This window comes from Vidua macroura, chromosome 3 (assembly GCF_024509145.1).
Source record: "Vidua macroura isolate BioBank_ID:100142 chromosome 3, ASM2450914v1, whole genome shotgun sequence".
NCBI lineage: Eukaryota > Metazoa > Chordata > Aves > Passeriformes > Viduidae > Vidua > Vidua macroura.
In genome coordinates, this window is record NC_071573.1 from 104,343,038 (window position 1) to 104,415,126 (window position 72,089).

The 72,089-nt window shown below is 38.5% G+C and overlaps 1 protein-coding gene across 6 annotated transcripts; it reads right to left on the bottom strand.

Annotated features, from left to right (window-relative positions):
- Nucleotides 1-11,576: 11,576 nt before the first annotated feature.
- LOC128805479 (uncharacterized) lies at nt 11,577-37,644 on the bottom strand. Of its 6 annotated transcripts, none has more exons than XR_008436459.1 (5): nt 36,722-37,644; nt 31,212-31,285; nt 29,944-30,770; nt 23,531-23,659; nt 11,577-12,264 (listed from the first exon to the last, which is right to left on the bottom strand). XR_008436459.1 is itself a non-coding variant. In XM_053974204.1 (3 exons), exons 1-2 carry the CDS (start codon nt 37,380-37,382, stop codon nt 34,814-34,816), a joined length of 759 nt encoding a protein of 252 aa, XP_053830179.1. In that variant the 5' UTR covers nt 37,383-37,644; the 3' UTR covers nt 31,445-31,561; nt 34,782-34,813. The 6 variants fall into 6 exon arrangements, 3 of the variants coding, with proteins under 3 accessions (XP_053830179.1, XP_053830180.1, XP_053830178.1); XR_008436460.1 differs by having other exon boundaries at nt 29,944-30,623; nt 31,164-31,285; XR_008436458.1 differs by having other exon boundaries at nt 31,164-31,285.
- Nucleotides 37,645-72,089: the final 34,445 nt, after the last annotated feature.

Here is a 72,089-nt window from a genome sequence, read left to right on the forward strand (position 1 = left end):
CCGGAGAGCTTAAGTGTGGCAGTTTGGTGATGTGCTATGCAAATTAAAGCTGTGAAAAAACAAAGCTAGTTAAACACAGGTTTTTCTTTAGCAGGTAATTATTCTTAGCTGTTTCCACATGCCTCCTCACATCCATGAAACCCTGGTACATTACAATGAAAGACTTATTTCAGAACTCACACATGCACTATTTTGTTAGCAGTGGAAGCACAAGCAGAACATCTGGGTGCCAAGTTCAAGCAAAGTGCAAGATTTTTTTTCTGAATTCAGTGTTGGTGTGTCCCATCATGTAACTATGATATATGATAAAAGGAAAAATCACAGCCAAACTCAACCTTGTTCAAAGCAAGGTGCTAGTGAAAGGATGGGATGGAAAATAAGTACTAATGGATTAATGTTCCATGAAAAATGTTTTATTATAAAAGCTAGCGAGTGATTAGATAATTCTTGCTTCCAAAAGCTGAGTTTAAATATTTCTGCTTGGCTAGAAACCAAAATAAATACATCACTTAACTATCTGGTTTATAGGAACATCTATATGAATAAAAAAGTAATAGAGACATGGTTCCTTTTGTACAGTAGGTGTAATAAATAGCCAGCTATAGCAATGTGCTGCTTACTGTTTGGAGCTGTTATGATACATAAAAAGAAATTATTACAACTATTAAAGGTACAGCCAGAATTCTCCCCATACAACAGAGCTACACTGTTACTAATTAAGATAGTTTTCAAAGGGTTCAACTGTAAAAGTTCACATAAAGAAATCTTCCTCTTTAAAGAAAATAAAGATACAGACAAAAAAAAGCAAAACTGAATACTTAGATTTATAAAATTTATACAAACACTTGAGCCACAATGGTTTTCATTTCCACCAGTACAACAGATTTTGAACACAGGTGGACTTGTCAAAAGGATATCATAAAGATTTTAAGTATATTTACTTATAAAACTTTGTTTCTGTAGATATCTTAACTAACGGATCTCAAAAGACTTATGGGGGAAATTGATTTTATCCCTGTTTCACTGGTGAAGAAATCAAGGTATTCAGAAATAAACCAACAGCCTCCAACAAATCAGACTGCAGATGCCTCAGGTCCAATTTAATAGCATGTTTAAAGGATCATGATGGCACTAATTGTCTTGGTTATACTTGATGCAAATGCTTGGATAGACAGATACTTGATACTTTCTTCTTAAGGAAGTGCCTTTAGAGGGGCAGTGTCCTCAAATCATCTACAGACTTTTGTGTAGTTTTCTCAGAATAACCAATATAATTTCAAATAGCATCTACAAGAATTCAGTCTGGGAGGCCTGGATGGACCTTGAGAAGAGTTGGAAAAGAAAAAGCAGACTCTATCACATGAGGTCTTCTCCTGTGTACAATTGCTGAAATATGGATAAGAAGGTTAGAAAAAATGATGCAAACTCTAATTCACAGATGCAGTCACAGTCACAGTGCATTGACTTAACAGAGAATGAACAAACAGGAATGCGTGAGCTACAGGGAGGAGGACACAGAAGTTATTTTACTAGAACATCAGATTAAGAGTAAAGCAGAACAATGCAGAGAAATGTGCTCATGCTCTTTCCTTCTGTCAGCTTAGAATCTAAGTCTTCACTCTGCTTGATGTTGAACACCCTTGATTTTGTTCATGTCACTCTGTCTTGCCTGGATTATTGAGGGATGCTCCAAGTGCCAAGGGAGTATAAATGACATGAACAACAGTCAAAGCAACCATAAGTTGATCAGTAGATATTCACACTGAAGTACCCCATTGTAAAGCATGACCTTGTGCTTCTTTAACATTATAACCCTCCCAAATACTAATCTTAAGAGCTCAGGCTGATCTCAATATGAAAGGCAAACAGACCATTCTCTTGGTCCAGGCAGCTTAGGGATGAGTGACTGTTTATGCATTTTTCTTCTGGCTGTCTAGAATTCAATATTTAATTAATATATTTAGTACATGGTGTCTGCTGACAGTGGGATGCTTGTGCTTATGGGCTGTTGCTCCGTCTTCTGCAATCTCACCACCTTGTTCTGTGTACAGGATGAGAGAACAAGAGCATGAGTGGACCTACTAACTCCAAGTTCCCTGGACTTTGGAGAGATTGTCCTGGCCAGCAGTTTTGGGCTCAGGCAGACTAGACCTAAAACTGAGCAAATATGGGGGACCCCAGTCTGTGCTGAAGTCTGCGCTATCACAGCTGTGCTGCAAACAGTCCTCAGATACTCCTTAAAATGCTTACTAAGGAATGTCTACTCACACTACACTCACTCCAGTGTAAACACACCCTTAAAGCAGATGTAGAACATGCCCTGGAGGGAGATAATGCAACACCCAGGGAAGGCTGGTGAATAAAGCAGCCTACATGCAGTCACTCTGCCCTGCACATTCATACTGCGATGAAGGTCAGACCTGAGCTTGGTGCAAAGCTAGTGGAGCATGACAGCCACATAAAATATGATATAATAAACATATGGGAGTGTTGCTTTCTTCTGCTGCTATCAGTCTTATGGATGTCAGTGAAATAAAGTTTTGACCTGTGTTGCATTGCCCTACAGTAGTTTTACAAACAAGGTAGATTTATATGGCTTTGGAGTTAAGCTGCTGCTGTGAAAACAAGTCCTGTAGAAATGTTTAGTGTGAGTGTATTTATAGAGAGGCTACACTGGTTTCTATTGTATTAATGCTGAGGCTCTCTTAAAATTATGCAGAGCATAATTCTTTTCTATTTCTGCTAAAGGAGGGGTAGAAAATTATACTTTTATGGAAAGATTTTCAGTCTTAATATCCCTGGCTTAAAATAAACCCTTTTATGAAAGTACTTGAATGAAGCTGTGCACTAAAAGCCAAGAGAGGAAGCTATATTGAATTGTCTTGCATGAAAAATTACTGGGAAATGCATCTGGTGAAGCTGTGCAGCACATCCATAAGTAAAGATACACAACCACTATTGCAATTCAACACATTGCTCTGAAGTACAACAAACACTGGAATTTGAGTTTGATGGGTGCTGAAGTCTATTTCACAAAATTACCTGGTCATGCAACTCACATATAATTGAAATAGGAGCTGATTACTTAAATAGCTTTTATCAAATGGACTCAAATTTTGTATCTATCAAAATTCAATTCAAAATTCTATTCAAAATTCATATTTTCAAAATATATATCTAATATTGGAATGTTGTCAAACACCAGAGGAAGAGCTGTTCTAATGAATGTTTTACAACATTTAAATATTCTCACTGGAGCATGGAAACAGTGTGCCCATGAGTAACCTGAAGAAGATGCAGGAAAATCCTTTTTCCTGTGTGATACAGAAGTGACTTGAGGGCTCCCATGTATCACTGTAGCCTTTCATATTGCTGAACTCCTTGAAAAGTAAAGCAGAACTATCACATGTAAATCCAAGGGGTGTATATGAAGGTGGGGAAACTTCCTCCCTTCCCATTGATCTGCATGAACAGAGAAATAACATATTTCTCTGAGGGCAAAGTTTGGGGTCAAAATGTTGGTCTTGTCAGAAGAAGGCCTGGGACAGGTTTTCTTTTTCAAATGACCTTTTACCATAAAATGAAATTCTTCTAGGGCTTATAGAATTTGGGGCATTGGGGTATATCCTGCAGTATTTTGAATCAAAACTGACAGACACTGGAGTGCGTGTTACAATCCCTATTTGTCTGGGAGCCTGAGATGCGGTTGATGCTGTGCCTGTGTCGTCAGCCACAGGGAGGTTTGGATTTTCCAGGCTTGCAGTGGCACAGGTGAAGAGCAGCAGATGGGTGAAGGCCAACTGTGGGCTCCTGTCTCAGGTAGGAGTAAGGTTTATACACCATGGGCAAAGGCAAGCTTTCTTCAAAGCACTGATCACAGTAAGAGCCTAAATAGGATTTTCTAAACCACTTTTTGAGGTGCCTATCTCTCCTTAATGGCTATAAAGAGAGTGTAGGGTGACTGGCCTCTGAAATTAGTTGCTTCCACTGATACTGTGAATATCTACTGAGTGCCACCTGGAAAGTATTTGCTTCCTCCTGGCCCTCTGAAGATTGACCCCATTCACTCAGGCTATGCTCCTGGGTGAGCTTTTGCCCCTGCCTGAACTCATAGAGTGAAGGTTTGTTTATATGCAAACTGAATTAAAATTTCCATGTAGTACAGGCTATGGAGTTGTGTGAAAACTGCAGCTCTGACTCCAGGGAGTCTTGGCTTACAGTGAACCTCCTGAAAAAAGAAACATGAATTTTCTTTTTTTTCCCCACTCCTCTGATTCCCCCACGATGAGCCAAAGGAATTCAGTCAGTAAGGGGGTGGCTCAGGCTCTGCTCTTGGGGCTTTTCACTCAAATGAAGATGCTGACTCCTCATGAAGCTAGTAGTGGGCTAAGTGTAAATCTGCTTTCCCATCCCAAGGACTTGCCTCTGACTATGCACAGAAATTTATAGTTTGTTTTTTAAAAAAATATTGCTCCCCAGTACCCATAAAAGAGAGAGGTTTGTTGGAGCTGCACACCTCCCAGGCACGCTGCTATTGGTTGCCCTGCCAGCCCCATAATGTAAATTACCTTTGCACTTTGTAATAGAGTCAGCACCATGACAGGAACTCACACATCACTCAGTTGGCTAAGGGTAATAAAGAGGAAAATCAAAAGGAGCATGAGTTCATGCTGGAGGTATGTGCAATCAGGGAGAGAGATTTATGACAAAAGCTGAGTTATAATATTATAGGGTATAAACAGCTTCTTACTGTTATGTTTTCATACACCCCATGTTCCTTCAGTAAGTACAGTGTTAAGTTTGGGGGAGACTTAGCTGTGAATTTTTGCCTTCTTAAAAAGGTCTGGAAAAACAAACTTGCATTTATGTGGCATAAAAATCATTGCTGAGGTTCATCCTGCCGGTGTGGACAAGTACAAGGTAGCAGCCTCTGGCTAACTGGCATCAAAAGCATATTTCAAAAGTCTGGTGTGATGATTCTCATTTGTTGACAGAGGTTTAGCTTCTGCAAAACTCACTTGGACTATTCACCACTCTGCAGTAACATCTGTTATCAGTAGCCACTCAGTATTACATATTTACCAGAAGCAGTGCCAAGTGCCTGACAGAGGGATGGCCTCACTACAGACTGTACCCAATTCATTCTCCTAAAAATATCCTGACTATAACATTATCCGAGCATCCTCTGGTACAGAATAGGAATGGCTGTGCAGTCTTGGGCCAAAGCTTTACCAATTTCTGTTGCAGATGCTGAGGGAGTGCCACTCTCTCAGGAGATGGCACACTGAGGTCCTTGGTTCCATGCTGGTGACTCCTGACAGAGCTGCTCCATCACCATCAGAGCTCCTGGGCATGGTCTGCAGTCCCAGTGATGCAGGCCAGCCCTGCATCCTCTTTCCCCTTCACTCACACTAACCCCTGCCTCCTAGGTGAACAAGTGGTTGGTGTGCAAAAGAATGAAGAAAATAAAGAACAAAGAAAAGCAGAATGAACAACAAAAGACCCAATTGTAACTTGGAATTAGCTCAGAATAGAATTTTAGGAGAACTGAAATGCTGCAGGACCATATAACAAAAATTGGACTATTTCAATGTGCTTTTTTTGTCCCTGTCTTTGTTACAAAGAACAGCTCTTTGCACTTGCTAGTATTATGTGATCTGAGTTTCCCTGTAAAACTGCAAAAAGAACATTTCTGGTGTCTGTGTTTCTTCTAGTGGTCTTTATGCCGCTTTTATTTTCATCTGGGAAACCAACAACAGGCCCAGGCACTGAGATCTCCTGCCCACCCTTTGGTCATGTCAAGCTGTAGCTACAACCTCAGTCAAAGTCCTAGGGACTGGTGTACACTATTGTGGTATGTCAGCCCTTCCTCTGGGTGCCCATTTTTCGCCCCATCTCACCCCACAACTCCACTGGCGGTGGCGAGATAGAGGGGGAGCCAGGTTCAGCCCCAAAGAAACCATCTCATAGTTTGACAAGAGGGTAGAATTACAGAATCATAGAATCAATTAGGTGGCAAAAGACCTCTGAATGTATTGAGTTCAACCTTTGACTGAACACCACCATGTCAACTAGACCATGCCACTGATCGCTGCATCCAGTCTTTCCTTAAACACCTCCAGGGACAGTCAACAGAAAACGTGGAAAACATCAGCCCACTTTTTATATTAAAGCAAAAAGGATGAAGCAGATGTTTTTAAGTAAACATAGACTCTTGTTATATCTGAGAAGTCAAGACAAGCTTTTTCAGAAGCAGGAGTAGCCCATGAATTTAAAGGAGTTTTAAATACTGTACTTTCCCATAAAGCTATAAAATCCTGGCAGAAAGCTCAGCAGCCAATCAAGAAGGAATGAACCTGAGCATGTTATAACTCAGATTACCAATAAAAATGTCAGTCTGAAATCAGAAGTGGGTAGTTTTATAATCTTGAACTGAAAGTATTTTTTTAATTGCTTTCAAATGGGGAACTTAACAATATAATTAAATATATATATAAAAAACCCCAAAGTGCTACAATCTGCTTTACTATCTGACTTTGTCAAGCTGATTATTATTACAATAGGGGAAATGGTGGATTTGAATGTCTTTTCTCTGGCACTGCAATTTCCCAGCTGTTTTATTGGGATTGTATTAAAACTGGACAAAATGTACTCTGCTGCTTTCATAAAAACTAGTTGAGCATTAAGAGTTAATGCCTGCATTTTAAAATCATTAAAACCAGCCTATAGCTGTAGATTAGTGTGGGGTGAGATGTGTTATTTGAAGCAGGTGTGATCTGTCAGGAGCAGTGTTTTGGCATTTTACAACCAGTGGGGCTAGGTGCACAGCTGTAGACTGAAGAAAAATGGACCAGCGTGGGTACAATGAGCGGCTTTGTATATATGTTGCTATTTTGCTAATGCACTTTTAGCGTATATATAGATAAACAGTTCAAATATTGATTGGTATTTTGTGGTATTAATAGGCTCACTTTAATCTGGTTTAGTCTCTAAAGTATATTACATTGATCAGTGACCACTGATATATTTTCTTAGTGAACTAAATTATGCTCTTTCCCAAAGGATATGTCTGTAAACAAAGCCCCTGGAGGAATAGTTTGGAGAGTGAAAGAGAGCTGAGTATGTGTCAGTCAGGTGTAAACTGCTGGAAATAACCTGTTACTGTTTATGGGCCAGCTTGTACAGATTGCTTCAGAACAGAGTTGGTTGGGAGCCAGCAATCAAACACTTCTTTTGTTGGAAAATGCTGGTATGGGGAAACAGAAGTATTTCATAGGAATGTGTCAGTCTGATGAAGTTTTGATGAAATACAAACAGGGTCCTGCTGGAAGCCTACCATGTTCCTGCCAACCCGCACAGGTTGTTGTTGGACAAGAAACTGTTTATTCTTCTAAGGCTCATGTTGATAGGGCTGCCCCAACCTCCACAGGTCCTGACCCTCCCTGGTGCCGGTGGGGTTGGGCAGTGTGGAAACCTTGTCTGAGGCTTAGAGGGTGATCTTCCAAGAATTATTTGATCATGCAAATTTCAAACCTCAAATTTCAATATCTTCATTAGGACAAAACAAATATTTTTATGTGAATTTTCTTTTCTATGGAGTGTTTCTATATTTCTAATTTTCCAAAATACAGTGAAGTTTTCAATTATTTTAAGTAAAGGTATCTTCCCAATAGAAGAAAATTTCAACTTAATCTCATACAGTCGATGGCACAGAAATGCTACTGAAATCATGCATATGGATTACCCAAACTTTCATATAAGCTCCTCAGGTCTTGATAGCAATATGTTATTTGGGACAGGAACATGTAGTGGTCTTCCACTGTTTAAAGTAGTAATATCTTTAATTTCATAATAGAAAACTTCCCTGATATGACTGCTTTAAAGAATGTTATTTATTATACTACAGGACTAGTGAAAAGTACTTTTTTAGCTATGTGGTGGAAACAAAATATAATTGAAATATGTAAACCCTGTAAGTTTATGGAAATGTTGAGTTAAACACCATAAAGACTGATAAGTAGATTTTAAGAACAAATAGATTTCTGTGAGACTGACAGATTGTAGGTAACATACAGATAGTACTCATTCCTTTGCTATAAATATGAGAGTCTGTTTTTCTTCCCACCTATACTGATTTTTTTTTTTTTTTTCCATTGTAACAATTTTCTTGCAGTGGAGCTACTAGTGATTTATACTAGTGCAAATAAGAATTAGAATTGGAAGCATTACTTTCAACCCAGCAGTGTCCATTTAACTGTCACAGTGGGTAAAGACAAGAGCTCTCAGAGAAGGTTGTTTATCCTTATGGGAAGGGACAATAAAAACCACAGGGGATTTCCCTTCTGGCCTGGGTGGAATTTTAAGGGATGGAAAAGGGTAATTTTTATTCTATACTTTAATTATCCAAGACCTTTGATGTTAGTGGTAGATATCAGTATAAATCTCAAGGGCATGAAGTTAATGGAATTACATTAAGGGTGAATTTTCCTCAAGGATCAATTCACACACTCTGCTTTGCAGCTAAGAGTGCTATAGGTCAACCAGGCTTTGCTAATTATTACAGATTATGTGAAACATGACTACTCAGACCACAGAAATATGTACTGTTCAATTACACATAAATTACCAAAAAGACAATATTATTCTGAATCTTTCCTGATGAACAAAATACTATAATTTTTTACTACTAGCCTCCTGCCAGGACCACTGGTATGTTAACTGGAGGACTGTGAGTATAAAGCAAGGTCTTAAGAGTTTAATCCTTATTTTTGTATTTAAATCTTGTATTATTTGCATTCTCTGTTACTGGGACATTCACACGATCCCTGGTGACTCCTGGGACACAAAACGTGTATCCTGTGCAGCCAAAGGAGCAAAGCCAGCACTGTCACATAATAAATAAAAATGTGGAAGATGAAATGTTATAACATCCTGAAGGGTGTAGTAAGTGAAGTCAAGCTAAGGAAGAATGTATCCAGAAAGGCCTGTGAGGCCAGACCAAGTATTTTCAGTTCAAAATATCACAATGGGAGTGTGAGGGCATTATTTCCATCATCGCTGGTGGTGGGGAGGAACAAGGGCAGAGATCGAGGAGGAGACCTGCCACCAACACTTTCAATGTCTCCAGTGTATAAGAGTGGCCATCATTAATCAGCCAGCAATGGTCACATGAGGTTACATGATATTATAAACTCCCTTTTGGAAAGAGAAGCTATTCTGTGGCAAGGCTTGGAAACTACTTTTCTTGAAGACTGGTCTCTATTTGGAAATTTCCCATGTCTGTGGGAGAGGCCGATAGTTTGCTCTTATTGACAGTGAAGTTATGGTAGAAATTATTTAGAGGGAAAACTGTGTCCTAAAAGGGCAGTGGCAGGAAGAAAAATGTCTCTATGTGCACAGTGGCTCAGTCTGCAAAAGCATTAATTTAAAGACTTCCTATGCTTTACTATCATTAACACATTGTAAACACATGAAGCTAACTATTCATAAAATAGCATCCATTTCATGGTCCAGATCACTCATCTCTTGTGGGAAACCACACAGGAAGAGTAGGGTGAGCCCCTGGGGAATAGGAAAAATTTTAGTATCATTCCTTAAGGGAAGATAATATTTCTCTGGCCTATAAACAAACAGCTCATTTGAATGTGAGAATTGGTAGAGCTGCAAGACTGCCATAGGATCCAAAATCCAACCCCCCTCCATGATTCTGCATCCCATCAGTACAGTAGAAGGTAACTCTGGGTCTACAGCGAATCTTGTGCTTCTTAATCCTCAGCCTGATGCTTTTGCAGGTCTCACTTCAGAAGAAGTTAGGCAGAAAGTCCTACAACCTGTGGCAGATAACTTAATTGAAAATTATAAGGTCTCAGATAAAATAATGGGATGAGGTTTGTATTTCAAGGAGGACACAGATATGCACAAGATGAAGAAAGATAAATATTGTGAGAGAAGATTTGAAAATGAATAAAGAGATTTGTCATGAAAAGTTGAAGAAGTGAGTTTATTTTCTATATCACAGAAAAAATTGCAGTGTACATCTGTCACTCCAATGTGACATGGATTACCCTTGTTCCTTTTTCCAGGCCAGTGGATATATTAGGTCACAAGTCCATGGACAATGACAGATTTCAAGTCAATAGTGATGGCAGTGTCAAGCTGAGGACAGATACTGCCTCACCTCTCTAAAGACAGCATCTCTTGGTTACCACTATATTTCCAAGTGGCACTGTCATCTGCTAAGCAACAGCTCTTCCCTGTTTTTCACTCTGAATTACTCTGCGTTTCTAGAAACCTGCTTCTAGTCACTGCTGCAGCTCCTCCACCTGCTTTTTGCTCCCATGGACATGAGCTCAGCCAAAACTTTGCTGCAAGCATGAAACAGGTACTTTCACTATGCTGAATTCTGGGGCAGGAGAGTGGGAGGGAAGAGGGTCCATCTCCCAGCCCTGCATTCTCACACTCACACATCACAAAGGCCATGGAGCCAGGTTTGAAGGGGCAGACGATGGTGTCAGTGTCAGCCTTTCATTTCCAATTAAAGAAGTCATATATGTGTCTGTGCTATTGAGGACACTCTGGTCCTCTGTAATGAGATATAAGCTTACAGGAGAACTAGACTAATTGTCCCAGCAAAGTTCTGAAGAAAATCATGTGGTAGCGAGTATAAATAAAAGATCCAACAGTCTCTTTCAATTAATATTACTTGTATTACACTTGAAATGTATACAGTGCTACATGAAGAAAAGCACATACCACCAGTGCAAGCAACAACTTCCAGCTCTGTAAGAAGTGGGAAACAAATTTTTTGCTCAAATGAGGTTTGACTTAAACTTGTGGCACTTTGGGCAGCTGTTAAATTATATTTTAAACTAGCATTTGCAGACATCTTATCACATCCAGATTGAGGTAGAAATTGGACAAAGATGTGAATGGCCATTGTTCATCTGAAAGCTATTCCTGTATTCTTGGTAGAACTGTTGATATTTGAATTGGGGAAACACCCCTCTCTCTGTTAAATTGTTTCACCCCTCCACCAGCGGCAGTTTTGTTTTCTTCTAGTGAGCCCATCCTTTGGACTGCCTGTGCTGAGGCAGCAAGGGCTGGGGTAGAGGGGGACCCACTTTTTACCTGTCATCTTCTCCAGAATAAGGCTGACAATCTCAGAAAACCAGAATCACTTGCAGTGCAGCAGAAAGATAACCTACAGAACTTGGTTAAATGGTTGCACGAGATATAGGTGTATACTTATGTATATGTATAAATGTCTCTTGACAAAGACATGGCAAAGTGCAGCTGGGCAGAACAACCATCTTAGCCTTCTTTTACATTTCTTCTTGCAGAAGTTTTACCAGCAAGAGAACCCACTGCTCCACTGAGCAGTGATGGGGCAGAAGCTTTAGTCTGTGTTTTTGCCTTTGACTGATGGACTCTCAGACTTGAAACCAGGCATGCAGCTTCCCTGAGACCCAGTCACAGTGCCAATAACACAGACTGGTGAAAGATATCTCCCAAGGGTGTGGTGAGGATGAAAAAATGGTTGAAAAGAGCATTGAGGTACTCAGCTGAAACGTACTTGATACTGTCAGATAATTGTTATATTCTTTATTCATTGATAAATAGCTACTTGGACAGTCCTTGGGAAAATGTGGACATTTGAAAAGAGGCCAATAATATTCTTTACAGGAAAAGCAATGACCATAAATTTGAACATGCTTTATAAAGGTTACATCTGAAGAATGAAAATATATCTGTAGATTAAATTACTACATTTGTAGAGTATAAAAATAGGATATAGTCATAATCCCCCTTTGAGGAAAGGAGGCAAAAAAACCCCCAACAAAACAGCTGCTTTGCAAAGTTTCTAGATGCAGAGTTCAATAAAACCTTGATGTATGTAGTATGTATAAGCAGAACTGAGCTTGGATATATTAATCTCCAAAACCCTTTATTTTGCAGCCAAAATATGCCTACATGGAGTAGATTAAAAATATTTATACAAGGCAAAATTCCAAGGCTAGTGAACATCCTGTTGCCAAAGACATTTTGCGGACAACAATATATCATTTTACCACATACAGTAGTTACTGCTTTCACAGTGAAAGAATATGATAACATAGATATTTACACATGAAATTCTGAAATTATGTTTGTGCCCACAAGTTGACTGAAGTGTCTCATATGGCCATGCAGGAGACCAAATCCTCCAAGTGACTGCAGATGCCCTCTTTCCAGGCTGTGAATAATTGTTTGAACTCCGGGAAAAAGCTGTGTAAGTTAAAAAAAAATGTTATTTAGACATGATGGATGTCTTTGGTTGCTAGCTATAGCCTTGGAGTGAGTTGCCCTGCTGCACCACAGATTTTCTAAGTGAGACAAGGCAGTGCTTTAAGACTTCATCACCTTTAGAAACATTACTGAACATTACAGAGTCAAAGCTTCCTATGCCCTTCCCTTGTGGGCCACAGAAACCTATTCAGAAAAAACAAATCAAGGAGGATAAGAGTGAGTCAGACCAAACATCCACACAGTCCAGAGCACCATATCTGAGAGCAGGCTTTGAACTATTTCTATGCCAGAGTGTGCCTGATCTCCTTGAACCTGCTCCTGCATCATACTGCAATGAGTTCTGACATATTATTTCTTACTGTTACATACCCCCACATTTTTTTTCAAGTCTGCCATGGGTTTATCTCATTTGGTAAAATTCTTGACAAAAATGAGATACATCTCCTCCAAGTTTAACTTCTTTGAGGGACATAATAGCATATATTTCTGCAAGATCTTCCTCAGGCTGAAGACTCTAAGCCAAATTTCATATTTCTTTGGTGGAAGTATTTCCACTTCAGTGCCCATTTTTATCTTCCTTTTCTCTCTCTAACTAGGTGCAATAATCTCTTAGAGATGAGGGCATGAGGACACAACCATCAAACTGTACATGAACCAAAGATTTATATCAGAAAACAATGTCAATTTTTGGTGGGTTTCTTTTTGCTTGTTTTCTTTTTTTTTTCTTTTTTATTTTTTCTTCTTTTTTCTATTTTTCTTCCTCTTACTTTTTTTCTTCTATATTCTCTTCCAGAAACACTTCTGTTTTACATGCTACTTTGATATATGCCTTCTGTGGGTTCAACCTCCCTCTCGTGGGTCCTGTCTATCTTCTTTTACTATAGACAGAACTCAGAGAAACTGTGATCCTAAAGTACACATAAGTACTCTGTGTTATATTTCTAAAATGAGGAGGAATTAATACAGACTTCTATTTCCCAGTTTGTTTTGCTCAAAAAAAACCCCAAAGAATACTGTGAAAATTAGCCTTAGAGACACACAAACAGTATTGCAATAGAACATGTCAAGTATGATTACTTACATTAATTAAAAATACTCAGACTTACTTAATTTAATGAAGTGTGGTTATCTCCAGTTTTGGCAAAATATTCCTGTTGTTCTGCCAATTTTATTGAGAAAAATAAAAACAAGGTATATGGAAAATGCCAACAATAGCTAGAGATGCTAAATATGCTTGAAAACCAGGTATCTTAGCATTCTGCTTAACAAAAATAAGTCTGAAATAAAAATTAAACAAAAGACAATAAAAACTGTCTTTTGTAAATGATGGTGGGGAATTAAAAAAACCCAACTATTTTTACTGGGCATTAAATAAAACAATTTTCATCCTGGCATAGTGACAGACAATGTTATGACAAAGTTAACATCATTTTTTTGTTTTCGCAGCACATTTTGTAAAAAAAAATTATTTGCCTCAGTTTGATGTTCGCTTTGAGTTTTTTGAAGAGGTTAGAGGTCTATGAAAAGAATGTAGGGAAATTCCTCTTCTTAGATATTTTTCAATCTGAAAATTATTTCTTTGATTAAAAGAAAAATTAAGTAAAGATTCTTTTATATTTACTTTTGAACACATTAGTTGGATAAAATTGAATAATCATTCAGATCTTGAATTTTGGACTACTTGAAAAATGTCTTAAGAAGTCATTTCAATACAAATTAAAAATGTAAAAATTTTCATATCAAAGAGTGTACTTTCTTCATACTGCTCAGAACTTTCAACATAAAATTGCAAAAAACAATTTGTTGTCTAACCACTTGCACTTTGTCAGTATTTATTTATTTGTTTACTGTTCTGTTGTTTGTTTGTTTTTAAACTCTTGGGCAAGCAGTTATTTTCTGCACTAATTATAATGACCCATTGTACAATAATTAGTCCAATTTTTTAACTCTACACACTCTGAACATGAACCTCATATTTAAGAAACCAGAGCTAAAAAACTGCCGATAAAATAAATGAGTATCAGGGATTATGATGTTTTGTCACACAGAATCATAAACTAGATAAATAAACTTTATTGGAGTCAATATCCAAAATTATTTAAGCTGTTCCATGGTACACATCAGTGTCAAATTTTTTAGATGATTGCACATTCCAAAACCACTTAATTTACAGTGAAGGAAAGCTGGACTCTGCTTTTTATCTTTACCAAACTTGCAAGCAGAAACAAATAGCCAGGCGTCCCAAAACTTAAAACAGAAGCAATAAAGTACCAAAGAAAAGATGAGAACTTCCCCGTTCCAAAACAAAACTGCTATTGGCAGCTATATTCCAGGACATTCTGCCTTGATTTTTCTATTTCATCTATTCTTCATCTCAACTGTTTTTCAAACATTTTCAGTAAAGTTCTTTAAACAATTGTGGAAATGTTTTCTCTTAATAGAAAAAAGAAAAACAAAAAAAAAACCAAAAAAAACCCAAAAAAAACCACAACAAAGGGGACATTTCAGCCAGAGAAGCACTTTAGGATGGTTCAGAGCGTTCTGAACCCAGTGCCACTGAGGTATCACCCTCACACAGGTGTACAAGGACCATGTGTTTGCAGAAGTGATGTCCTGCATTGTGCTTGAGCTATCAGAGATTTCCCTGCTCCCAGACTTTAGGCATCCTCTACATAGGCAAGACGTGATTCTGCAAACACTTACACATTAATTGGTAGTTCTGATAGACACAAAGTCACTTTGACTCAAATTTGTTCAAATGCATGAAGTCTGAGGCATGGAAGTGTAACACAAAATTAAAAATAACCTCGCTTTTTATTTTCCATCCAGCTCTTTTTTCCCCAAACTACACATTGTAGCAAATACTTGCTTACTTCTGCATTTCCCAAGACTTTTTCTCCCTTACTATTGTTTGGTAATGACACTGTTCTATGGTAATGATAAAAACATTTTGAATGCAGTATATATTAAGGCTGTTGTTGGTTGAAAATTACTTCAAGATATATATAAATTGCTTTTAGTTTTGTTTTACCTCCTTTTGCGCTCTATATTCTATTAGAAAAACATTTGGCCTGCCCTTTTTTTTTTTTTTTTTGAATAAAACAAGCCCATTCTTTTCCAATCTGGCAAATAAAACTTAATAAAATTATATTCTTTCATCTCTACCTAACAAAGAACTGTACATTGTTAAATGAAGTGGAACTGCAGCTACACAGTTTGCTGTGGACGCATACTCCTGGAATCAATTATCTATAGATTTTAGAGGAGAACAGAATTTGCAGACTTTTCAAATGGGAATTGATGGCAATCTGAAGGAAAAACAAAGATATTTCATAGTGGTGCAATGACAAGAAAGAGATCAATAAAACACTATGAAGTAAAATTTTAAAGGAAATAATATTTCCAGATTTATATATAACATTTCATTGGGCACCACTGGAGGAAATAATTTAATTATTTGCAGAGATAAATATGCACATCTTTTAAAATGGTTTCTGTGAGAGTTACTCAATAGTATGGAAATTTAATTGTAGTTTTAATACCTAAGTATTAAGTAACTTTTATGTATCACAAATTGTTAATGAAGTGGTGATATAATGTCCATTCACCTCACAGAAAGAAGAGTGCACTGTTAGAAAGTTTACCATAACCAGCAAAGGTGATGGAAACTGCCAGTATTACAGCTGCTGCCAGAGCCATGTCTGTGCTTTGCTGGACATTCAAAATGCACTGAATACCATGGTGAAGGAAATGCTTGGATGTTTTCTAACTTGCCATCAACAGACGACTGCTCTGAGCAAAAGGTTTATAAATGGAGGTCCACCTGTGTAACCATTTGATGCCATATACATTCATATCTTCGTGCAAGAACTGTTACCTGAGCCTGGAAAATGGGACATAGAATTGCACAGGCTTCCTTTGCATTCAGTTCAGAAAGACAGGGTCTCCAAAGGGAGATTCGATTCGATTCGATTCGATTCTATTCTATTCTATTCTATTCTATTCTATTCTATTCTATTCTATTCTATTCATTATCTCCTCAGTTACTCTAAAAACAGTGCAGAAGTTGACTCAGATGCTGACACTAATGCTGTGGATACCTACAGCAGGCCAAACAAGCCTCACGGGCGCCTCTGTGGGTTATTCAAGCCAGCTGAACAGTTCAATTCAGCTCCAAATCAGCAGCACCAATTATAGTTGCAAGCTGAATCTGCACTTGCTTCACTTGGGGTTGATATAGGTGTCAGGCAGAATGAGTTCACAATTTACCTCAAAGCCCTCCTAGGTGCATCCCTGGGATATATGGAGAAAGCATTGTAACAAGTCCTAGTGCTTTGATAAACATAACATATGTGAATCATATGCTTTAAGAAAACCCAAACCCAAACAGTAAAGATCTATTTACCTTTCAGCTTCACCTCTAGTTTGTCATTGTATATAAATTGTTTTTGGAATTTTGGCTTAAAGCAGTGTTGCTCTTTGGTAAGGCATCCAGAGCGACAGATGGAGACAAAACAAGACATAAAATGAGCTGTGAAGGTTTGTACAGCTGTACAAGGTAAAACCATGAGCTGATATGAAGAAAGAGTACCACTGATCAGAGATTTTAATGTGGAGAAAAATAAAACAAATAAATGATTTATCAAGGAAAAGAGAACAGATATGGATTTAGGACAATGAGTCAGGAGGATGTTTCTAGTTGTCCCACTTTAAAGGTTCTGTAGGGAAGTCAAGAGGTTTTTGTCAACTTATCCTTTTCTTACACTCCTATTTGCTAACTATTAATCTTTACATTTTTAGATAGAAAAATGAAAGTGAAGACCTTTCCTATTGATGGATTTGCTGTTCACAGTGCTCTGTATTAAAAATGTGGATTCTGTCTAATACCTGCTGTCCTACATTATTTTGATTTGAGTCTTGCATTTTCTCTTTTCATGTTAATATTTCAGATTACTCTTGATCACATAGTTAAATTTGGCAAAACTAAAAGAGTATCATGGGGCAGGACAAATAGAAAATACTAATTACTTAATTCTAGGTGTGATTGCTTTCTTCCTGCAATGCACACCTCTTGGAACTGGGAGGATCTAGTTCCAGTTGTCACCTTTTCCATATTGCTCTGAAATCTAAGAAATAGGAGTCCTGCAGTCATTAATTATTTAGCTTATAGATAATGGAACTGCAGCTCTGGCAAGTGCCCTGACCATGAGACCATCATGCCATCCTAGGAAATAATCATATCCACTTCCTCACTGGAGTGTGGGCTGCTGCAAAAATTGGATTTTTTTATGTTACCATGAAGAACATGAAAAGCCCAACTCTGTCTGTGGTTGTCCATCAATGAAGCAACTTCTGAGGGTCTAAGTATAACAAAAATTAAGGACTTGCAATTCTTTCAACTGATATAGATGAATTAATGAATTCAGGTGCCTACAAGGCCAAAGCAGCTCTAGGAGATAATTTGTTCTCTGGGTTTGAATAGAGCTCAGGATTCCACCTGGGCACCACTCCTGAGGAAGCAGAAGCAGCAATTATCAAGAGTAGAAAAATCAGAATGATGTTATAGCCATGGCTCATGTTTACAGCCTAAGCACAGCTGCACTTAAACATTTGTCAGTGAAAGAGGCCTCCAGCTGTCTTGTTGACAGGTACTAACCTTGCATTGCTCTGCCACAATAATAGATTGTACTTATGATCAAAAATAAAGTATTCTGTTATACCCCTGTAGCCACACACCCTTTCTGCCCTGTACTCAACAGCATTTACATACACAGTCAGTAATTCAGTGCTTGTGCAACTGTGCAAACAATAACACTAGATAGCACTGTTTCTTTTAAGATCTTTTTACAGATCTCTGGTTGAAACATAATCCTGACCTAACCATGCCCTCCTCTTCTAGAAATGGGATGGTATTTGAAAATATGATGGTACTATGAAAGCCTGTGGAGCTGAGAATGGGGACATTTAAGCTGAAGTGTTTGATCTTTGCACTCAGAGTTAAGCATCATTTAGACAGCCAAGTGGCTTAATTTTCAGAAGGGTGGACTGACTGCAAATGTGCTGGGTAATTAACATCCCAACAGTTCATTTAAGTAACTTAATAATGTTATCCCTGATTTACTGAGTAGGCCTCTGGCTCGCAATCAATAGCACAGCCAGAACGAGATCCCAGAGCACGTAACTCCCCCTCCAGTGCTTCTCTTCATTAAGCAATGAGTCAAGTTTAAACCTCTACAGATATTTTGTGGATAGAACGGGTAACCTCTCACAGCAGGTGGGGTCAAAACACAGGCATGCCCTCACCAGGGACTTCCTAAGTAATATCAGATCTGCCCACACCTTCATTCCCTGAGCAACTTCCCAGGTTTTGACTGTCTCACAGAGAGAGTAAAATCCAGCCTCAACCCAGTAGTGGCAGTAACATGAGCTCCCCCCAGGGCCAAAATTTTTGATCACACACTCAGAAATATCTATGTGAACAATCCCCCTTTTAATGTTATTTCTGTATAAATTATGTACTACTCCTTTCCAGCCAACTTTTTTTTTTTATCAGCAAAAGTTATTTGGTAAGGTTTTTGTTTTCATACTGAGTTTTGATTAAGGAGGAGGAAAAAAAGAGCTTCCCTTCATTTTCACAGTATCTCTCGGCAGAGCAAGCAATCCTGTTTCTACTGTGGGATTTTGGTTTTCTCTACAGTATGTCTTGACAAATAGCCCTCTCTGATTACTGTGCTTGCACAAGATTTCGTTATGGTTTTGATAACATGCCACAATCTTTAAGTTTCTGTTTGATATAAAGAGTCTGTCCCTGAACAGTAATCATGAGAGAGTAGGGAATATTGAGTGTTAGAGTTTCCATATTTTATGAGCTGCCAAAATAAATGATTTAGGGCAGAGAAGCCTGTATTAGTAGCAGATCTCCAGCTTCACTAAGGCAAGATATAGCGCTGATGAGTGAGCCAGTTTGTGGGAACTTATTTTTAGTTCCATTGTTATGACTTCAGTCTTCAGAGCCCAGATTCCCAGGTGGTATGAGTTGATCTGGTTGCATTGTCTTCTGTGCAACTGTGAGTTCTACACTCATTTGTGATTCTCTCCATAGCTCATGTCTGTCTAAGCATCTGGTGCTGATGAGACAAGTCTCTTCCGGACATATCCAAAATTTTCATTTTTCCACTGCCCAACATGAGCAGTGAGCAGTGTTTTGATTATTTGCAGTGCTTCTTGGGGTCTTTCTGATCCCTGCTATACATAATTCTGTATCTGACTGTAAAACTGGTATCAGTCAAAAGGGAGTCAAGTTAGTTTTAAACTTTGGCTGGCTGCAAAAGAGGAGTAATACACCAGAGATCAAAGGGAAATATTTTCCAAGGGTCTCATCCAAGGGAACTCCTCTTGAATGAAAATATTCCAAGGGCCACACAGACTGTAAAAAGTCTCTCCAGAGGCCAGAACTGCCCATTTTCAGAATCTCTGTGTTAACAACTTCCAATACTCTGTTTGAGCAAACTTCTCTGGTGGTTCCTGTTTCACTGTGTTGTTTATTATCTGTCTACTTGGGAAATCATATGTAGGTAGTGTTTCCCACCACGTTAATTTTATCTTGCATGTATCTTAAAAAGTAATGCTGAACTGCTCCCAAGGCTGTGGGAAATTGTGTTTCTGGAAAGTTACTGATTTAGGGTAAATATCCTGGTGACATTTGTCCCATCAGTGGAGTTTCACTAGTAGTGAGTTGAAATTATATGATATCCCCTCAGCAGACACTCATATGTTTGGGTTTTTTCTCCCCTTAACAGAGAATTTCAATGCATCTGTAATCAAAGAAAAGAACAGTGCAGTTTGTAGTCATGCCCAAATTCTGAATAAAATGGGATCAAGTCAGTATATTGGACCTAAATTCCAGATTGTGGACAGACTTGTACTCTGTACCTTCTCCCACAAAACAGAGTGCCTCTGAAGGACTTCAGTTTGCTGAAATCATTCCCAGTCATGGTGATTCCCATTCTTTGCATACTGAACTGATGAGTAAAGATCTTGCCAGGAAGGAAGGGAGGAAGGGATTTAGACTGCTCATTGTCATTGCTGTAAAGGATATAGGATAAAGTATCAAGTGAAATCTATTGACTGCTATGTATTGTCTTAAACTATAAAGGTTTAACAGGTCACATTATCTTGGTGATCCACTTCACACACCTGTGTCCTCCTGTTATTTTCAAATTACATTTTAAAAGATTTGTGCCTATATTAAAAGAGTACACTGAGGTCATTTTTACATGGCTTCATATTCTGAGGGGTGGAGGGGAGGAAAAATACTGAATCAGAGGATCAAGAAAATAAGGGAACCTCTCTGGAGGTCATCTACAGTATCTTGATTAAAGCAAGACTACAACAACAGTAGATCTGACCAGTTGAGGCCAAGTATAGCTGATTCTTGAAACCCTCTGAGGACAGACCTTCCGCCTGGATATGGGTTCCAGTGTTACACTACTATCCAACTGAAGAAATCCTGATGTTCAAGGTGAACCTCCCAAGCTGCAGCACTTTGGTCTTGCCCTTTGTTAAATCATCTACTACTCCTGAGAGTAGTTTGGTCCCATTGCATTTACAACTGTCCTTCAAAGAGTTGTAGCCTGCTGTTAAATTGCCCCTTTGCCTCTATATCACTGCTTAAAGGCAGGGCAACTTAATCTTGCCTTCCTCTGGCCACATTCCTCCTAATGTGATCTATTATGCAGTTTCCTGTTCTTGTGATCAGAACACCCTTGTGTCCATTGGTCTGGTATTTCCTAAATGCCAAATGTCCTTTTCAAAGAGGCTTCTGTTCAGAGAATTTACTCACTGACTTGTGCTTGCCCCAGGTATAAACCTTTGCATTTACCCTGGCTGAATTTTGTGAGATTTCTCTGAGATTAATCTCCAAGTTTGTCAGGGTCCCTTTGGCTTCAAACTCTAGTTTTAGAGTGTATCAAACCCTGCCTTTTCTGCTTAATTACCACACATTTGACAAGGGTGGCTTCTGTCTCGTTATCCAGGTCATGGCAAAAGATGATGAAGACCACCGGTCCGACTATCAGCTCCCAGGCTGCTCTGCTTGTTGCTGGCTGCCAAATTGATACTGAGACACTAGAATGAGGTGCCTTGGCCAGTATTCAACCCATCTTGAAGACAGTTTGTCTAGCTGGTATTTCCTCAGCCTACACATGAAAACACTATGTGGGATGGTGTCAACAGTTTTACAGAAGTCAGAGTGTATTACATGTTATCTGCACAAACACTCATTTCTTCAACAAAAGCACTTGGGCTGGTGGTGTGTGATCTGCTTATGTTGACTGTTCCTGATTACCTTCCTATCCTTCAAGCTGGTGAAGCAATAATGCTGTTGTGGTGGTGGTGGAGAGGATGGAAAGCTCCTCTGATGTAACAGGTTTCAGTCAAACGATACACCAAAATATTTTACCACTCAGTGCAAATGGCTGTGCATTAAACCAGTGCGGGTTTTGGCAGCACCAAAAATTTTGTCTCCTGAGACTCTTCTTCCCCTTAGCAGAGCTTCATTGCTGCTGGAGGTTTTGTGTGTCTTGACTTGGAAAGCACATAAGTATGCAAGGATATGAGAACATTTATAACTTTATAAAAATATAGTTTTAGCAAATATAGTTTGTTCTTGGCACTAAATTAAGCTGTCTCTTAGAATACCTGGTCTTTCCTGTATCATGCCCTTTTCTCCTATTCTGTTTGTCATGTTCCTTGATAAACTATTTTAAATATCATTGTTATTAAGTATCACTGCTGGACACAAGTCAAGATGAATAGCTCATTTCACATCTCCCACAGTTGTTGTTTTAGGGTTTCCATAAACTCAGCTAGACATCAGTGTATCAGTTACATTTGGGCCATATGTTCAAGACTTTCTTTAAAGCATTAGGAATAGCATCTCATATTTTATGCTGCTTGATATATTCTAATGTAAAAAATAAATATGAAAGACAAAATTAAAAGGATTTTGAGTTTGGTCAGACTGAAACCTTTCAATTGACCCCAAATTAATTTCATCTAGCCATTTCCCTTCAGAGAATTCGGAAATTTTCTAGTGAGGAAAAAAGCCAAGGTTTTAAATCCTTTGTGGAAAAGATTTTCATTCCCTGTAGAGCTGTAAAACTCAAGTAACAAACACGTATATGTTTTATCCCCTCCTAAATCACATGTTAGCTTCCTGCAGGCAAATGCCAGCAGTTCCTGTCAAAGGTATAAGGTATAGAACTATTCTGGTAGGAGCTGAGCTTCAGAGACTTCCTGGCTAACATGGGGATTGTAAAAAAATTCAAAATAGATTGGGAAGGAAGGCTACATTCATGTGAAACATGGAAGCTCTGCTCCAAGATCAGAGGTAATTTTTAAAGGGTCAGGATCCTCTGGATTGTTAGAATGGCCTTAGGCTTTTCTTTGGAGAGATAAAGCTTGAAGAAGAGAGTGTTAAGGTAATAAAAATTACTCCAGTTACAGGATTCTTCAGCTGGAGCTTTCTGAAAACTTTGAGAAGAAAAATGTGTCTTCCCTGGAGCTCACACAAGAACTATGAATGGATAATGGATGAAGTGAGAAATGATAATTTTTCAGGAAAACAGTCCAAGCCATTTCAGAGAAGAAACTGAAGCCACAATGATGAATAACTAAATAATATTTGGTTATCTGGGCCAAGCTGTGTGAATATGTCCCTAGTTTAGATGAGTGTAAGTCAGAAGATGTGCAGAATGAGAAAGATTTGCTATAGAATTAGTCCTTAAAATAGACAGAGATACTCTTAAAGTAAGTAAATGAAGGTTATATTCAGTGTTTCGCTCACAGTCACAGCAGATGCAAATAACAGGTAAACATAGGTAAACACTACCCTATCTGGTGCATCTTCTGGCCTGAGCTAGATTTTTCTCTGCAGATTAGCCACTTATTATTTTGATTTTTAGGAAGTTAAAAGTTCTAAAGTGTACACAGTGATGAATATAATTTTGGAGACTATTCTATAAATAGTCTATAATAAAATATTTTTATCAGCTTTTCCGATCTTAATCCTAAAGACTTTTTAAACCTAAAATATAACATCTGCAGTAAATATAAACTGATGTTGTGTAATACTTTAAAATCCTCTGTAACTTTATCTTTTTGGAGCCTGTAGACCTGGATTTACATTCATTTCATATGACATATACAAATGTCCAGCCTTGGCAGCAAAGGTCAAGTAAGTTACCTATGTTGGCTGTGGAACAAGGTCGTCCATGGGTGAAGTGGCTGAGCTTCCAGAAATCCACACCCTGGCTCACCTCACTGCAGCTTCACCAGTGACTTGAGCCCTTCTGTGAGAAATTAATGGAAGCCACTGAAATCAAAGGAATAAATTAAATGCTTGTGTACACTCCTGCTTAACTCACAGACTTTAACAATTATTTTAATCATTTTAATATAACTTGCCTTCTAGTCATATCTTATTTTTCCTTTTATGTAATGACAATATGTAATAATTAATATTTAATAGCAATTACATAAGTGTTATTTTTTAATATACACCTTTTTTATCTGGGTGGATATTCCTTTTCTTCACCTAGATTCTTGAAAAATCTTGCAGACTTCTTTGTGTCCCCAGCATAGGGGACTATGAGCCTGATTAAACTCCAGCCCTTGATGGTTTGCTGGTGGCACTTGGTAGTGCTTGTTAGTGCAATCCTGATAGTAACATCTTATTGTTTAAAATCAGTTACATGAAGCTGATACTGGTAATTCCTGGAGTTGCATTAATGAAACAATCTTTTCCAGAACTGCTGAATTTTTTGGAGTAGCAAAACTTTAAAGAATCTTCAGAGTTGCAGAAGGTTGGTTCTCACACTGTGAAATTACCAGCGGTGTTAATAGTTTGATAGTAATAAGCTGGTAGATACAATTAATTGTTGATAAATGAACCATCATAAATCTACAGAAAGCAGTGTTCCTAACACCTATGAGATCAAATAATATCTACTCCTGTCAGACTTGCAATGCAAGTTTAGGTCTTTCTCTTAGAACCCGTAACTTGTCATTTGGTAATTTTCAAATAAAGACAAGATTACATGGAATCTAGTTTGAATAGGAGCTATGGCCTGTAGGTGGTCATGGCCATCAAGATGATCAGGCTGTTTAGAAAATGTTCAGCAGTCAGCAAATGTAAGGTCTGAACATGAAGATCTTTGTGACCAATTAAAATACACATCTGTCACATTTAATTCCAACATAATCAAGGAAAAAGATTATTATCTTCCCAACAGAGGTGTTTTTAACATGTTTTGGATACAAACGGTATTTCCAATTAATTTCAAACTCATATCTAATCTACATCATCTTTCCTAGGTTTCTGTCAGAATTGTTAAATTTTTGGTTAATTATAAAAATTTATATGATTTTCTTCCCTGTGTTATGACTTCTTTCTTTTTCAGGTTTCTTGTCTTTTATTCTGTCAGGTCTCTCTAAACATTCTCTGTCCTTAAAAAAAAATGCAGATCTTCCCAAATAACCCCTAGAGTACATACCCATTTTAACAGCACGAGAAAACCCACTGACATTTACGTGTCTTAGTTGCTCTCAGCTGGACATGTGCTTAACAGTGGTGCTGAACTGGGGTTTTAGGGCTAATCTCTAGACAAATCCTTCTTCTTTGAGCCTGCTGTGCTGGAAAAAGACATTTCTGCCACCAAGTGTACATCACCCCTCCTTCCTTGGTTCTGGCCAGAGGTTCTCCTCTCTGCAGTGTTGCTGGCAGAGCTGATGCTCCTGTCCCAACATGGGGTAGTGCCTGCAGGAACAGTTCAGCCCAACACCAAATTCTGCTGATGCTGATGGTGGCAAACATCTCCACCAGAGCCACTGCCTGGACAGGGGCTGCCTAAAGCATCCCAGCTCCCTTTCCTCAGGAACCAACATAGAAGTGAAACTGGGAAAAAGACTGAACACTTCCAGAGCTCAATATAAAAGTGATTTAAGGTACAGCATGTGGCGTGCCAGGAAACACTTCATTATGATTGTAGGTGTTACCCAAAGAGCACTAGTGTGTTTAGCATTTTAAATTTTCTACCCTATAACACCTGACATGAGGTTTATGCTGCACATGACAGAAAAGGTGTTATGAGTAGGAAAATGGGGAAGGAATTAAAGAACAAACAGATTTCTAGGCATGTTTGAGTTCATAAATAGCTTCTCCAAAGTAATATCTTTCTAGAAGATGAATCAGAAAAACATTATTTGCTTCTCTGTAGGCCACCAGAGCAAAAGTGATTCATTAAGCATGACTGAAACATAAGATATCTTTATAGGATGGTCAGCAAACATCCTGCTCCTATGTACTCAGTATCACACAGCCATTGGCAGAACCAAAATGGAAAAGTAAGGTTTGTTTATTTTGGGGACAACTCGCTGTATTTCTTCCAACAGTTCTTCCTACTGTAAGTGAACCTGCATTTATTTAGGGCCAGGTACATCACTGTAAATTATCTCCCACAATGCAGGAGATGGAGCAGATTAATATGGAAAGCTTTTATTTTTAAAACAACAACAAATGGCCACAATAAACACAAAAAGATCTCATTATAAACTGGAATGATGAATAAGTTGCACACACATAAGATCCCCTTCCAAGAAAGGAAGGTCAAATAGTTAAAAGAATTTTGAAACTTTGACTGTGATCTATGTGATTACTCAATATTTCTCTCATCAGTTGTTATAAACATAATATATAAGGATGAAAAGCTCATTTAAAGCAGGAAGGATAGGCTGCTGGAAATGGCACAGCCTTTGAATTTAGGAGTAGTGCTGTCTAAATAACTAATCTTTCCACTCTCTGTCTAAACTTAGGAAAAAATCGTTTCAGGTCAACCTAAAATGACTTTTTTTGTTAGTTTTGCCAGAATAAAAATGAAAGAAAAGTTATTTCAATTCTGATCAAATTAAACATACTACTTGATTTAAAATACCTCATTTATCTTGCAATTTTTTTCTGCATTTCAATTTTACATTAGATTCAACTAGGCTTACTCCCAAAGTGTGTCAAAGTGAAAAATCTGAACATTCTTTGTTTTTTTCTAAAATGAGGTGAAAAAATTCTTATTTCTACATCCAATTTTATTATCAATTTATGTCATATTTTAGTTTTATATCAAAAATTGTCTTCATCAGGAAAGACTTTTAGAACCTTTAGATTTCCTAGGAACATGGCAAAAATTAAATCTAATGACTGAAGTAGATAGTCCAATATTTTCAAAAGACAAGGAATTAGGCAGATATGTGTAATAATTAATAACCAGATCCAAAAATATCTTTCAATTAAAAGGATTTTTTTAGCCACATGTCAATATTTATTTGAAATGTGAATTCCCCAAAGTCACCAACCTTCAGATGTCTGGAGCGTATTGCAGCCACAACAAATGGAACACATTTATAACTGCAGAGGATGAAGTCTCCTTTCTTTTTTAGAGCTACCTCTGTTAAGTGAGCTCCTTGCATACATTTGATGTCACCTCTACCTTTCTGCCATTTTCATGTTGAAAAGAATTAGCAAATACAATAAATGTGTCTGGGGAACAGGCAGAGCTGCCCTGCCAACATGATACTAATTTGTTTCCAAACCAGTGGCAAATTATTCTCTTCTAAAGAAAAAGGGAGAAGGGGAACATTTCTCTTAGAGAGAGCGAGAAAGAGAAAAAAAAATTAATAAATATTTTGCAGAAGGTGAACTTAGAGGTCCTGTCGCAAATCCTGAACAAATTACAGGGAAGCAGAACCAGCTGGTGGAGGAATACTGCTGTAGTAAGCACAGCTCGTGGCCTGGCCGGCCAGCACTCTGCAGTTCCCAGCTTTACTGTTGCAAAATACCTTGGCCAAAAAATAGGCAGAATGTGTTGCATTTATTCAAGAAAAACAAGAGATGATCCAAGTTACTTTATGAGGGAACCTGAAGTGGACCCTGGGGTTTCTACGCCAGGTCACTCTGTGTGTTCAGAAAAGCTCAGCACAAGAGGGTTGCTAAAGGGAAGCTTATGAGGGGGTGTGGAAGCAAGAGTAGTCTGCAAGAAAGGGAGGCTATGATACAAACCTTATGGATACAGGAAGAACAATGGTTTGGGTAGAGCTCTTGTCTGCTACAACACCAAAATCCAGTGATTCCATGTGTGGTGTAGCATGGGTGATGTTATCTTGTTATTTCATCTTAGTTTTGGTTTTAATTCACTATTTCAAATTAACCATAGCAAGCAGCCTGACCACCATCTCCCTCTGAGGGAGGGAGACCTTTTCCAGAGAGCTCTCCCAAGGGATATAACCCTGCAGGTACAGCTCTGGGGAGAAAACTGGCAAGGAGCTGCATGTACCCATTACTTATTCACTCTGTTTTCTGTGGCTAACCTCCGAGCCTTTAAACTTTTTCTCTGTCCATTAGATGTTGCCTATGTAAATTTTGGATGTATGGGTTAGCATTTGATCATAATAACATCAGCATGACTGATCCCTAGCTTTGATAGAGCTCAGAGTCTACAAAAACCTAATTCTTAAGTAATGATTTTTACTTTTATATATAACAAAGAATGTAAATGAAGTGAAAGAAGGCAAGTGAGAGAGAAGTGGGAAGGTTGTAGTAGTGGAAGAATCTTTGCTGTAGCAGACTATTTAATATCTGAAACCTGGAACCACATGAGTAACTGCCTTTTTCAAGCTTAACTATTGAGTTATTAAGGATTCTTGAGAACTTCAGGTTTAAAAGAGATGGTTTTCTAGGAAAGATGAAGTAGCTCATCCAGAAAATGCTGTCTCAGCACAGACCTCCTCTAGCAAGATGTTGTGACCTGTAATCTGTGGGAAACCAGATTCAATGCCCCAAATGGTCCCTCATGTTCCTCAAATGTATTTGTCTGCATAAAAAGTTAATGGGTAGTTAGCAATTTTCTCACAGGGTGGCAATAAAATGCTAATTGGTCCTTGCAGTAAGGGATTCTATAACAGCTTCTATTGATGTACTGTCTCTACTATGGCTTGCAAATCCTTTGTTTAAGGAGTCTGAGTATAAAGTGTTGCAACGACAACAATAATCTAAATGTGCAACCAATTCTGCCTCCTCTGCTGCCAGCAATGCTGATAATGAGCTAACAGAAGCACTGCTATTATTGCAGTGAAGCCTGTAGGGAGAAAAACCCAAAAGGCTTTTATTAGCAACACCATGACATGCTGCTGTTTCATTCCAAACCAAAATGAATCACCTTTTCTATTTCTGGATTGGAACAGCCATTGCCTGCACTGCAATACATTGCACAGTATGGCACAAAAGTGCTGCCCTTATTATGAGTAAACTTCAAGTATTCCTGGAGTTTTATCCAGACAGTTTGAATATTCTATTTTATTTTTACAAAATGGGATATATAAACTTGGGGACTTCAGATAAGACAACTTGGCATACTCTTGCCTTTCTAAACATGTTCAATGCTTTGGAAAATTTGTGTATTTACAGCACTGGAAAATAAAATCCAGTGTGCCAGGTAAAATAATGGTGCCATGACAACACCACTGTCAACCTCACCTCTACTTTGGAGTAACTATTTGTTAAGAAAAAGAGATTCTTATTCAGTGTTTGACCTATATGTTGAGGCAGCAAGAAAGAAACTCAAGTAGAAGGGTAAGGTTGAGAAGTCTTGAATTTTCTTTTCGGAATATATTACTGATGTTAAATATTTGATTGGATCCTTTACTCATTTCATAAATGCCGTAAATAATACAGAGTCAATTCATGTCTCTATTTGCTATAAGTTTAGATTCAGAATGAAGATATAAGTTAAACACTTTTTAAATGGTGTCTTGTGCATGTGCTCTTCAAAAAACCAGAAGCCATATTTAGCACAGTACCTCATGGTCACAGTTCCCCTTGGCTCACATGGAAGCTATTAATTGCCCAACACCTCTGAAAACCAGGTCTGAATTGTCTCCATCTGGGACCCAACAGATGAATAAATACATACAGTACCAAATGAGAAGTGACCATGAAAACCTTGGCCTTCCAAAGAGAAAATCACAGTAGTTTATCCCCATGCTTTGGCTACACATCTTAAAAACAAACTAAAGAAACCTTAAAAACAAGATTGGGGTGGGCAGAGACCTTGCTGCTGGCTTTTTAGGTGCTGTTGAAATAGAGCCAACAGAGCAGCACAAGGAATCTTCAAGAAGCCAAAGTGTTATTAATTACTATTATATTTACATGCTAATGCTGGTAATCTTAAGTAACTGTTTGTGAGAATGTTTCAGCCTAGCTGAATCCAGAAGTATTGTGTAGATGCAGTAACTGTCAGGAATATGAGCTGTGGAACAACAAAAGCCACCTGCATTGCTCATGAAGGTCTGGAACCAAAGTACCGGAAAGACGGGGTTACATGCCAAGAAAAGAAAAATCCATTTTGTATGTTCTACATATGGACCGAGGCATGAGGCCCATAAAGATGAAAAGCTGCCGCTAATTTTAGTGGGATGTTTCTATGACTAATGGGCCATGTCAGTTATAAGTCCTCTGGACACACCACAGTGCCTGCTCAGAACTGAAGGAGAGTTGTTTGATTCCCAGAGGGATACCCTGGAAAACTGGCATTCCCACGAACCATCGTGTACCTTTAAAATGATGCTGTAGCAATGGTGATGAAAATAAAACACAGTCAGATCCTGTGCTTTCATGGCTGGAGGCAGCAATCAGCAGATCGTCACATTGCCAGAGCTGACTTCATTTGCTCTTTGGCAAATCTGTGCAGCAAATCTTAAATCCAGGTATTATTATTTTCAGTCAGAATTCCAGCAACTGACATCTCTTGCTACTTTTCAAGTAGCCCCTAGTGACTTGCCAACACTAAAGGACTTTGCCATATTTTCAGGAGCACAGCCACTAAAAATAGTCAAGCATGTGCCTACAAGATGGCTTAGTCTATGCAGGGTTATAAAACACACACTGGACATGTGATTTGCTTTGCTGTCGTATTTTCTGAGTTGTGAGCAGCAAGCTGCCAAAATAGAATTCATTTAGTGATGTCTTCAGATCTGTAAGCTTAAAACTGGTTTTTCTGTTCTTAATTTATGTCATGGAGTCTCAACAGCAATTTAATTTGAAGCCTCAGAGTGGGGGAAAGCCAGCTACTGATGTCTGCAGGCTGGTTGAATGTGTGCTGGCAGAGGGCTGGAGTCAGAAGCTGTGCTGGTAACTGCTTCAAAGAAGTGTCTGCTCAATCCTCAGACAGCCGGAGCATTTTCCTTCAGCAGGTAACATAAGAACTGGAGCAGAAGTCATGCAGATGCTGTACCTGAGAGTTATGTGGCCAACTTGGTATAAATGAACAACAAAATACTACTGCAGTGATCGAAAAAGCCACAATAATATTTTCTCCTTCAGAGAAATAGTTCATTTCTTTCCAGGTTTATACTTGAAAATGTGGAAAGGGGCTCAAACTCTTTAAAATTTAGAAAATAAGCAGCAAAAGTTTAGTTTGAAAGAAAGGGATTGTTAAGAAATTATGTCCTTCCTCCTCCCCTCCCCTCCCCTCCCTTCCCTTCCCTTCCCTTCCCTTCCCTTCCCTTCCCTTCCCTTCCCTTCCCTTCCCTTCCCTTCCCTTCCCTTCCCTTCCCTTCCCTTCCCTTCCCTTCCCTTCCCTTCCCTTCCCTTCCCTTCCCTTCCCTTCCCTTCCCTTCCCTTCCCTTCCCTTCCCTTCCCTTCCCTTCCCTTCCCTTCCCTTCCCTTCCCTTCCCTTCCCTTCCCTTCCCTTCCCTTCCCTTCCCTTCCCTTCCCTTCCCTTCCCTTCCCTTCCCGTTATAATGATATGTGATGGTGTTTTTTTCAAACATACCAAACCATGAGCAGAAGGAGAAAATGCCGCTGCCACAGATGTACTCACATACTTCTAAAAACTGAGATGTCTCTCTAAAGAGTGTTAAACCTTGCATCTGACTGTTCTCCAGTCTTTATCCACTGAAACAGAAGCAATTTGTACTCCTGTGTATAGAGTTTGGAAATGGTTGCTTCCAAATCCACAAAATTTGTTGACAAGAGAGCACTGTGATAATATGGTCCCTGTGATTCCAGGTATTAATGCACCCTTTCTTATATATAATAAATTAGCAAGGCACATCAGAGTTTATTTTTAATGTTTGTTAAATTTTATCATGCATATCAGTTTTGACAGGAACTTTTCACAAAAAATCTCTGCCACTTGAGAATTTCAACTCAAACATCAATGTGGAAATCCTAGGGACAAAAAAAAAAAAAAAAAAAAAAAAGAGAAATGAAACCTCAAAAAAATCAACAAACCCATATCTTATATGCTAAATAGAATTAATATATTAGGACTGGATTTTTCTGCTACTTGCAAGAGTTCCTGGTGAAGCCCCTGTCCCTGCTCCAGAGCAGCTCTGGCAGTGCCACCTGGTGCTGGCTGCACCACGGTCACTGCCACTGGGGCAGAAATTGCCCTCAGAAGCAGCACTAGTGTCAGCTGAGGCAAATTCCTGTGTTACTCTGGAAGTCAAGAAAATTTACCAATAAAAGATAGCTGGTGAACTAACCTACATTTTTGAGCATCTAAAGGTTTTCTTGTTATGGTTATGTGTGCATCAGTTTACTTTTTCTCAATATTTTCATTCCAGTTCTTTTCTTCCACTTCATGAAACTTCCCAACAGGTCCGAAATTCCTCAAAATGGCTCTTCCACATCAAAATCAGAACCCTTGTCCTTTCTGCAAGCATGTTGGCACACCACATTGTATTCTATCTGAATTTTTCATGTCTGTGGTTTTGGAAAAAAAATTAAAACTAAGAAGTAAGAGGTAATTTCAACATCTACTAATTCCAATGCCTCCATGGCAGGGGGAATCCTATCAAGCCCTATAGACTTTGGGGTCCAGCTGGAGCAGGAGATCCCACACAAGTTCAGGTTCCACTGGGAATTTATAATTCCCACAGCCATGGTCCTTCCTTTTTTTTGCCTTAGCTGCAAAAGAAGATCTCTCCTCAGCAAAGCCAGTCTTCTGTCTCATTTCTTTCCCTTCCAACATTTAGGAATTGTCTACTCCTGTGCCCTTAGGAGGTGGTTCTTACCATCCATCAGCATTGATGGACCCCAGCCCCTTCAAATGCATTTTCCCAGGAGACCTTACTCACTAATTCCCTGCACAGTCTGAAGCCTGCTCTCCTTGTATCCAGGGTAGAAGTTTTACTGGCACTTCTCCTCCTGTCAACAGATTTTAAACGCAATCACTTCATTGTTGCTGTGGCCAAAACGGCCACAAATCACCACTTCACTTATGACACCTTCGCTGTTAACAACCAACAAATCAAGGAGAGCATCTTTCCTCATCTCTTCCAACCAAAAGCATTCCGTGATTCTATGGCGTTGAAAGAAAAAAACCCAAGCTCACTTATTAGTTTGTGTTTCCTGGTTGGGGTGGAAGGACTCTTTCCTAATTTTCTGTTTACTGAGTAGGTACCTAAATCTGAGGGAGTAGTTCTGGGTCCTCTCTATAGCCAATGGAGATTAAATAGGTGCAGTTCTGAAGGGAAGAATATCTTAATATCTACTTGTCAGCTGAGTCAGCTGGTACCCTATAATTACTTACTCCCACCCACTAGGCACAAAGGGAGTGCAGAGTGACCAGCCTTGTTGTAAACCTTCAGGCCACAGGTGGCTGCCTGGAGCTTGATGGATGCTGGTACCTCACACCACACCAAATTGTGACAAATGGGGCACAGAGAACATGGGAACCTCTGCTTTAGTCTCTGCTTGCAAAACTTTGCTCTTGCTGCTACTTCCTACTCTGTGAAATACTTTTTTCCCCAATGTATCATGGGGATGAAGTGCAGCCAATTCTTTACTTTGAGGACAGACGCAGGGAAACCTAAGGAGCTATTGCTAAAGTCCCAAAGGTGGCCCATAGTTATTGGTTTTATTTTCATTTGGAGCCTTCACATATGCAAGCAGATACAGGGTGCAGGTGGTTCACACAATGCCATTTTCAGCATGCTGTGAGAAGACAAGAATGATATGATGGCTATTACTTTGCTTCTACTTCTTATTTATTAATGTGCCTGACCCATGGGCTCTCTTCCTCCCACCATGCCCAATTTATGTGCATATAACATATTCATGGAAACCAAAAGTATATAATTTTCTGCCAGCCAGCCTACATTGAGTAAGTACAAAAAGGAGACTACATTACAGTGTGGGAAGTGTGGTATCACGAAAGTGTACAAAAGTAAGGGCTCACCTCATAATTCATGTGTGAGGGAACAAATATGACACAGCTAAGATTTTTATTGTTAATTTTTTGCAAGCACATTCTAATTGTTAACAGGCAGGAGTGGTGGCTATGTGTGGTCCCTCTCCCATCTTCCTCTTTTGGTGGTTGGAGGGTGTTGGTGAGGAATTTGAGCAGATCTTGATGTTCTTGAATCACCCCCATAAGCAGTCACAGAGATGGAGCTGTTAAATGAGCTAAACTTGCCAGCTCCCTTCCAGCTGCAACCACAGACCTGATGTCTCTCAAGACAGCATCCCTGCCTCCTCAGAGCCAACATATAATGTCTGATCAGAGCAGAGCCCACTTCTATGGAGTGTTATGACAAATCTCGTGGCTTATCAGCTACAAACCTGGTCCCACTGCTGTCAGCCAGGGAGTTGCCCACATTATTTTTGATGAAGATTGAAATAGATGTTGCTGATTAAAAAAGCCTGCTTTGATTCTGTTTTAAGTGTCTTGTATAGTGAGTTTTCCAATTAAACGTCAGAATCATAATGTACCATAGGCATTGTAATTGTAGTTACAGATGTTTCTGACTTTCAGAAAAGATTTCCTTATGTCTTGTATACTTGCATACTCAGTTTGAAAAACAAACCCTTTACTTTTTTTTTGGTGCATGGGGGGCAGAAATGTCCTTCAGTTTCAGCTTAAGACTTTTTTGTTTGTTTGTTTTGCATTGAGGTAAATTCCTTTCAAGATTTTTTTTTTTTTAGGAGAAAAATATAGAATTAATAAGGCAAGGCATCATAAGCCAGTAGTAATGGCCAGGAATTTTAATGGTATTTTCTAGCCTGGAGATAAAGCTAAGAGCCAAAAAAGAAGTTTTCTCTTCAGTGGTTACTTCTGATTTTTAAAGAGTCCAATTAGCTCTAGCCTGACCAATAAGTACATGAATAGTTTTGAGAAAGCTCGTGAAGCTTTGTCTGTCACATTGAAATACACTTATGAACATATTCCTACTTCTTGTGGTTTTATGGTTTTCAGCAATAAGCCTCTTGAATTCAGTTATATTTTTGCAAATTATACAAAAAAAAATTGCAAAGTACTTTTCTTCCTTAATGTCAAAAAGATATAATAATCAGAATGTAATCTGATGTGGTGTGGCTGTATGAAACCAGTCTTCCAGAAAATTGATTCCAGCAAGCAGTAGTCCTGGGAAGGGGTTCTACCCACCCCTCCATTCTCCAGCTGATGTCAAAGCCTTTTCAAGATTTAAATGGAGAAATTATCAAACACAGTGCTTTTTTTTTCCTTTTCACTTCTTCCACTTCTTTCTTTCCTTTAAATGAAACTAATTGCATCACTGAAAAAAAAAAAAGAAAAGGAATGCAAAAGTAAATAATATTTGGTGTCCCTGTTATACACATTAGAAATTTTAACTGAAACTCAGAAAAACCTTTCCCTTTTCAATTTTTGGTCATGAGAGTGGTGAATACATTAGAAGTCCTGAACAGCAGCACTCTGGCTGTAGGCCACATGCCCACATGACTTTTCTGAATGAAAAGAAAGAACAAAAAATAGTTAAGAGATAAGTATTATCTGAAATGCAAATGCCAGTGCACAAGCTGACTTCACACCTGAATTATCCTGACAGACATCCTCTGTCTGAGAAATCCAGAAAGAGGATGTGACAAATGCTTGGCATGCATTGAAGTGACTCAGAAACAACACAGTGGCCAGAGTCTCATGTTCCTAACATGAAAGATGGGTTATAGAGGTATCATTGTTGAGAATCAGGTTATCTTCTTCCACCTTGATGGGAAAGCCTCCATTTAAATCACATTTAGTCCATAGTCTGTGGTTTTTTTATCTGTAAAGGAAGAGCTTGAGAGAGAACAACTGTCTTTTGAAAGGCTGCAGATGTATAGACACCACAGATATAACTGCTTTAAGCCAAGGTTCTTCCTTTACTAAAGAGAAAATAAGGGCAAAGGTGTGTGAAGGGAGAGTTTACACATTCTTCCTTGAGTTCATTGTGTTTATAAAAGAAAGGCAGAGCTTTGTGGACTGTGAGTCTTGGAGATTCTGAGAACATTTGTTTTATATGCTGATCCAAACACTTGCAATTATGGTCTATCTATGCATTTCAATTCCATCAGCATTCATAAAGCAGCTAGACATCCAGAGGACTGAAAAACATGGCTGAGTGGAACCAGGACTGTTCTTTGACATAGCTCAGGGATGTTTTGAAAGAATGAAGCACTATCATCTTCTTGACAGCTGACATGCACAGGTGGTTCACCATATATATATATGTATGTATGTATGTATATTATGGGCAGACAGCTCAGGGGGAGTACATATAGGTGTATTAAAATGTCTGTTTCAATGTTAATGAAAGCTATTTCCACATCCACTTGAAGGTATTTCCATGAGAAATTATGTGAGGAAATCTGCACAAGCAACTTATATCTCATGTTGAAAACCATCTATAGAAGCCCTAATTATATTTGCAATATTTACACTTCATATCTTGCTTACTGGGAGTATTAGACATTTAATTGACAAGGAAAAAAATGACAATGAGAAAATCAGAAATCTACACAGTTAAGTATGGCAGACCAGAATCTACATGCTTAATATTTTCTGTCTTATTTGGCCTGAGTTTTGGTTGAGCCACATTGACACGTAGTGAAAAAAATGAAGCAATTGTAGTTAGACATGAAGGAAGATCCCCTTACACATATTAACAAATAACAGTATCAGAATATATTTTAGAGAAGTCTTATTATTCTGAAAAGCCACTTCTTTTAAAACTAATTTAATTTTTACTGTACTGACCCTGTGTGCAACAGAATCAGAATGGCATGAAAGACATAATTGTTGCCCGAGTTTCCCTTTCTTCTTCTGTAGTCACTATCTGTGGAAAACTGCCTTGCTGCCAATTTGTGGACTTGTCTATGCTCCATAGCCACCATATAGTGCTGAGGCTCAAAAATTGCCAGATGCTAGCCACAGGACAGTGACCAAGGTGGCAGCTGTTACCTGTGCCAGGGGTTTTCTTTGGTCTGCAGGCAGGAAGCACAGGAAGATGATAACCCAAGAGGAGGCAGGGCCCTTGCAGAGAGCGTCTACCCACCCTAAAGCAGGCCTGCAAATGGAGTTCAGCTCACCTGGCATCTCCACTGGACTCTGGATCTCTGCAAAGTGTCTGCGATGTACAGTGGAGAGAACAGGGTGTGCTTCCCCTGGTCTTTTGGGGTCTGAAGGTGCCTGTCCATCCTCATCCACGGCCTGAGAGAGCTCGTGTGGGCCTCTTCGGGGCCGCACCTCATGTGGGGCAGGGCTGGAGCTCCCCGGCCGCTCCGCTGCTCCCTGCCTGTCCCGCAGCCCTGGAAGGAGCTCGGCGGGGTAACGGGAAAAAGCTCGTCGGCTGAGCCTCCAGAGGCAGCTTCCTTGTGCTGGTAGGCAGGAGGCGCCATTACACAGCTTGTGAGGGGGAAGGAGCGAGTCGGCGAGCGGGGCCAGGGCCGCCCGTGGCTGCCAAGCCCCCGCCGGGGTCCGCGGCCCGGCCCAGGGCAGCACCGCCGGCAGCTCACACGCTCCGGTCACCACCTCCCGCTCCAAGGAGCAGCTGCTTCCCAGCTCCTGGCCGCGGAGGAGCAGGAGGAGGCCACAGCCCGCAGCAGCGCAGCCTCGCCCGGTGTCTGCCAGGTGCGCCCCGGCCGCGGCTCCCTCAGCGCCGGGCCCGCTCCGCCCGGCGGGAGCGTCCGCCGCGGCAAAGGATTCGGAGATCAGCAACCTGCTGATCTTGAGAAACGCATCTAAAAGCATCGCGTGTGCTACCTAATGTGTGCTTTTAGTGTATGAAGTCCTTTAGCGCAGGGGATAATTCTAATATTAGCACAGGCATTGCCCCCGGCAAAATGCAACCGAATGCGGCAGAGCTGAGCTGCGGTGGGATTCTGTCCGCTGCGCTCCAGGGCTCCAGCTGCTCTTCTGCCTCCTTAAAACTTGTCTCTCTTTTCTATTCATTTCCCAGGTAAATGAATTAAATGGAAACTTGCCCTTCTCGGAATAACAACAACAGCAGCAAAAAAAAAAAGAACTCTTAACAAAAATAACAACGAAACACACCACCACCACAACAAAACAAACAAACACAACAAGAAAAACAAAACAAAAACTCAAAATCTGTGGTGTTTTCATTAAAACGTCAAAACCTTTTGGTTAGAAAAATTTGGAAAATATGTTTGACGAGTTCTTTTTTTTAAAATTCATACAGCATGTCTCAGGGAGGGGAAAGGAAGGACAGACAAGAGAAAAATTTAAAAAAGAGAAAAAATATGGGATGGGGGAAAAGTTGAATGGAGAAGGGGAAAAAAGAAAAAAGGAAAAAGAAAAAAAAGAAAAAAAAAGAGAAAAGAAAAGAAACTGGTATTTCCTGCAAAACTTTGTTTAAAAAGAGAAGTAATGTTCAGCTGAAAATACTTCAACAGCAGCAATAAAAAAGTAACTTTAGCAAGTACTTAAACCACACAAATAAATTTACTCACCTGCATGGCATGATTTCCTTGTCTGAGCAAAGTTTATGAACTGCTCATGTGTCAGTAGGATGGATTCCTGGTAAAGAACTGATTTATTTCAGTGAGTAATCCTAACACAAATTGGGTATAAGATCAGAATAGGTGTCTGGCTTCAGTGATTCCTGATTTACATCATTAGCCAGCAGAACTGAACTCTGACATTTCTCCTTAAACATGCGTAGTATTAAATGAAACTGGCTTGTTTGACCTGATGTTGTTCACTGCTCCACAGAGATAATACCAAACTCTGCCCTAACATGTATGTACATTAACCCTGATGATCTTAAAGGGAAGCTGAACTTGTGCATGTATCAGAGGGCAGAATTTACCCCTGTTCTTACAATAACTAGAAATTTCAATTATATGTCTGGCACATGACGGATTTTAGATTGATTTCTGAATAAAAGCAAGCACTTTACTGGCTTTAGCACTCAGCCAAGCCAATTGGAAAGAATGTGTAAACTTTACCTTTTGCCTACTCCATCTGCCTGTGACTTGAGAGTTGCCTTTGCATAAACCTTACTTGGGTATTTGTTATCTACTCTACAGGCACACTGTGATCTTTATTTTCCTTTCAATCCCAGCCACCATCGAGCCTAATAAGAACTGACATTATGTTGAGTTTTTCTAAAATAATGCTGGGGTTGAGGCTTATGTTCTGGGATGACAGTAAAACCCAGCCAAAGCTATGCTCTGAAGAAGCTCAGGAAGGCACAGCATGGATGAGAGGAGCTCAGGGGTGCAGGGCAAGTCATCCCTTCGGCTGCCTGGTAGCAAAACTCTTTGGTGTGAAGGACTCGGGGACTTGCAGGGGGTATGTTTTGCTCAGTGAAGTTTCTCCCTGGCCGATGGCTCAGAGCTCCTCGAGGGTTTCGGAGGCTGCGGGCTCTCCGCTGGCCCCCGGAGGGAGCTGCAGGCTGCCGCAAGTTCCGCTCGCCGGGCCAGGCACCGGGCATGGGATGGGGATGGGGACGGGGACGGTGCGGGTAAATCACCGCTGTGACTAAACAGCCCGCGGTGGGAAAACAGCAATCCAAAAACCGACGAGGAATTCAAGGTCTTTTTCCACCTACAGCTGAGAGTGTGTTTGATAAGCAACACCTAAAACATGTTAGGAAGGAGACAGTTTGTTTGCTTGAGTGTGACTTTCTTGGCAGCAGGATTTCTCTCTAATTTATAACCATTATGTAAACTTCTGACTTCCAGATTCACACTGTGAAAATATTCAAGATGAACTAATCAGGGTGGAAATCTGAAATTGTTTCTGCATGGTTTATATCCCCCATCTGGCAGCACAGAACAAACAGTACGACCCTGATGGTGTTTACATGAGTTACCTTGTTGGAGGAAATGATTGTACTTAGAAAATTGTCCTTGCTCAAGAAATGTAACAACTTGTTGGCCTAAACAGGGCTTTATAGCTTTATAGCTTTTAAATCTCTCTCTCTCTTTTTTTTTTTTTTTTTTTTTTTTTTTTTTTTTTTTTTTTTTTTATTGTATGTGTTTGAGGAAGGGGAATTTAATAACTGTGAATTCTAACTTTCACACCACATCTGTCTTTTAACTACAAGACGAATTTTGGTTAAATGTTCAAAAGTTACAGATGGTCCCTTTGATTAAACTCTATTGAGAGCAGTACTGGGGAGCATTCTCAGAAATCCTGATTATTATTTGTATTACCTATTAAGACATTCAGCGTGACTCTTTCCCTCCCTAAAAAACTTGGCTGTCAGAAGTTTCAAGTGGCTGTGTAAATGCAGTGTCCTTAGTCAAAAAGCATAAATGTGGTCCGTGATTTTCATTTTGCTGCACCCTTAAGTGGTGATTCACTATAGCAAAGTTTATTATGGCCAGTTTTCATGGTGTTTGATTGAATTTGCAGTTCTGTCACTCACCAAGGTTTTCTTTTAGGGAGATTTAGAGAATAGAATATTCTATATATATATAGAAAGAATATATATAGTATGGCTTGACAAACACTAATAATGATAATAAGACAATTTGTCTTTGTGAGCTATGAAGTTTTCAGCAACTTCAGAAGAGAAATTTTGTTTCAGTCATTGCCTTGCAGTGCAGAATATTTTACATGTTTGTAGCAGAATCTGAATCTGCATCCAGAAGTGTTTCAGAAAAAACATAAATGCATAACATTATACCGTGAGAATTCATAACCCTAAAAGGTAATTGTTTTCATTAGAGAATGGTCATTTAAGTTAGAGTTGTTGCACAAAGTTATCATGGGGAAGACAACATGTCTTTTTTTAAAATCTGAAATAAATGAGGTCTTGTGTAGTGAACCGTTTAAATTTTTTGGCTCTAGTTTGTATTATTCTGTAGTTTTCAGTTGGCCTTCTAGTGATCACTGTGAATTAATGGGATATGACTCTGTCATGTGAGCTTTCCAAAAAAATGATGGAATTACATTAAATTTATTTTACTATGAATTCCATCTATGTTCTCCCAGAAAAATTCCTGGACACAAATAATTTTAAAAACAACAAAACTGGCTTGTCTTTCAGGCTGAAAATTATTTTCCAAACACTTAAATTCATAATTAAAAAGTGGGTTTATTTCATCCTAATATAAGGAGCCAAGAAAATGAATACTTTGCATTAAAATTTTGGCAGTTTTTATACAGCTATTTCTTAGTCCAAATCAAATTTATATGCTAAATTATTTACATTAAAATTGTTTTATGTTTCTTAGCTTGAAGGTTTAAGATGATTTGAAGGAAAACAACATATCCAATATCCCAAAGTGACTTTGCATGAAGACCTGGTTACTAAATAAATTATATATTTAATTAAGATTTTTTTTAACTTTTTTTTTTTTTTTTAATGAAAGAAGTGTTCTGTGTTGGAAGGAGCTGCTGCTATATAAGGCAGTAAAATAAGTAGATCCTATAGCAAAGCAAAAGTACCATTGACGCATAAGGAAACAGAATTAAGGTCAAATTATATAAAGAAAAAAGGGGAGATTTTAGACATACGAAAGAAAAACTTATTTCCTGAATGCATTGTAGTGCTAGAGAGATCCTAAGGGTGTTTGAACATGATAAACTTTACGAAATGGGAGACGTGCAAGGATATTGTGAGCATTTAAAAAAAACATATCCAGTTAATTTAAAAGATCGAATTACGTATTACTTAATAGAATGCAAGGAGCGAAAAAGAAAAGATTTTTTTTTTGGAAGTACTTTTCGCCTTGTTCATAGGTCGAATGTGAAAAGTGTAGATTTTCTTTTTAATCACTTTTTTTTTTTTTTTACAGACAGCTGAATGGCAACTTATTTTGAAATTTCAAGGACTATTTTAAAGTGCATAGTTACCAAATAGATTTTAGATTTGTTGACATGAATGCTCTTATCATTACTTACAGGAAATATAAATTCTATCTAGAGAGAAAATCTGGAAAATGTTGAATAATATCTAAAATAATATGGCAGAATGTGAGTTAATTTCAAATCCTTTACATGATGAAAAAAAAAAAGAAAAAAGTGAAGGTAAACTGCTGTTTAACAGCTTCCCACTGTTATATAAACTTTCAAACAACCATGAAATGTAGGTCTCTGGACATCACTTAAAAGAACCACAAATAAACAGAGGGTCGTACCACACTTCTGTTCCCTAATGTGTAGCTAAAAGGTTTAGCTAAGAACAGAAAGTGTCTAAAACTCCTTTTTGTTTATCTACTGCCTTGTGTACCATAAACACAAATAAGCAAAGCTGGGCTGGAGAGGGGAGGTAGGATGCTGCCTGCCTGTGAATAAAGCACAGAGGAGGTAAAAAGCCTGTTAATGTCTCTGGAGGGTCATCTTACCTTTGTGCATGCAGCAAGCTGGGACATTTATGTAGCAAAGAATCACCTACTTAAAATATAAGGATGCTGCACTTAACACGCCTGTACCAGAACATCTCTGGGGACTTGTATATCTTTCATGGAAATTTGCTGAAGTGTAACTGTTTAGCAATTACTTGGTACTTAGAATAATGGTGTCCTTTTAGCTGAGCAAAACACAAGCAGGGCTGTTGTATCTAATGTAACTCCAGCCTGCAAGGCTGTATCCACTTCAGACTTGCTGTGATCAGGACCAGAAAATTGTAGTAGTCCTAAATCATACAAAATTCCTCTGAAATTGAGGGTGGCCCTGTAAAAGCTGGAATTTCCTCCTGTGAGGAAGTGTTGGTACCTGTGTTGTTACTGGTTATGCATATGCCGAGCTGGGCAGAAGGGTCTGCTCCTGGGGAGAAACCCAGTTCTGGGTGATGGCACAAGCCCACTACCAGAAAAAAATAATCTTCTCTTACCTGCACTGGTGTAAACTAAGAGTTATGCAAATTATCCAGAAGTATACCTGGGCAGAAGGATTTCTTTTCTCCAAAGATAATACTTGGAATACTCTTATTCTTTGACACCAAAACAGTTTAAATAAAACAATGCAAATAAAACCTGGAAAGGTAATTTTCTTTAAGTCTTGCTCCAAAACTATCCAATCTTTTCCATATCCCTTAAAAAAAAAATTCTTTCCTTTGAGAATTTCATTTTGCTTTTGTTTTAGCAAATAAAATGTTTAGGCCAGCACAGTGATGAGCAACAGCATAAATACAATAGCCCACTGAATGTAGCATGTTTAGGAGAAAAGTGGGGCCTCTAGTTCAGACAGAGTAATTAATATCTATTGGGGTATAGCTTCCTTGAAGTATTCATTATGTGAAATCAGGTACTTACATGTGCAGCAATTAAGTTGATATATATGTGTGTATTATTTATTTATTTGTATAATGTGTGTGTGATAAATTACCAGTATGTGGACATACTTTGAAACCTGTTCCTAATCGCAGTGCTGGTCATGTAACCTAAGAAGGAATGAAGACGTAGGCTCGAGCGATGATGGTTATACAACACCCCAACACGAGCAAGATAGAGCACAAATGTCATTACAGCCCAGGGCTGCACACAAAATGTTGAGACCCGCTCACGGGTTTCATTTGAGTCGTAAAAAAATGTGTGCATGTGTGTGTGTCTGTGTGTAGCAAGGATGAATCAAAGGATCCATATGCTCCCTTTGTTCCCATTTACAGGAACATTTCATGGCAGGAGCTCACTGGTGGCATTTCCAGAGCAATGTGGTAGGTGGGAGACTATGCAAAGGGTTACAAGCTGTAGAATGAAGTCAACAGCCTGCAAGCGACCCAATAATAATGCAATTTGCAGAAGGAGTATGTACAGGAACAGAAAGAAAAAAAATATATTCCCCATCTGGGCAGTTATTGAACATTTTTGACTGTGGAACACGCAGAGTGGGGTGGAGCAGAGATTTTCCTGGCTTGCCTTCCACATCAATCAGTTTGTTGGGAATTGTGCACAGCAAACACAGTTGTGCCACTCTGAAAAAGACAATGGATCAGAGAAAGAGCAACAACATTTTTCCAAAATGACTGGTGGTTCTAGGGTCTCATTGGACATACTTTGAAGCTGTCACACTTTCAGGAAGTGTTGAAGCCCTATTCTCTGAAACTCGGGCCCTCTCAGTCAACTGAGGGCAAAACACATTGTGTTTAGGGAAGGCTTTGAGTGAGGGACATGAAAATCTTCATCTGAGATAATTGTGTTCAGGGGATTTCTGTCACTGCAGTAAACAACTGTGAGAATTCAAATCTGCTGTTCTTATTATTGATGTGATTTTCAACCAAAATGGAGAAATAGCACAGCATTGCAAAACAGCAAAAAAAAAGATTAAATTATAGATACCCTCTACAAATTAAAAGCATTTCAAGGAATGTACTGATCTCATACTTTTTTCTGTAAGAATTAATAACAGACAGAGCCAATTTTAGTAATGAAGATTATTTTCAAATAACATATACAGGTTATATAATATAGGACATCTGCCACTGAAATGACTTTCTTTTGACTGTTGAATGGTATGTGAAAGGCTTAGGGTCCAAAATGGTACCTTTCACTTCTCAAATGCCCTACAAAGGTTTTTGAGGGTTCTCAAGACAATAATGGAGTCTCACCTTCTTGAAATTCAAGCTATTTTTTCTAATCAAAAACTAAGAAAAAAAAAAAAAAAAGAAAACTGGACCTAACCGAACCAAAAGACCAAAAACCAGTGTAAAAATGTTTATGTCTAATTTAGAAGACCGTATTAGTCCAGTGCTAGCACTGAAGGTTGTTGAATTTTCAGTTGAATTTTTTTGTTCAAGGAAAAGTCAATTTTGTCAACACTTTTTAATTGGCAAAAAAGAAGCCAGTAAAAAAAGAAACTATTCTAGGTATCAAGATTTCTTTTCAAAAAGAAAAGTCCCAGTTGTCTGCTTTTGTTTTTTCTTCCCTTTTTTTTAGAAACTGAAAGCAGTCAAACCCCAGTTTTATGATCAACGAAAAACTGAGAAAAAGAGAGAAATAGTTTATCTTTCAAAAATGTCATCAATGCATTTAATTATTACTGGAGCTAAAGTCTCTGAGTGCTTGAATATTTTTCTTTTCCTTTCTTTCCTTTTGCATACTTTTGTGTGTGTGTGTGTGCGTATCTGCCTTCACAAGGCTGTAAATTGTGATTAATCTCCCAGTCTATCACCAGGATTGAATTACACTTTGTACTGTGCTGCAAGACTAATTAATTTAATAGTCTTATGTAAGTGCAGTCTAGATGTGGTAGTTTTGAGCCTCCTCACACATTCTGAGACTCCAAACTGAATCCAAAACTTTTTAGGTTCATGTTCTGGACAAACCCGAGAACATGCCAGCTCTGGCTGCTGTGGGCTGTGCACACTCAGCTCTGCCAGACATTATTTGGGTTAGTCGAGCAGAAGTACAAGCACACATGTTCCTTCCTCACCCATCCTCTCAATCTCATATAAATGCCCCGTTCCTAAGAGATCCTTTCTTGACTATATTGCTATAACTAACCTAAATAGACTTTCCAGCTTACTGTCTTCTCCTCATGGTCCAGACACCTTCAGTTCTTTGCCCTTAGAGAATGGTTGGGCCAGAAGCAGTAACAGCTCCTCTGGTCTATTATATCACTGTAGTTGTTTTATGTGCCAAAATTTAAAGGAGCTTAAAATAGCACAGTGACTTGTGAAAGGTTCTTCCTCATCAACTCAGAGAAGTCACCAGAGAGGTAGAGATAGGAATGTATTGAGCCCAGAGTATATTTTACTGTACTATTCCTATGCAAGCAATGAAAAGTCATAATATTGGAAGAGTAAAGTTCTTTACTCAGGGAAGGAATTAAATTCCTCTTTCCACGCAAAAACGTGCACATGCACATCTGACCTTATTTTTTGTAACACAGATGTATATTTTCTCCATGTTCTGATATCCATTTCCAAAATGACAGAGCTGGTTTTGTACATATTCTGTTCTGTATTTTCTACCATTGCTGTTGGCTTCCTGCCCATCGTGGATGTCTATTTTCACTGCTGGTTTTGACTGCATAACTTTTTTTTTTTCCTTCTTCTTTTTTCTTTTTCTTCTTCTAATTTACTCAGCTACAAATCCTGGCCTGGGTTTTTCCACAGCCCTGAAACTCATGAAGCAAAGAGGACATTCATGAAGTGAAGACAAAAGCAGAGCTTCCAGACCAGACCAATGGATTTCTTCACCCTCTGTACATAGCTAGAAGCTCAAGAGAATGAGGTGGATTCTGAAGGTATCCTAAGCCAGCTTGGAAGGATTCCTAATTTCTCTAAAAACTAAATCAACTCCCTTGCGCTGTTGTGGTGAGACCATTGTCACCTAAAGCACTGGGATACCACTGCCTGGGTCATCTCAGCTGCATTGGTCAACAGCTTTACAATTTTGACATTTGGGAGAAACAGTTGTAAGATTTTAATGAGAGCAGACACTTAACACCCCTAAGTAGCCAAATGGGCTAAAAATATCCCTTGTTTTGGTATTCCTAGGTTCCCTGAGGTTAGTGATATGTTTAATTTGCTGTCCATTTGAATACAGGAACTCCCTTGACAGATTCTTGACAGTGGAGAGTTTTGTTAATGGTAAGGCTTGAATCAAGTAACATTCCCACTCAATCCCCTTCTTTAGCTGTCCTCAACAGTATATTGCTCACGTTTTGTTCATAAAATGAGGGGCAACAAATATTCCAAGATCTGACAGGTTCTCTGTTCTTTATTTTTAAAATAGAGCCACTCCCCAATAAGTTTTCCTATTAATTTATTCTGCTTAAGGCAAAAAAAAAACCCAAGCAAACAACCCCCCTCAAAACAAAACACCAACAGAACCCCACAAAAAAAAAACAAACTACAAATTGAAGAATACTTTATAGAACTCATAAAGTTTTCTTTTTAAGGTTCTCTAATTCTCTTACATTCCTTCCTTACTGATTATGGCTTCATGCCCTTTGCTTAGTGAAATATTCAGAAGCCCATGATGAATGACAATGTGATGACTGTGGGAATTATGGCAGAATACAGGCCTTCATTGCTGGTTCCATGTTAGGAGCTGTACTGGCAGCAGCCATACTGCTGAAGATGTTATTGATTCTGAGACCAACAGCTTCTGGGAGGTGAATGTAGGTTGTTTGCATATCAACTTTTTTTCTAGTAGATCATGTATTGAACATCTAGAGGAAGGGTTACATGGGAAAGAAAAAGTACTATTTTAATTTATATTAAACTTGCTTCCCTTGCATGAGATGCATCTTGCTTTCTTTATGGAAAATGTCTACCCCAAACATTCTTTTCTCATTCCTACCTAGGATGCTCCAGAGCCACATTTTCTACTAATGGTCCTACTGATTAACCTTGTGAGTTACTTACAATAACTCTGTTTAATTTAGCAAAATGAAAGCTTACTTTGTCAGTGGACTAAAGATCCAGGAAAGTGTCCTCAACATTGGTCTACAGGTACAATTTCTTTTGGGGACATTCAACAGCAGAGAAGCTGGGTGGAGACCATGCCTTTCCAGGTGGAGACACACTTACCTGAGAGGAAATGTGGACAACAGACAGAGCCCAGTCTTTTCAAGCTAAACAGTTCTATGATTCCATATGAGAGAGAAGAATTAGCACAGAGAAATGAAGATCTGAAGAGCAAAGACCTGAATAGTCCCTGAACTGAAAGCAATGTTCAGCACTCTGACAGATCCCATCATGTCTGTACCAGGTGCTTTCACAGCACTGCCCTATGCAGTGTGCATGCACTTCACAGGGGTTTCTGCACCCCATCCACTGCTTAGCCCGTGTAAGCCCTAGAGAGAGGGTCTGCACAATTGTTTGGGAACTCCTGGAGGTACCCCAAACAATTGTGGAGCGCTGAAGGATATTTGTGTAGAAGCCATATGATGCCTACAGGTCAACTACTATTTGCAGTCAGGAATTTACGCACAAGGTTTTGGTATTCCCACTGTTACTCTTATCCCCCAGTCAGCTACAAAACATTCTGGAGTTTTAAGTGCTTTTAAAAACTCACCTCTTTCTAAGTTTTTAAAGTGGAGTTTTATGTGTGGGGAAAACCCCTTCTGGATATTTCTGCTACTCTTTTGTTTCACAGATTTCCTTTCACTTGGTAGGATTTCTGGGAAGAGGCATCCAGAAATACAGTGTTCCTCTGCAGAGGTGTCTTAGTCATACAGGCTAAGTTTATACTACAGAGCAAACAGTCCAAGTGCCTGTTCTCCAACCATTGGGCCAGCTGGCATTGTCGTGACATTTACATATTACTAAGTTTTCTTTATTTCCAAAATGTGGACTATTTCAATCTGCCTGTTCTGAGTGGTCATTCTCCCATATTAACTTCTGTACTGTGCCAGGAAATTGTTTGGGAAATGCTAGGTGATTTTAACAAAACCATGTCAGGGACCATTCTTACAGATTAACCATGTAAGTGGCAGAGTCGCAGTGCCCAGAATATTCCCTGGCATAGTTATAAAACAGTACTATTGTGTCCATAACTGGCAATATGATGCCTTCTTGCTTGCAAGCCAGAATTTACTTTTGGCAGTACAGTTTCTATATATTAGAATTACATTTGAGATAAAGACTAAAACAAGAAGGCAAATTAAAAGACTGTTTATCCCTCGTCAGTAGGGATATTCACATATTTTGGGTAAGAAATTAGAGGCTGCCCTTTCAATTATTTGAGGTTTGATTTATGTTCTGAAGATATTTGATCTGCACTATTTCATTTTTCATTTTAAAATAGACCCAAAGACCCTGACCCTCTTAAAAAGAAAGAACATTAGCTTGTGGTATTGCTGTACAAAAAATAAACAGCCAGTTTTATGAGGAAGACGTCTTTGGGATGCATAACTTTCGCATGCCAAAGACTGAATGTGGGATACAGTGTGTGACAAAGACGCAAAATGAGGGACGCACATAAACTATTCATCCAGTAAATTTAAAATGTGGTGGGATCCAGTCCTGTAGTATAAATAAGTCTTGTTCTAACCTCAAAATGATGATTCTTTATTTCTGATATAAATGGTTTTCAACAAAAAAATTGTGGTATAACCACATTTGTGTGGAAAGCAGGAATCTGAGTCTAAAACTAGATGCTGTAAAGGAATGTATAAATGTATGAGATCTATATATATATATTTATATATCATACCTATTTAGTCCTAGTTGTTGTTGAAAGTCTTAGTTTGTTGAAAGTCTTAGTTTAGCAGTGGCAACTGATTCTTTTACTTATTATTCACATATTTTCATTGACTCCTCCCTAATATAAACTGGATGTCAATCTGAAATCAACCTGTCAAAGAGGAAATGAGGGACATGTGAAGCCATTCTGATTTCCAGCAGTTGAGAGATTGGACTTTCCTTATTCCTTTTTTTTTTTTTTTCTCTTTTTTTCTTCTGTCTTTATTTTTTCCTCTCCTCATTTTAATGCAAGATAGTACTTTAAATTCCCAGCAGCAAAATGCAAATAAAAACTGGTAAACAAGTTATTTTATACAAAGATTGTTTAATGGTGTTATTCAATGTTATGAATGCTACTGTACCTAGTTGCTTGGCTAAAGGAAGTCAATCAACTGGAAGATTTATTTATGTGCCTGAAACCTTGATGTAAATTGGAACTTGTAAGGAAGTGCTAATTCAGCCTCTGTTGTGAGATAAGAGTGAAAGTGTCGTTAGTCATGTAGCTAATAAGCAATTTCTGTTGCTGTTTTTAGTAAATTTATGGATTAAAATCCATTAGATATGATAGTAATGTCCTGCTTCTAATCCAGACAGATTTTATAGTTGTTAGCACCTCTGACTTTAGTGAAACTGTTCCAGGATCAATCTGATGCAAATGAGAAGAAAATCAGGCTGCAAATGCTGCAGTTCTAATGAAACCCTTTTCCCTGATCCTGTCTCTGACCTCCCATACTTTATCTTCCAAGGATCAGCTTTGTGGTGTTAATTATGGGGTAAGTAAGCAGTTACTTCCTAGAGCAAATCAGCAAAAGTCCAGGTTTGCTCTAGAGGTCCCAAAGATCAGAGCTCTGTGTTTCTTCAGGTTTCAATTTACCAGGCTCAAAACACTTAAAAGCACAAGGAGGAGAGGCTGGGGAGTGATCGGTTTACAAGTGACCTGGGAGTTCACAGTCTCCATCCCGTGAAATTACAGCCCATATAATAGGTCTTGTGCAGACAAAACCGCAACAAATTAACTCTAGCATCTTTGCTGGGAGGAGAAAAACACCTCTGCTTTATCAGCAATTCCCAGGTTGCCCTTCACTGCAGCCCCAAACTCTTTCCAGGAGAATGTTTTGGACATGACACACACTTTGCTATTCTGTTAAGAAGGTGAACAGCATTTACCAGTGTGCCTTGGTTTGGGTCAAAACTCAAACTCCAGCCCTTCAAGAAGTGACGAGCACCAAGGACTTGTCTTACATGTGTAGTTACACCAAACCTCATCACTCTCCATCTGTTACCACTCATCTGAGTTCCCAGCAAGTTTTCATGGTCAGAAAATTCTTCTGTGACCAGTATGAATTTAATGACATGTTGAAGTGTTTGAAAGACTTAGTGTAGGGTGAGCAGTGGGTTTTGTCATCACACATCATTCAGTGTGCTTGATGCCATCTTATAGGTGGGTCTGGGAATGTATATGTGTCTACATTCTGTTAACCTACACCAAAACCAAAAGTCTAATGACTGAACATATCTAGAGGAAATTGACACAGACAAGTCAGAAGCATTGGCCTGTAACAAAAATAATGTGCTTAGAAATGAAAGAGTGTTAGCTGCAAAAGTGGCAACACTTTTGCTAAGACTTTCAGAAAACATTTTCTCAAGTCATGTTCATTTTTTTGCTCCGCCACATTTATTCTTGCAGATTTCAAGACTGAAAAATATTTTATGCTTTTACTGTGAAATCTGTCAGCTTTGCAAACCCAGGCAGTTTTAATTCTGGGGTTGAAAATTTACTGCTAGTTCCAGCATTGAATCCCATTACTTCTTTTCAATAAACTTGTATTTGTAGCTAGGGTGTGCTGCAGTAATCCTGAAGTTAGACTGCAAGCCAAGATTCAAGGTGATTAAATTCATCTCTCCAAGAAAAGTACATTCAGAAGTATATATAATCTAAAACAAGGAATTTAAACAAAGACCCTGGAGATGAAAGTATGTTGCCATCTCTGAGATTAGCAGTTGTTTCTAGGCCCTCACCTACTTGTGCAATATCTTTGGCAAGGTTCCAGAGGATAACTTCTCTCCTTATAAAAATACCATATAAATAACCTTAGGAATATATTTTGCTGGGGCTTTGTGCTGAAGATGAAATGTTGTCTGGTGCTTCTATGTGTTTGGGGAGAAAAAATGAAACTAATTCTATTTAGAAAATCATTAAGGCCCAAAAGGACTCAGAAGAACCTAATTATTGTTGCATTTCTCTTGAAATACACCAGTCTGTAGAAGCAGCAAGGTGAGCAGAAGGCAGAGATGCACGAAGGAGAAATAAGTTGCCCTTTTATGCAGGTGTTGAGAACCAGAAATATCTCAAAAATATTGACCACAACTGTGTAGATGTAGTGAATGTGCTTATCTTAATCAATTATTACAACTAGATGATATTTTGCACTCCAGACATTTGAGCAGAGTGGTTTGACAGTCAGTTATATAGGTTTGATGACTTCTTAATATCTGTACATGTAGACACTAAGGAATATGCATGCTGTCAAAAGTCCCAAAGCCACTGGAGGAAATGTTAAGGTTGTACATTGGCATGTAAAACAGCCATCTGCTTCTGTAGAGGCAGCCTTTGTCTGCCTGTAGGAGAAATTTAGATATGGGGTAGGGGTGAGGAACTTTGCTAATGAAACCAGAACATTTCTGGCATGATAGTCACGCTGCGCCTGAGCTAACTGGGGATAGGGCATGGATAGCAGAGTTCTCTTTTGGACAGAGAGGAAGATCAAGGTTGCTTGGGAAATAAGTCCAGTGGATGACACACCTGATATGTTGCAAACAAATGGAACAGTCAGAAAACTTTACAGATTATATTCTCACTCTGCAATACTCGCAACAAATCTATGTCCTTAAATCTATGGCTTAAATCTATGTCCTAGTGGATACTGTATGAGACCTGGTTAGCAGACAATGGTGAACAGTCCTCCTGCCAGTTGAGGCACAGCCCTGCAGGACTCCCTCATGCTCCTTGGTGCCTTGAGAGGGCATTTCTGCAAACTCTGGCTTGTGCCCAGATGTTGGGAAAAAGTTAGAGATACTTCCTCAAACTGTCCTTGATCATTTCAGCCTGCAAAATAGACCTGAACATCATGTGCTAGCTCACCTTGGACCTTAGGAGCCCAAAGGACTTAAACGTCTACCATTGAGGGAATTGCAGCCTTGTTTTAGGGACTGTAAATTTTTGCAATGTCTGTAAGTTAGAGTTCAGATCCAGAATGCTGACCTGAGCTTGACATGCAATATAAATGTATCCTATGATGGGTTTATAACATCCTGAAGTCTGTTGTGGTTGTGGATCCAGACTGCAGACTTTTTAGCTGTATCCTGAGGTTTCATTTTTACCAGCAAATTAAACAGGGCACAGGCACAGACACTAAAACTCCATTATCTGTAATGTTAAATGGTGCCTTGCCTGATTTTGACTCAAGATAACTAGCACTCTCCCTGATGATTCCCAGGTGTGGTTTGAGGATAATGGACGGGATAAAGATATTCCCCATGTTGAGTCTGAGTGTAGCCACCTTAGTTTGGAGGTAAAAACAGATTACCATATCATGCTAAGTTAGCTTTGGGGTCACACTGTCTTTTATTTTACTAGTATAGATTCTCTCAGAGGCTCAGAGAGGAACCCATTCTTACATGACCTGGACCCCAAGCTGGTGGAGAGGCTGTTGTGTTGCTTGGGAGAAGATAGAAAGCCTCTCCATGGGAAGGGTGCAAGGAGTGTTTCCACACATGCATGCCATAAGGCAGACTTTACACTGGAAATACAGAGCAGCAATATGATGAGGCTGTTTGCATAGGAAAGTCCAGACTGATTTAGTGCCTACTAGCTTCTTAAGGCAAAGTCTCTGAGGCATCCCCAGGAGCTGATTGCAAGGATAGGTGTGTATTAACTCTATTTTCTAATCGGTTGCAGAGCACATGCTTTTGATGGTACACTTTTCCCGGTAAAATCTTGAAAAGACTGACTGAGCTGTGGTCTCTGCTTCAGCAACAAAATATACCAAGGGACATGAAGAGAAAAAGAGTGAATGAAAGCAAATCAGAACCCCATAATCCATTATAAAATACCATATTTCTACCTAATGGGGCCTGCAGTTATTATCACAGTTTTGGATCCCCTGGCTGTCACTACTAGAAATTCATATCTCTCAAACCATTAAAATAGAAAAGAACAAAAATAATCTCCTTCAGAGAAATTATTATGATCAAAAAACCAGACAGAGAATAAAGTCTTCTGCTACTGCTGCCGTTCCTTCTCTAGCACCTCTAATTCAGTACAAGAGCTTGACTCTAAACCAGAACAGAAAATCTGCAGAAAGCTGAATATATGCTTAGGCTGAGAGAAAGAATTTGGATGTACTGATACTTCAAAGACAAGCTCACTTTTTTCAAAATACTTCCATGACTTCAATTTTCATAATTTTTAAAAGACCGCTGCTATAATTATTTACACAATCAGTTTGACAATTTTTTAATCTGTTTTACAGTTCTTCTTGACTTGTCCTTGCTTACAGTGTAATCATGAGAATTCTTTGTCACAAACATGCAGAAAACAAAGTTAAAGGGTCTTCTGTAAAATGTCCTTCAGTTTAGCAATATTACTTTTTTCTTTACATTGTATGAACATTCTCATTTGGCTGTGGAAGAAAGTCTTCTATGTCTGTATTTTGACATGCAAATATTTAAAATAAAAATGTTTCAAGGCAGCTGTCAGATACTTAATAAAAATATTAGTTCAGGTTACACATATTTAGAGCACTGAAAACATTGGATATGAGAACTGTATTGAGAAAGAACATTTTAATTGTAAACTAGTGGTATAGAAATTTTAAACAATAGTAATGAGACCCAGGATATAGACATCTTGAATTCTGCAACCCCTATTAAGCAAAGTACAGCCAGACGCAACAGTTAAAAATATGTAACCACACAAGTTCCCCATTTGCCCTCTTTTATTTGCTCTGTGTTTTCAATTTGTAATGACAATTTTGTATCAGAACAATAAACCAAGAGGATCATCTTTCTTTTGCCAGCTGTGACCCAAATGACTAGATTTGACTGTCCCACGAATGGAAACTGACAAATGAGACTTCAAAAGACTTCCCATTGCCAAGTTTAACAAAATTCTGCTATCTTTTAACCAAATATTTATGTATTACATGACTGTGCTTTATTATATTTATGTATTACATGGCTGTGTCCTATTAAATTTAAGTTTCCTCTGATCAGTGATACTCTCTTTCAGTGTCATTTGTAATATTTGGTTTCAATTAATATACATGGGACTGAAAGAAATGCACAAAAGCTTGTTTATTTTCCAGCAGTTGATGGTAACTGATTAAATCATTGCACATGGCATGGTCTCCATCCCCTGTTTGCTGTACAAGGCAGCTGGCAAGCCGCACCTGTCAGCCTAGGAGAGAATCTCATAAAGCTGCCAGTAAAACAGTGTAGCTGAATACACATCTGCTAATAAATTCTTTTCATCATATCCTAATCAAACAGCATATGTAGTTTATGGCCTTGCTAATAAAGGGTTTGAAATATCTGCCTGTGAACTTGATTTTATCAATGTCAGCCAGCATGACCAGTTTTTATTTACTCCGCTGCTCAGTGGAAAAATCTGTGGTGGAACAGCCAATGTGCAGGAAAAGGGGAATGAACATAGGTTGTTATCATAAACAATGGGTAAATCCAGCCTTTTATTAATCCTCTTTGTCCATTAATGGGACTGCTTTACTGCCTGCTTTGCCAATCATGCTGTTCCTGACTCCAGCTGCCATGTGCAGATACTTCCCCAGTGGTTCACACAGGCAATATTCTTATACTGTCTACTGTAATACAAAAAAATGAGTGACAACTTGAATTTAAAGGTGGCCATGTCCAGCTGTCTGTTTGGGTGATTGCAGCTTAAATTATCAGATTATTTACCCTCAGATTATTTACCATCAGATGATTTACCCTTTTTAACTAGTATGTAGTACCAGGATGTTAACATGGTGTATTGGTTTATGGCACTGGCTTGAAGATATTGAACAACATAATGCCTTTTCACAGAACTATCCATTGATGGTAATCAAGAGTGGTTGTGACTAAAATAATTATATTTAAAGTTGAAATGAGCATTTGTGAGACAGATTTTGCCATTCAGATTGGAACAGACCTCATCCAATGTGGCTCTTCTGACTGATTTTCCTACTGGAACAGTGCTTTTTCCTCTACATAAGCCATTGCTGTTTTAATGTGTCAGCTCAGTTTGCCACCTAACATTCTTCCTCCTTGGTGTCAGTGAGTATACAGCAAAAGTATATTTCACAGGGAAAACATCTTTCTGTGGAGTTGTTAACCCCACTGCACTAACTTCTGGAGTTCCTCAGAAGCTGTACAAAAAGTAGTAATTTCTTTTCCTTACCAGTCCCAATGATCTCCTGCAAGCATCCAGCACAGTTTGTTCTTTGCTCTGGTTATTTATGCTATCCTACAGCTCAGCCAAATGTTTCACCGTCAGATTTTATCTTCCATACTGATCTGACAAAGTGTCTCCCTTAACATAGCTCCATGCATTTTTAGAGTTTCTGAAGATATATAGTGTGTTGTGCAGCCAGCTATTGCATTTATCTGTTGTTAACTACAGACATGCACTACTTTTAGTTTTACTCTTTATCTCTTGTGCTACTATTCCATTGCTTTGTATAAGAGCAATACTACTTTTATATAGTATTTCAAATTGATGTTTCTCTTCAGTGTCTTCCTAATCCGAAAGACCTCCTAAAATGTGTGGTGGGTTTTGAAGGCAGGAGTTGGATGTGAGTTCACGTTGCTGTTTTAGGAGCCCCACTGCTCCTTTGCACTGGAGTCCACACACACCTGATGTCTTCTTTGTTACCTTTTCTTTGGCACCACTGACCACTGAGTTGTGCATCATGGTGATATCCACTCTGGGTTATTTTCTTTTCCTGGATATCCAACACTGTCCTTCTGGCCTGCACATCTTGCTCCTCTTGTGTGGATCTGGTTTCCATGTGAACTACAATAAGTGGAAATTCCTCGGTATTCTTCAGGATATCCTTTGCTTTTTTAGTCACACAAATCTTTAAAAACTTTTTAAATATGAAAGGCAATCACACAGATGATTCAAATATGACTGCAATTTTTTTGTGTCACCTTCGCTTCTTTTTTTGTTTCTTTCTCTTTATGGTACATTGTCATCAGCAGGAAGTTTCACTCACCTTGCCTCATTGTTTCTGAGTCTCTGGACTATAGATAAACTATAGGACTGTTATCTTCTGTGTATCTAGCTCTAAAGAAACTAAAGAGGAAGGAAAGAAAAAAAAAAATCAAGACATTGGTAATGTCACAACACATCCTCTCTGAACTAGAAAACACCACTTTCCTGACTTTGGAAAAACCTTTGTGTGGGGAAAAAAATGGAAAATACAAAGTTAATAAATGTTATTACTGCTTCAAAAAAAAAAAGACACCCCCACCTCTCCTACTATCATAGTATTACATCTTGAGTGTACATAGTTTTAACGCAATTTCCACATGAAAGATTTTGCAAAATTCTTAGAAATAAATGTATTTAATATTCAGTATCAGTATCTAGTTATTCTTCCAAAAAAGAAAAGAAGACTGACAGAGGATGTCAGCGGAGAGTTACTTAGTGTTTTCTGTAGTCTCAGCAAATTTTCCTAGAAAATCAGCCTTTGTCAACAAGAATAATTCAGACCCTCATAATAGTATCTCATAGATCCTAAATTTTTTTTTGTTGTTGTTGTTTGTTTATTGATGTTTATAACACTGGCAGTTTTTATTTTCACATTTCTTTGAGCAAGGAAAGCACTGTTTCCCAAGGTTTGCAGCACTCCAAAAGGACACGTCTGAAGCACCTGATAGAAGAGAGCTTCCATGAATAGAAAGAGGAACGATTTTTGGCGCACAAGCAGCTGACTTAGGCAGAGACACATAGAAATAACCTCTTAAAGATGTAACTGTCCCATTGCAATGTCTCTGTCCCATCAGCTTTCTCCTGATTCTTTTTTTTAAGCTCAGACAGATGTTTAACATATGATTTCCCTGCAGAAAAAGCACCCAGCTGACAGTTTAGAATTTAAGATTAAATATGTACATCCTGGGTCCAAGAAGGACAATTTTATCACTCTGTGTCAGATGAGTGTCCTGTTCAGGCAGTTGTATATCCCATAATCACCTCTCAGGTTCAAATCATTTTGGTAGCTTAAATTAGGGATGCTTTGGACAGGCCTAGAGGATTACACTTGACTAGTGAGATAGAGTTTCCTAGAAAAGCTTGAATGTAAACTCTGAAACCTTTGACTGTAGTCTGAGCACAATCTCTAAGCAGTTTGTGGCATGTAGAGCATGCTCATGGCTTAAACATATCGAGTGCAAAGACCTGGATATTTATGGAGAAGGTGACATCAGAGAAACAGTTCTGGGAATGACTGCTTACACCCCAGCAGGTGTCTATAGAGATGGGGAGATGCTTCACCAATCTTTATACGAGGTTTCTTTTAAAACTGGGAATGAAGCCTGTGAATTCAGGCACTATAATGTTAGTGATTTCCAACCAGCAATCTAAGGATTTCCACATAGGTTATAAGCAGTCAGCAAAGAACTGAGGAAAATAATGAGTGTGGATTGTTTGGACAGAAGCCAAAGGAATAAATTTCAGCAATAATCTCTGAATGGGGAAAAGTTCTACTGAATAGCTATAGCTTAATTCTATTATACATCCTTGTAGAATCATAAAACAGATTGCAGATTCCTAGCTGATACAGGATAAATTCTCATTTTAGTACTACATTTTGGTGCAGAGACCATTTCTAGGCAGCAAAACATTACAAAAACCTACTCAATGGGTATGGGATTGAAACAGACCTTTTTAATTATTTAGGCTGTCACATAAAACGGCCAGTGGCCACTATTTAGAATGCTTTTAAATTTCATGACCAGGAGCTGTACAATGCATTAATCTCAAAACTGGGAATATAATCCCTCCTGGGCTAGTATTTGGCTGTAATACTTTAAGCAGATATCTGTAATTTTGTAATCAAAGTCAAACAAATATGAACTCTGACCAGGGATATTCTGAAGTGGTTTCTATTTACAACTTCTGAAAAGAGATTTTTGCCATAACACTCATTTTACTTTTCAGCTTGTGAAATAATCAGCAGATAAAAAGCAAAAACTTCCATAGAAGGCGGTAAATATATTTAATGAGTAAATATTGTATTATTAAAAGAAATGTGTCATACTTAGTTTCTGCACACAAAGCAAAACTGGCAGAACTGGACAGGGATCCTTTATCTAACTGTGGGTTTTCTGACTTTTGCAAGCACAGAATGTGGTTTTGTGTCTGTTAGAATTTTTAGACATATGCAACAAGCTACTCTTTGCAGTAGTGAAAAACGTGGAAAAAAAATCCATTTTTATCTGTAGAAATCTGGGATGAAAAATTATAATATTGTAGCAGGTGAGTCTGGGAAGAACAGAAGAAATGATCTTATCTCTCATTTGACCCAAGAAAAGATCAAGTAGACCTAAACCATTCCTGGCATGTTTGTCTAACCTGTTCTTACAACCTGTCAACAAGAAAAACAGCACCAGTTGCCAGGCGAGCTATTCCAGGGCTTAACTCTTCTCACCATCAGAAAGTTCTTTCCACTGTCTAACCTAATTGTCCCTTCCTGCAATTTAAACATACTGTTTTTCTTCCTCTTGTCAGGGGATCTGGAGAACAGACTATTCTGTTCCTCTTTGGAGCAACCTTTTAATTGCTTCATTCCTCAGCCTTCTTCCCCAGGCTGTCTATGCCATGCATTGGGTCACCTCCAGGATCCATTCTGGAGCTGAGAAATTAGGCATCTTCTTGAACAACCTGTGGTTCATTTTTTAGGTAGTCTGAGGAGACTGATCCAGTGAATTAGTCAAGCATCAAACATCTATCCACAAAAACTGGCTTTTCAACTTATACTCACTCCATTGGACGTTGCACACTTTTTTTCCTCACACTACATCCTTCTGCCTACAATCTACACATATGTTGTCACTGTGAAGAAAATTATAAATATGACAGATGGCAAAGCATGCACTCTTCACATCTCGGGCAAGCAGAAAAGATATGCCCTCTTAAAGAATACCAAAATTTCAGTCCTAAAGTTAGGCCACTTGGGGGCAGGAGGAGATCTAGCCCTTGTGGCAGGATAGCTCAGGCTACCCTGGGCTGAGGTGAGGAAGGACATGAGAGGAAAGAAAAGGACTGTGAGAATATCCCGAGGTGCTGACAGGGATGTGGCAGGGCAGCCACAGCTGTGAGCTTCCAGTGGGAAGAGTGCGATAGACAAACTTTGTGCAGACCATGTGAGGTCAGTGCATTGGTTTGTGCCAAATTCATGGGGCAAGTACTAAGCCAGGCTTTGCTCCAAGGGCTTCAGTGTGTGAACACAATCAGTTCACATTACCAGGAGCGCACAAAAGCATAAGGCAATTGTTAGAAATTAGGAATGGAATACAGGATTTTAAAATGAGAGGTTGGTGGGCTACTCTATAAATTCACAAAAACTGGAATAGTTGTGCATGGTGCTGCAATCACTCAAATATAACAGCAGCACTGAAAAAAAGTTTAGGCAAAAGCAGGGGTATGGATAAACTTCTTTCTGAAGGCTGAAGGAATGGGACTCCAGGTCTGGTAAAGCAATGAAAGGGGGGCGGGGGGGCAGTCATGGAAAAGTTGATCCAGCCTAGAGTGATGCTGAGGAGGCCATAAGGCTTGATTGTTTAGCAGGAGCTGGAAGGAAGGCATAAAACCAGGCAGGAAGCTCATTCGTTTGAGGTGCAGTTAAGTGGCAGAGTTCCTTGGCATAGGATGCTGTATATGGCAAAATTTAAGAGGAGAAACAGGCAAATTAAAGCAAGAGAAACCTGCTGAGCTCAGAAAACCCCTAAATTATGAGCAGTTGGAGGTAATGCAGCTTTACTAGCTGCTTACCTTGTTATTATGCTCTTACCTTGGCAGTTGCTTTTTGTATTTGTGTTTGGGTCTAGGTGGGCTTTTTGTTATATGCAGTACAACCACTTCAAGGTAGGAACACTGTGGATGTGAGTCATTCTGGGCCAGTGACCTTTCCAACAAGGAGATCAGAAAGCAATCAGAAAAGCTGTAGGGACACTGCCACAAAGTTGTTGCTCCAACATTTGTCTCTTCCTACCACCCATTCAACCCTTCCATCCTGCTTCCTCACTGTAGCCACCTGTGTCCCCAGCAGCACACTCTGCTAACAGCTGGCATTGCTCTTTGTCCTTGCTCAGCAACAGCTGTTTGTAGGTACCCTTATTCTTTTGACTGCCAAGTTTTTGTGATCCTTCATCTTTTCCAGAGATATTCTTAGGATTTCCCACATCCTCCGAAGGACAGAGTTCATGATTTCCATATTACTGTATTATTTCTTGTACACAAACACTAAAACTGTGCTGTCAGGAAAATGGTTCAGGGCCTGATTTCTGGATCTGAGGGCAGATGACACATGGCTCACATCCATACACCTAACCCCTTTCTCTGTATGTTAGTCATACCCAAAGAATCTATTGGGATTTAGATACCTTGAACTGGGCTCAGCTGCCATCTGGGGAAATGGTAGCTGACGTAGAGCATAGGTGTGTTAACACTTTAAGTATACTGACAGTCCCATTCCAGAGCTTGGGTTTTCTCTGGGGCACTACCATGGCGGCATTTTTAAGTTGGAACTGGATTTCAGAAAGGAAAAGCATTCTTAAGTCTGATCATGATTCAGAAGGGAGTGCCACATACTTATGAGAAACCTCCAGAGATGTCCCATTGTAGACAATTTGGTAGAAACAGTTGCTCCAGATGAAAATTTTCTCCTTGGTCATGGATAGTTTACAGTTCATATCTTGTTCTAGATAGGATCTTAGGTAATTTTTCATCTTGGACTGTAAGGCCATCCTCTAGCAATGCACTAATTTATGTAATGCTCTGTCCATTCTCTGCTTCATGTCTCTCTCAAGGGGAAAGAAAATATATGTGAAAAAATTGTGTCTGCTCAATAAGACTGAAAGTATGGTTTTAAAGTTTGGTAAATATTTTTATACCTTCTTTGAGCTATAAAAACAAATGGCAGCACACAGAAGTGTATTTTGAACTTTGAGAGATGTTAAAGTGTGTGCTAGCTCATTAATTAAATAGTTAACCAATAAATTTCCAAAATTTCATTAATTTTACAATTGTACTCTGAGCAATCTTTAAAATGTAATCTAAAAATACCAAATTTTTCCCAATTGTCTCATAGCAAGGAAGTCAACAAATGAAGTGATTTTTAGGGAGAAAACTTTAGTTATGTTTTCAGTATATTAATATTTTCATTATTTTCAGTAAGGCTAAATAGATTCTCCAAGTTACATACATATATATGTATAACATTAATCATTGCACATGGTTAAGGTGTAATGTCCAAGCCAAATCTTACTCTTTTCAGATGTTCCACAAGTGCCTCTTCTAAGTGTTTAATATTTTTCATTCCTTGTCTAATGTTCTCATTTAAGTTAATAGTCTATCTAGAAGAAGTGTTGTACACTTTAAAATGTGTATAAGTTAAATGTACTTTGGTATTAAAAGGTTTCTTAGTAAAAATAAAAACTTCAGTAATAACTAATGAGAGAGGTTGGTCCAACCATCATACATGTTAGCTGTTCTTAAATCACTACAGAAATGGGTTTGGAATGCAGCTTTTTGTTTCAATATAAGTTGGTGAGCAACCAAATTATAATCAACATCAATAAAGAGTACAGGCTAGAACAGTAAAAAACTGTTGAAACAAAATGGTTCGTGTCAGTTGGAACAGGGAGATGAATTCCCATGTGGCTCATAAAGAAAAGGGAAAATAGCCCTAATGAACAGTACATTGAATCCAACCCTCTGGTCCTTCCTGAGGCAAATCTTCCCTTGACTTCAAGCCATGTTGTTTGTGTAAAAAGTTGACCAGGACTGGTGTGGGAGGTTTTGCTTATTTCCAAACACAAACTCCTTCAATCTTCACGAGCCCTTTAACTCTGTGTGTATTCATGTGCCTGCTCCCAGTGACTGAGGCTTGCTGTCCAGGAAGAGTTCTGAGTTATATTTCACTCTCAAGTTTTCTTCTGTCATTGGAAATATTTATTCTACCTTGTTTTAATGTGGAGTTCAAAGCAAACAGGAAAACATCCCAAAATTCAGAATCACAGGAAGTTCTTATTTCACACTGAAGATCGTTTTGTTCTGTGTCCTCCTGCTGAGGCTAGATAACTGGGTGGCAATGAGATGTTGGCCTTTAGCAAGTGCAGACATTCAACTCCTTGTCTTTAAATCCCTTTTGAAAATCTATTTTTGAAATGTAGGGTAAGCATAATTTTATATTGTTTGGCTTTAAAAAGCTACATATTAATCACAGAAGAAATATCATAAACCTCTACCTCACCTAATCTAGGCAGAAATCCATGCACTGCCTTTCATGTTAAACTAGATGCATTGCTCGGGAATTGTCAGAATGCCTTCTTGACACTCAGACACCAAACTTAGGATTCCCCTGACTAAATGCATACTTTTTCACTGGAAATCTCTAGTCAGAGCTAGTTATTCAAACTCCCTTTATAGTCTCTTTTTGTTTCCTTTATAACGTTTCTTTTGTAGTAGAGAGAAAGAGGAACCTCTCAGGATTAATTACGTACTAATGCAGGCTTCTAAAATGGGTGAGATAAATCCAGCCCTCTGAGTGTCTTTTGACTCTAAAGCAATCCTGCAGAGGCTACCTGAGGTTCAGATATCTACACTGCAGAGAACTAAAGTTAAATTACTTGTATTCTAAATAAAGTTTTTAAGTGCAGAAAAAATAATTGGACAATTTAATATGCTAAGTTGAGGAAAAATCTCTGACTAAAGAATAGCTTTTGTTTGGCTGAAGCACATCTTTCTGAATCGCAGCCAATATTACTATGAAGAGAAGGAGAATTCACTACTTTCCCTTTTAGATTCTTTTTCTGACTAATCTCCCTCACTGCTGAAAAATGTGCCTTATTTCCAAACTAAACTTGTCTGGTTTTAGCCTGTATCTACTGATTTTTCTTTAGGCCTTTTTGCTTTGGTTTAAAAGTCCTTTAAGTGTTCAGAGCTTTTTCTAATGAATGTATGTGCATAGATATTCAAGCCACCCTTAAATCTGCTATAATCTAGATAGATTGAGGATTTCCAGTGCCCCACTGTAAGGCATTTTCTCCATCCTGAAATGATTTTTAAGATCCTTTCTGCATCCTTTTCAATTTTTCAACTTTTTTTTTCTGCCCAAATATGGACACCAGATGTTTATGCAATATTCGAGTATCAATCTCATCAATATTACACAGAGGCAAAATCATCACCCTGCTTGTAATTGCTACTCAGTTTACACAACAAAATGTTCCTATATATTCAGAATTACATTAGGAACTTCTGCTCTGTTGCGTATCTCTAAAGATTCATTTTAGAACTGCTGCAGAAGCTTGGCTGTAGTACCTTGTTAGTTGAAATTGTCTCACCTGGCTAAATAAGTCAGCTAATTTTGTGTTCTTCAACTGGTTTTTACATCTGTCATTCACAACTGTCTTCTGCCACTATTTTAGGAATATTTTATGTTGCATGTTGTCAAGCTTGAGCCAATCCTTGAGAGCTGAGACTAGGGGTAGAAGTGTAGTACCCCATGGCTGGTTATTTTAGGGAACTCTCAGCCCATCTTAACCATATAAATTACTTTATCAGCAGCTTATTCTTTTTTTTTTTTTTTTTTTTTTTTTTTTTTTTTTTTTTTTTTTTTTTTTTTCTGGGATTAATATCCAGTAACTTGCCCAATTCAAACTTTTTGTATATTGGCTCAGGATTAGTACTTTTTTTAGTCTTCTGGAATTTCACCAGTATTTCAACATTTATTCAAGAGCAACATTAGTGATTCAGCTGACTCCTCAGGAAAATAAGGGCTCTTGGATTCAAGCTACCCAGCCTACTGATTTAAAAATATTTAACAGGCTTTGCCTAAATTCCTCCTTGCTACTTGAAGGACTGGAAAAATCTTGATCATCTTCATGTGAAGTGATTAAATGAACCTGTTTTTCTACAAGGCAATATTTACTGAAACCTTATCCTTCTCTATGATTACTAACAGATTTAATATCCTTATCTCATGTCAGAATTACATCACTTCTAGCACTTTTTTATCTTTAATAAACTTTTAAAATGATTGGGTTTTTTTCATATAGACAGGAATTTTCCCAGGCTTTTAGTTTCTCATATTAATTATTTAATTTTGTTGATAGTTTCTAATGTTAACTGCTAACTAAATCTGCCTTTTTTTTTGTTTTCACATTATACATTGCTTTTATATTCACAGTTTCCAGAAAATGATGTTGGGCTTATAGCCAAAGTTTGTTCTTTCTTGATTGTGAAACTGTAGGGGTTTAGCCATTTAATAAACTCTTCTAAAAGAACATCCAAGTTTCATTCAAAGTTCTCTGCTTACGTTTCAGTTTCCAGGAATTTTGCTCATAGCATTCCTCACCTTTTAGAAATTATTCCTTTTTAAAGCAGAAAACATGCCATTAATTGGGAATTGTCTTTGTTTACATTCTTAGAAGAGTATAGATCATGATTGCTTGTCTCTAGGCTGTCACCATCCTTCGGTCTAGAGGGACCATTTTTTGATCTAGAAGAGTAATTCACCTGTACTGAACACCAAAAGGCGGTATTAAAGACAACAATGAACAAAAATGACATAAGCAACATCTTTAGATGAATAACTATATATTAATTTTTTAAGACTCTCTTGGTTTTCAGCTGTTTGAAATGAATTTCCAATATTGTTCCAAGTTGGAGCTTACACATCGCAAAATGAATTATTTTGTTGGGTTGAATTATTTGTTGGGTTTTGTTGTTTAATTGAAAACAGTTAAAATTATTGAGAGTTTTTTCACTTGTATTTTAATATACCCCATCCTGAATAGGTATCAATAGGTACAAACCAAACTGTTTTATTAATTTAGCTGCTTAGATTTAGGCATACAGAATAACAACAATCCTTTATGCCTGATAAAGTGATAAGCTCTCTTAATAGCAACTAGAGCTGCAGTGAACTTTGGAAAACAAGCCCCCTAAAGCTTGTAAGTTTTATTGCCATTTTCCAGGTGGGCTCATAAGGAAAAAGGAGGCCTTAAAATGGTGGAAATAGCCAAAACACACTCAAGGGTAATTCAGAAATTTGAAAGCACAGCAGCCATTACAAATGTCATGCAAGATGCAAGGCAGAGCAACAGTCTTGCATTTCATTGAAATATGAAATTTTAACTTTCACTGAGCACATCTTGGATAAGACATGACAAGCAAGGCAAGTGCAGAGACAGAGGTAGAAAGAGGGAGGAAAGTATATGATTATTCAAAATTCAGGCCAAATTGTGGATTTGCTATCAGTTATGGAACAAAACAAATTTGTTAATAGAAGACACTTGGTTTATATAATGAAGCTGTGACTTTTCCTTCTTCCCCTCCATCTGAGAGGGAGGATAGTGGGTATGAGAAATTGCAAAGTGTTTTTTACAGCAGGATATTCAGACATCCTTCTGCAGCTGCGAGATGACTTGTTGGGCCTGAGTCATGTTTCCACCTCTTCCTGAGTGTGAATTCCTGTGGATAACCAGAATCCAGCCAGTAATTAAATCCCAGCCTGCAAGAGAATGCGTCCCACATAGCAACTGAAGAGTAGGTGTGTCCCACTGTTCTGTGTGTGTGATGTCCAATGATAGTTGAGAAACCAAAATGAAGAGTCTGCAATCTTCTTTCAGTTGAACTGCTTGTGCAATCCTCATTATCATAATATCTGGATGCTACCCTGTCTTGAATGTTAGGTACTTATTCCCCCGTAAAGATCCCAAAGTTATTAGGAAAGACCTGAGGTGTGGAGGGGTGAGTAAATTATTTCAGGTCTACACAAGAAATCTTCTTTTGAACAGAATTTGAGCCTCCTGAGTCCTGATTTCCTATGTACAGGTGGTAGCACACAGGTCCAGTTTTAGCAAATATGGCAAGCTGCCCTTCTCTGGTCCAATTTTGTGGCTAAACATGCAGAATTAAACCCAATGCTTCCTGGCTATGGCAGGTCCTATATGCAGATCATCCAAGGAGATTTCAGAAGGACCACACATACTGTAGGGGATTGGTAGTTCTGCAAGCAACCTTGCTCCCTAGTCAGGAGAGGAACAAAATGCAAAGATGATGGTTTAGATTAGTTTAATGGTGCCAAAGCATGAGGCACACAAGACACAGGGTCTGACTTCATCCCCATGTTCATATGTGTATGGATCTCCTAAGGGAGACCCTTACAGAGCAAGACAAACATTCTAAAAAATTTAAAAAAAAAATCCAATGGAGAAGAATCAGTTTCTAAAAGAAAATATTTAAGAACATTTTTCTCCCTGAAAAGTTTCAGTTCTCATGTATTCAGTTTTATTATGAGATCTGGAAGAAACTGACCAGGAAGAGAAGATAAACTGCAAAATGTGTTGTAGAGCTTGGGACGGAGGGGCACAAAAAGTCACTGTACTTTGATGTGTTTTTTATGGTTCCCTCTAAGAGATTTTTGTGTGTAAATAATGTAGCTGAGATCATCTAGAGTAAAGTAAACCTTTTCCATCAGATGCTCTGATTTCCTTCAAGAGCTGTTTGTGTAGGGCATGTGTGTGTGTTCCCATATAGCTGAGAATAGTCAGTGATTTCAAACACATTGAAACAGTACTCGAGAATTATTTCTGATTTCAATCAGAATTCAGTTATTTCCTCCCAGAGTGTTTGGTGCTTTGTAAAACAGAGGAAATCCTAACTGCTATTTCTAAAGAATTTTGTTTTATTTTTAAATTATAGAAATGGAGAAACCCAGCTGTTTTAGGGACTGGAGTAAAGAGGTACAACTTTGTTGTCATCATAGAGTTATTCCTCATCTAAGTCAGATGGGAATCAGATACAAAGATGTCATGTTTAAAAGTGATGGGGTTTACGTTTGCTTCAGCATCTTACCCTGACTTGGTCAACTCTAATGAAAGAGGGAAACCACAAATATGATATCCAGAAGAGATGCTATTGCTGTTCCACTAATCTAATGGGGCAAGGCTGCTTCAGCACACAGCCTCAGTTACATTAATTACCACAAAACTCAGAAGGTATTTGGCATCCATCAGTGAGTGGCAAAGAAACATTGTTTCTTTGTGACCACTTCAGTCCACAAGCCAGGCTGTAATGATCTGGCACAAACTTTTAGGAGCATTGACAGTTCTACATAGCCCTTTCCTAACCTCTGTGGAATATTTGACACCACAAAGGGTTTGGCAATAAGTTATCAAGTGGTAATTCTTAGGGAATTGTTATGTTCCACCAGTACAACCTATCTTTATTCTGGGAGTAAACTGTCATTTCCATTAATGTCAGTCAGAAATGTCAAGGGTAGACCTACATTTTGTATTTCATAGCTCACTTTCCTGAGATTCCAAAGTAATGCAGTCTATGCTTGTTTGCAACAGGCCTAAGCACTTGCTTGGATTAGTGTTGATTAGGTCTGTTGATCTGAGGTTAGACCACAATTCTTTCACAAATGGAAATATTTTTGGTCGTCTTTAACCACACACAAAGGGCACTTTTTTGAAGAAGGATTTTCTGAGTGGGTAGAGAACCTGTCATTCACCACTCTTCAACAGAACTGTCCCTGTTTGCCATCACTCCTTCTTCATTCAAGTCAGTGCTGTCAGTTACATTAGTTGTTTCCTGAGCACTACTTTTATCCAATAAAGGAAAACAAATAAACAAATTGGAAGCATGTTAAGCAATCTCTCTCTTTTCCCTTCAGTACCACATAATAGAACAATTGTGTAAATAAAACTGTCATTTTTATAGACCTCAAGCCAACATAGTTCTCAAGCGCATCAGATTCTGTGGGATGTGGTTCCACATCTCCATGGCTGCAGCCTGTCCTATTGCGTGACCAACACAATTTTCAGTTCCTTGACCACAGCAGGTGACAGTGCCCAACAGCATCAGCAGCTGCTCTGGGTAACAGACACCACGAGTTTCTACTCTCTGTCAGTTGTGTTGGCTGCTGCTTGTATTTCCATGATTTCAAAGCCCTATTTTTGAGCAAAGTGTTATGCCGTAGAGTGGAACAGCATTTTTCACTTTCTGATAGATTTTAGGGTTCACACACATTTGGAGTGGGAAGGCAACCTCCTCATGCAGCAATAAGGCAAACTGTAACCACTGAGTATCAAGACTCAATATGTCATGATTTTGATCTTGGCTCAGAGGTCAAAATTTTTAAAGTGGCTGTTATAGGACAGTTTCCATGGTGAATCACACAGAGGAAAAGTTTGAACTTGGTGCATCAGCAGACATTCATATGGAACAAGAATGGATAAATCTTCATCTTCTCTAATGACTGACCAATCTAACACCGGTGTCTTTGAAATATGGTGAAAGATATATTTATGGACTATTTTTGGTTGCACATGGCAGACCCTTTTGAAAATGTTTTTTCTCTCAGACTCAAACAGTATCATTTGAATAAGTTTTAAAATACTAGCTATACTGACTTCATTATGGAAACACAGTCTGCAGCTGGATGCTTGTGGTGAAAAAACACTAACTGCTTTGGCACATGCTAGGTGGATTGGGAGCTGTGAGATATATTATCCAATCAAACATTTGCATCTGGTCAACTGACATCCTACAGTGCTATAGTTGAGCTAATAAACAAGGTATTATCTTTATAAACTTGTCATTCACTACTATTAACCATAATGAATGAATTAATTGCTCCTGATTAGTCAATTTGTGATCAGCAATGAAGGTAAAAATCAGAACATAAATGGTTATCATGTCATTTCATGCTTAGTTTTGTATTATCATTTGGCAGAATGCTATGTACCAATTTAAAACAGCTGGTCCAAGTGAGCTAAACAAGTTTAATATCCGGGATATATCACCAAGGGGATTACTTATTAAATTATAGGAAGTGATATTAGATTTCAATAGTGGTTTATTATTCAAAATTGTTTTGCCTTACAACAAATTGTAGTTTTTGACCTCAGAGTTTGTATCTTTCATTTTAATATTGTGGTAGTTTATTAGAATCATAAATATTAATATATAAAAGTTTGTTATCCCAAAATTTCAACAGAGACTCGTTGGGAACTATTATTCCCAAATGCTTTTTTGATGACAGTAAAATGTACTGTAAGCTAAGTGAAAACTTTTATTTAACAGTTCAGCTACAATGCTGTTTCTCTGTTACATAAAAAAGACCACACCATTTCATTAGAAGCAAACTGCATCATTCCATCTTCATGTAAGGCAACATTTGCTGCCATTTTAAAAATAGTAGGTCCAGATTCTTGGTTCCTACTAGGTTATCACCATCAATTTTGATGTAATTGCTCCTGATTTGCACTGGTTTGAGTGAGATCAATAACAAATTCCAATCTTGTTGAGTAACAAGGAGAAAATATGGTTTCTGGTTTCCTCACAAAATTTGCATAGTTTTTTGCTGAGTATGTCTTCGGAAAGATAGGAAGGTAAGGAAAAAATGCAGACCTAAATGAGTAGACTGACAAACTAAAAGTTTTATTTTGTCTAAAACTGAGTAATCTCTTGTGGGCCTCATCATTCCTGCAGCCAGTCCCATATTTCGGAGTGCACTTTTGAAAGGCAGCTGTACTGTACTCATTTACTTTGTGCTGAGTAGATTGCAGAACAATTTCTCAGTGAATCAGAGTGAAAAATATTCAATACATTTGGCTTAAGTCTTGTATGCTCTGTGACTTGTTAGTCTCCCTGCACAGGATTCATCTGACTGGCTGGAGATGTCTATAACATAAGGGGTTTTTTTCTTTCTCAGGAATCCACCCTAAACTCCCCTTCCATAAATGAGACAAACAGGCATTTCTGAGATATGAGTCAGCTCACAGTCATTTAATATAGGCCAGAGAAATTGTGTTCCAAAATTTCTGACTTATTTTCATGGCTTATGCAGGCAATCTATGGTGACTTGCTCACATACAGTTATCTAAAATGTTGACATTAAAACTGTGTAAGCTGTATCTCACTGCAAGACCATAATCTATCTATTGGGTGAAAAAAAAAGGAAACTGTCTCCTTTCTCAGCTCTCAGGATATGATCTCAAGACTGAAAGTGATTTAGCAGATTAGTGGAGAATTTAATCAAATATGATAGGCTTGGCCAAGTTAATCTCTTCCCAGAAGGTAGGACAGCTTCTCTGTATGGTGCTGCTCTACACTGCGCAGAGGCATTGACTGTTCAGCAATAGCAAATGACTCATGACACTGTGGGACACTGCTCAGTTGGCTCCCACTGGATATTAACTCGTCAGCAGTCCTTCTGGAAAATTCAGTCTATAGCACTTGGTGGTTGCAGATGCCATATTCCAGAGAGGAAATGACACGACTACCCTATAGACAGTAATGTTGGATTTTGATCTCCTCTGCACTGAATTTATGGGCAATATTAAGATGCCTAATTCTGGAGACAGTTCCAGTACATAACAGTACTGGATAAAATATAGTGATTTGTAGTGCACACTTTGTCACACGGTGTGATGAGTGATGCAGTTAGACACAAAGTTATATTTTCTTCCCCCTCTTCCTTTAACATCCTTGGTGAGAAGATGCTAAGAAGCAGACATGTCTCCATACTGACTCTTTTGCAAGTAAAATTTCTCTTTGTTTGAGTAGGCATAGAAAAACTATCTGGCCTGTCCTATTTTGCTTTGAGTACAAAACATTTCCACTGAGCACTGGTTTATGTATTCTGAAACTATGATTTTGATGTCTTTCTGGTAAGGGCAGACTGAAGGCTTGACTTGTCTTTTTAGCCAAGTACCACAGCAATAACTGATATTAATAAGGACAAGAAGTTGGGAGTGATTGTGCTTTTTATCTGTGAAGCTTCACAGAACAGAGCAAGTGGAACAACTCCTTTGCTTATATTTTTAAAAGGTCAGATTCCAGGCCTGTTATTCATGGTTTATACTACTGAATAGAATCTTCTTCCTTATGAAATCTGAGTGATATTCACATATAACATTGCGTGCTAGCTGGGGCCCAAACCCTCTTCTGTCCACAGCCTCTTGCACTTGAAATGATTTATACTTTATGCTTGCGCTGTCTGGAACTATCCAACTAATATTGGGATTTTGTTTCCATGTAAAAAAACACCTACCTATGCAAGAATTTAAAGGCTGGACATATTCTAGTACCCACCTTTAAGTTCCCAGACTGGCTTGGAACAGGTGAATTCTGTAGTTGTTCTCCAGGAAATCATCAGAAGGCAGTCCAGTGCACTGCAGGAAGGAGAATTATGGCAAATATTACCTTAGGTGTGTGCAGTACCAGTGAAGAAGAAGCAGTGCATTATGTATAGAGAAGGGCAATCTGAATGCACTGATTCTGGTGTTGGTCTTCTATAGGTCGGTAATGAAAATATATCTTCTGTGTGAATTTAGCTAAGAATCAGTGGGGTTTTTAAAAATAAGAATTTTCTGACTTTTCTTACTTGCTTTGGTAATATGTTTTAAGCACGATTTCCTTTCTTTCATCCTCTCAGTAACCGTCATAAAATATTCCTTTTTCTGCCTGTCCCTATCTTCTGATTCCTCAGCCTGTGATTCATTGTCTGGGAGATCTGCTGGCAATATTGAGTCAGGTTTTCTTCTTCTTTAAGCCAGGATGACTTGCACTGCTACTGGATGTACTACTAGCACATATGGCAAAAACACCTGCTCCAAATTCTGAAGTTCCATGAAACATCTCTTGCTTACACTTTGAACTGCTTTTCAACAAATCCCTTTCCTTTAAAGAGGTAGGGAAGAAGATGACAGTGGTTCTTTGATGTTTTTAAACAGTACCACTGCTAGGTTTTTTTTCTGGCAATTACAGGAGCAGGTTTGTTTGTAGTGGATCCATAGCTTTGAAATACTTTGAGTGTGGCTTTGTAGTAAATTTGAGCTCTGGATGTGCATTTCCATCACAAAACTATTAAATGTAATTGATCTTTTTTTTTACATTTTTCTTATTTTCATTATTTTCATACTGTTTTAATTATAAGCCTGATGTATATTGTTACTACAATATGAGTAAAGATGAGGATATTAGAAGAAACAGCAGAGCAGAACATACAATAAATGTGAGGCAACGTGGAAAATTATCAGGATACGTT

Coding starts and splice junctions, on each gene's coding strand:
- LOC128805479 (XM_053974204.1), bottom strand. CDS start 37,382: ATGCTTTTAGATGCGTTTCTCAAGATCAGCAGGTTGCTGATCTCCGAA. Junction 34,912..36,721: donor GAGTCCAGTGGAGATGCCAG/GTGAGCTGAACT, acceptor TTTTTTTTTCAG/TGATGCAATTAGTTTCATTT.